At 43.6% G+C, this 58,530-nt stretch overlaps 2 protein-coding genes and 1 long non-coding RNA gene across 4 annotated transcripts; all 3 read left to right on the top strand.

Annotated features, from left to right (window-relative positions):
• The first annotated feature begins 18,134 nt into the window (after positions 1-18,134).
• Positions 18,135-19,131, top strand: LOC145859337 (uncharacterized). The gene is made up of 3 exons (XR_014379539.1): positions 18,135-18,308; positions 18,759-18,838; positions 18,940-19,131. It is a non-coding gene; the product is annotated as an uncharacterized LOC145859337 (long non-coding RNA).
• A 113-nt stretch (positions 19,132-19,244) lies between these two features.
• On the top strand, positions 19,245-34,645 carry LOC106565803 (tubulin monoglycylase TTLL3). 2 transcript variants are annotated; one of them, XM_014133352.3, is made up of 15 exons: positions 19,245-23,153; positions 23,837-23,976; positions 25,044-25,157; positions 25,600-25,703; positions 25,801-25,960; positions 26,064-26,113; positions 26,192-26,320; positions 26,482-26,596; positions 26,821-26,940; positions 27,037-27,229; positions 27,336-27,484; positions 27,644-27,887; positions 28,012-28,271; positions 33,619-33,794; positions 33,904-34,645. In XM_014133352.3, the coding sequence occupies exons 1-15, from the start codon at positions 23,032-23,034 to the stop codon at positions 34,525-34,527; spliced, it is 2,700 nt and encodes an 899-aa protein (XP_013988827.3). In that variant the 5' UTR covers positions 19,245-23,031; the 3' UTR covers positions 34,528-34,645. The 2 variants fall into 2 exon arrangements, with proteins under 2 accessions (XP_013988827.3, XP_013988828.3); XM_014133353.3 differs by lacking the exon at positions 19,245-23,153 and adding an exon at positions 23,177-23,399.
• A 2,373-nt stretch (positions 34,646-37,018) lies between these two features.
• Positions 37,019-47,430, top strand: LOC106565806 (cytochrome b-c1 complex subunit 1, mitochondrial). Its single transcript, XM_014133361.3, has 12 exons — positions 37,019-37,154; positions 43,451-43,591; positions 43,754-43,840; positions 43,979-44,108; positions 44,405-44,603; positions 44,762-44,841; positions 44,989-45,104; positions 45,233-45,537; positions 45,679-45,764; positions 45,866-45,954; positions 46,580-46,655; positions 46,832-47,430. The coding sequence occupies exons 1-12, from the start codon at positions 37,104-37,106 to the stop codon at positions 46,894-46,896; spliced, it is 1,425 nt and encodes a 474-aa protein (XP_013988836.2). The 5' UTR covers positions 37,019-37,103; the 3' UTR covers positions 46,897-47,430.
• The last annotated feature ends 11,100 nt before the right edge of the window (positions 47,431-58,530 follow it).

The raw sequence follows: 58,530 nt of genomic DNA, 5'->3' as shown, positions 1-58,530 counted from the left end.
ATTTTATAGCCTGCTTATCTGAATTCATTAACCTTAAAGTTGCTCTCCATGTACGTCTCGTATCAGGCCTTATCTCCATCGTCACTCAAGACTTCTGTCAAGAGCTTTGACCTCTGCTGTCCAAATACAGTGAAAGACAACAGCACTCTAATGTGGCACCCTCAGGATATCTATCGCTCTTACCTCCCATAGTGATTCTAACAAACAGCTACTCTTGTGTAGTGACCAACGAGGGACACCCTGTCAGCTCAAGGGGCTCTCTCATAGGTCCAGAGCAGAAGGGGGAAGGGATTTAATGATTATCATGTGCTGATAAGGAAACATAGTGGACTAGGAGAATTTTAACAGTGGGTGAGACTTAGGAAGAACAACAATGAAAAGATACAGACAGTAAATATGAACTGATAATTCAGCGTTTGGTCGTTATCTCTGGATCATCTAAACTAGATGCCCTCAATCTCACACAAATGATCAAGGAATTTACCGGGTACAACCATAAATCCGTAAACACGGGCACCCTCACAGATATCATCCTGACCAACCTGCCCTCTAAATACACCTCTGCTGTCTTCAACCAGGATCTCAGCGATCACTGCCTCATTGCCTGCGTCCGTAATGGGTCTGAGGTCAAACGACCACCCCTCATCACTGTCAAACGCTCCCTAAAACACTTCAGCAAGCAGGCCTTTCTAATCGACCTGGCCCGGGTATCCTGGAAAGATATTGACCTCATTCCGTCAGTAGAGGATGCCTGGTGATTCTTTAAAAGTGCTTTCCTCACCATCTTAAATAAGCCTGCCCTATTTAAAAAAAATTGAACGAAGAACAGATATAGCCCTTGGTTCACTACAGACTTGACTGCCCTTGACCAGCACAAAAACATCCTGTGGCATACTGCATTAGCATCGAATAGCCCCCGTGATTTGCAACTTTAAAGGGAAGTTAGGAACCAATATACACAGGCAGTTAGGAAAGCAAAGGCTAACTTTTTCAAACAGAAATTTGCATCCTGTAGCACAAACTCCAAAAAGTTCTGGGACAATGTAAAGTCCATGGAGAATAAGATCACCTCCTCCCAGCTGCCCACTGCACTGAGGCTAGGTAACACTGTCACCACCGATAAATCTATGATAACTGAGAATTTGCTTTCTAACTGGCAACCCCTACCCCGGTCAGCAGCTCTGCACCCCCCACAGCAACTTGCCCAAGCCTCCCCCATTTCTCCTTCACCCAAATCCAGATAGATGATTTTCTGTAAGAGCTGCAAAATCTGGACCCCTACAAATCAGCTGGGCTAGACAATCTGGACCCTCTCTTTCTAAAATTATCCGCCGCAGTTGTTGCAACACCTACTACTAGCCTGTTCAACCTCTCCTTCGTATCGTCTGAGATCCCTAAAGATTGGAAAGCTGCCGTGGTCATCACCCTCTTCAAAGGGGGAGACACTCTAGACCCAAACTGTTACAGACCTATATCTATCCTACCCTGCCTTTCTAAAGTCTTCGAAAGCCAAGTTAACAAACAGATCACCGACCATTTCGAATCCCACCGTACCTTCTCAGCTATGCAATCTGGTTTCCGAGCTGGTCATGGGTGCACCTCAGCCACGCTCAAGGTCCTAAACGATATCATAACCGCCATCGATAAAAGACAATACTGTGCAGCCGTCTTCAATCAATCAATCAATCAATCAATCAATCAATCAATCAATTGAATTTATAAAGTCCTTCTTACATCAGCTGATGTCACAAAGTGCTGTACAGAAACCCAGCCTAAAACCCCAAACAGCAAGCAATGCAGGTGTAGAAGCACGGTGGCTAGGAAAAACTCCCTAGAAAGGCCAGAACCTAGGAAGTATCTCTACCGTTCCTGCTGTCTCTAGAGAGTTGAAAACAGCAAGTCTGTGACAGGTAGCACATCCGGTGAACAGGTCAGGGTTCCATAGCTGCAGGCAGAGTAGTTGAAACTGGAGCAGCAGCACGACCAGGTGGACTGGGGATAGCAAGGAGTAGTCAGGCCAGGCAGTCCTGAGGCATGGTCCTGATAGAGAATATCATGATAGGCTTCGTGCCATGGATTATCACTGGAGGCTCCGGGCCATGGATTATCACTGGAGGCTTTGTGCCATGGATCATCACTACAGGCTCCGGGCCATGGATCATCATTGGAGGCTTCGTGCCATGGATCATCACTGGAGGCTTCGGACCATGAATCATCACTGGAGGCTTCGTACGTAGAGCCGGAACAGGTCTCACCAGACTGGGGAGATGCACTGGAGACCGGGTGCGTGGGGCTGGCACAGGATATACTGGGCCGTGGAGGCGCACTGGAGGTCTGGAGCGTAGGCTGGCACAACCCGTCCTGGCTGGATGCTCACTTTAGCCCGACAAGTGCGGGGCGCTGGCACAGGACGAACTGGGCTGTGCAGGCGCACTGGCAACAGTGCGTAGAGCTGGCGCAGGATATCCTGGACCGAGGAGGCATACTGGAGACCAGGAGCGCTGAGCTGTGCATCACCGCATAACACGGTGCCTGACTGGCTCTCGGGCTTCCGTCATTGCCATGACTCCCGATCTCGTCGCTGCTCCTCCCTTGCTGCTTCCACTTGTTCCCATGGGAGGCCTTCCAGCCTGGACCTCCTCCCACGTCCAGGATCCTTTGCTGTCCAGGATGTCCTCCCATGTCCAACTCGTCTTCCCCATAGGCGCACGCTGCTTGGTCTTTTTGTGGTGGGATCTTCTGTCACGTTCACTATCTTCAAACTCCTGATCATAAATAAACCAAGGTGCAGCGTGCATGGAATTCCACATCTTTTAATGAAAATGAAACTCACCAAAACAACAAAACAGGAGAAAAACGAAACGTGACGTTCTGGGCTGCTCACAGGCAGCTACACAAAAACAAGGTCCCACAATCACAGGTGAAAAAAGGGCTACCTAAGTATGATTCCCAATCAGAGACAACGATAGACAGCTGCCTCTGATTAGGAACCATACTCGGCCAAAAACAAAGAAATTAACAACATTGAATGCCCACCCCACATCACACCCTGACCTAACCACATAGAGAAATAAAACGGCTCTCTAAGGTCAGGGCGTGACAGCACCTGTACACAGCCCATCTGTAAATAGCCCACCCAACTACCTCATCCCCATATTGTTATTTATTTTTTGCTCCTTTGCACCCCAGTATCTCTACTTGCACATTCATCTTCTGCACATCTATCACTCCAGTGTTAATGCTAAATTGTAATTATTTCACCTCTATGGCCTATTTATTGGCCTTCCTCCCTAATCTTACTACATTTGCACACACTGTATATAGACTTTTCTATTGTGTTATTTACTGTATGTTTGTTTATTCCATGTGTAACTCTGTGTTGTTTGTGTCGCACTGCTTTGCTTTATCTTGGCCAGGTCGCAGTTGTAAACGAGAACTTGTTCTCAACTGGCCTACCTGGTTAAATAAAGGTGAAATAATTTTAAAAATAAATAATGATTCTATCTCTTGTATCCGTTGCCAGAGCAACCTCCATGTATTCTCAAGGTGTGTCCAACATCAAATGTGTCACCATGAATTGTGGAATGATGTAACGCATAGTGCAGCAAAAGTTCCAGACACTGTTTATTCTATACATATCTACAGCAGACAGTTCAATAAACAGTCTTAGTTGCTGTTGATAAAAGCACCAACAACAGCCTACAAAGTAAACAGGAGTGTTTTGTCTTGTTCGCATGTCAACTCTTGTTTCCTCTCCTGATACTGTAAGAGTGAATAGCCTCTGGTGTTACCTGGTCCTGAGGGGAAATGAGGAGGATGTCATGTTGTCATTAGGCCGGGGTGTTTTTGATCCAGCCCGAACCTATTAATGGTCAGTCTGATATGGGTTTCAATAACCACACATCACTTGCACTATGCAGTATTTAAAAAAAATACGTTTACTGACACATTTTATGACAAAAAAATGTAAAAGACAATATACTGTGCTAGGCAGTAGCAGGCACTGCAAAAAGCCCCTGGAGTAAAGTGGTGCCTGCTGTGATTGGTCGAGATTTCACAACCCAGTGAACCGCTCATGTCCCTTGATACCACCCCAACAGCACCAGTTAGATGTCAGTGTAATCATACAGCAAAATCCCTGTCACTCAGTCAGAGTCTGCAGCATAGCACAGCGCAAATATGAATGTTTGGAACTTCTTCTGAAAGAGTATTAAAAAAAAGCGAGAATGTTGAGCAGTTTGAGGCATCAGTGAATGAGGTGGAGAGGGCAGAACAGCCAGAAAGCCAAAGTGCAACAGCATCAGAGTTGACCGGAGGACAACTAGACCAGTTCTGTAAAGACCTGGTCAGATCCAGAACCGGTCCGATCCAAGTGAGGGAACTAGCAATTTCTTTTATAGTTATCTCATTAACCGGAGCTGATAAAGTGTGAGAGAAGAGAGACAGAGGTGTCACCCTAGCAGGCTGGGGGAAGGGCCGTATTGTGAGCGAGTGACACGAAAGCAAGGAGGAGGGAGGGAGAGACGAGAGACAGCAACCAACCAAGCTGACTCACGCTATAGTAGACTAGTAGCTGCCATACCTACACTATATTTACAAATGTTTGTGGACACCCCTTCAAATGAGTGAATTTGGTTATTTCAGCCACACCCGTTGCTGACAGGTGTATAAAATCAAGCACACACAGCCATGCAATCGCCATAGACAAACATTGTCTGTAGAATGGCCTTACTGAAGAGCTCAGTGACTTTCAATGTGGTACCATCATAGGATGCCACCTTTCCAACAAGTCAGTTTGTCAAGCTTCTGCACTGCTAGAGCTGCCCCAGTCAACTGTAAGTGCTGTTATTGTGAAGTGGAAACGTCTAGGAGAAACAACGGCTCAGCCGCGAAGTGGTAGGCCACACAAGCTCACAGAACGGGACTGCCGTGTGCTGAAGTGCGTAATGCGTAAAAATCATCTGCAACACTCACTATCGAGTTCCAAACTGCCTCTGGAAGTAACGTCAGCACAAGAACTGTTCGTCTGAAGCTTCATGAAATGGGTTTCCATGGTCAAGCAGCTGCACACAAGCCTAAGATCCCCATGTGCAGTGTCGGCTGGTGTAAAGTTTGCCGTCATTGGACTATGAAGCAGTGTAAACACGTTCTCTGGAGTGATGAATCACGCTTTACCATCTGGCGGTCCGACCGACTAATCTGGATTGGCGGATACCAGGAGAACGCTACCTGACCCAATGCATAGTGCCAACTGTAAAGTTTGATGGAGGAGGAATAATGGTCTGGGGCTATTTTTCATGGTTTCGGCTAGGCCCCTTAGTTCCAGTGAAAGGAAATCTTAATGCTACAGCATACAATGACATTCTAGTTGATTCTGTGCTTCCAACTTTGTGGCAACAGTTTCGGGAAGGCCCTTTCCTGTTTCAGCATGACGATGCACAAAGCGAGGTCCATACAGAAATGGTTTGTCGAGATCGGTGTGGAAGAACTTGACTGGCCTGCGCAGAACCCTGACCCCAACCCCATCGAACACCTTTCGGGTGAATTGGAACACAGACTGTGAGCCAGGCCTAATCGCCCAACATTAGTGCCTGACCTCACTAATGCTCTTGTGGCTGAATGGAAGCAAGTCCCCGCAGCAATGTTCCAACATCTAGTGGAAAGCCTTCCCAGAAGAGTGGAGGCTGTTATAGCAGCAAAGGGAGGACCAACTCCATATTAATGCCCATGATTTTGGAATGAGATGTTCAATGAGCAAGTGTCCACATACTTTTGGACTTGTAGTGTAGGTTATTTATCATCAAATATGATTATGTAGTACCTGGGGCGGCAGGTAGCCTGGCGGGTAGGAGCGTTGGGCCTGTAACCAAAAGGTTTCTGGATCGAATCCCTGAGCTAACAAGGTAAAAATCTGTTGTTCTGCCACTGAGCAAGACATTTAACCCCCTGTTCTCCGGGCGCCAATGACGCACCTCTCTGATTCAGAGTGGTTGTGTTAAATACGGAAGACACATTTCAACTGAATGCATTCAGTTGTACAACTGACTAGGTATCCCCCTTTCCCCTGGCTTGACTGCCTCATACCGGGAGAAGATAGTTAAGCTAGCTAACGTTAGCTAGCTAGGCTTAATTGATGCTGCCGTGCATGCACATTCTCATCTTACAGTCATCCAAAAAGTTATACTTTTGACTAATCTGTCCATAGAACATTTTTCCAGGAGTCTTGATCATCCAGGTGCTTCCAGGTGCTTTTTAGCAAACTTGAGTCAAAGTTTTGGGCGAGATGGGTCCCATTATGTCTGGCAAAAACCAACTACTGCATTCCACAGTAAGATCCTCATGCCAACGGTCAAACATGGTGGTGGTAGTGTAATGATTTTGGGATGCTTTGCTGCCTCAGGACCTGGAAGACTTCCCACGGCCTGCTCACCCCTCTATCATCCAGAAGGCGAGGTCAGTACAGATGCATCAAAGCTGGGACCAAGCGACTGAAAAACAGCTTCTATCTCAAGGCCATCAGACTGTTAAATAGCCATCACTAGCCGGCTACCACCCGGTTACTCAACCCTGCACCTTAGAGGCTACTGCCCTATATAAATAGATATGGAATCACTGGCCACTTTAATAAAGGAACACTAGTCACTTTAATCATGTTTACATACTGCTTTACTCATCTCATATGTATATACTGTATTCTATTCTACTGTACTTTAGTCAATGCCACTCCGACATTGCCTGTCCTAATATTTATATATTTCTTAATTCCATTCTTTTACTTTTTTTTTTTAAATATAATTATTTATTACAAAAAACACAAGGAAGGGGTAACATTATGTAACGGTTGTCGTCGGGAATAGAGGACCAAAACGCAGCAGGAATGTGGATGCTCATCTTGTATTTATTTTTTTAATAAAAAGAACACCAAAATAACAAAACGAAGAACTCACGAACAACAAAACAGTCTTGTCATGCTCACACAGGCAAAACAAGAAACAATCTCCCATAAACACTTAACCAAACACATACCCATATATAGGACTCTCAATCAGAGGCAATTAGAAAACACCTGCCTCCAATTGAGAGTCCAACCCCAATAAACTAGACAAAGAAATACAAAAGACTAGAGACCACATAGAAATACAAACCTAGAACATAACCCCAAAAACCCGGAAATAATAAATCAAACACCCTACTACATAAAACACCACCCCGAACCACATAAACAAAATACCCTCTGCCACGTCCTGACCAAACTACAATAACAAATAACCCTTATACTGGTCAGGACGTGACACATTAAAGTATTAGAACATGAAGGACAAACAATACAGCATCAAGACACTATCAAACATGTATCAGTCTTTCCACAACAGAGCCATCCTTATGTGTGAGGGTGCGTGTGCATGATAGTGATATAAAATATATGTCATAGTTTCCTTTTTCATGATCACAATCTTGTGAAACCCGAACCCTCCAAGATCCCCCCACAGTTCCCCAATAGCTGTCCCTTAACCATTCGAGACCCCTCCCACAGTTTTTTTTCCTTTATCTTTTGACCATCATTCTCTCTTCTTGTGAATTGTTAGATACTACTGCACTGTGAGAGCTAGGAACACAAGCATTTCACTACACCCACAATAACATCTACTAAATATGTGTATGTAACCAATACAATTTGATTTGATTTGATTTTAATAGAAGGAACCATGAATTCTGCTCTGTATCAGAGAATTCTACAGGAGAATGTCAAGCCATCTGTCTGAGCTGAAGCTGAAGCTCACCTGGGTCATACAGCAAGACAATGATCCAAAACACTCAATCAAGTCTACATGAAAATGGTTAAAAAGCAACAAATTTAAAGTTTTGGAATGGCCTAGTCAAAGTCCAAACCTAATCCCAATTGAGATGCTGTGGCAGGACTTGAAATGAGTAGTTCATGCTTGAAAACCCACAAATGTTGCTGAGTTAAAGCATTTCTGCATGCAAGAGTGGGCCAAACTTCCTCCACAGCGATGTGAGGGACTGATTAACAACTACAGGAATCATTTGGTTGCAGTCATTGCCGCTAAAGGTGGCACCATAAGTTATTGAGTGTAAGAGGGCAATTACTTTTTCACACAGGGGAATGGTGTGTTGCATAACTTTGTTAATTAAATAAAATAAATGTCCATATTGTTTTTGCTATTATTTAATATTCTGTTTTGGTTGAAGATCTGATAACATTGAGTATCAAAAATATTTAAAAATAGAGAAAGTCAGAAAGGGGCAAATACCTTTTCACGGCACTGTATATCATGTGCATATCACAAATAAACAAACTTGAACTTAGAAGGGAAGGGGGAGGGCAGCCAGAACGAGAGGGGAAAATATGGCCAGCTTTGTGGTTAGATTGTAGGTGAACAAAACATAGAAAATACATATGCTCTTAAATGATGTGTCCTCAAATGTTATGTAATCTAAAAATCTCACATTAGCTGGTAGAACTGATGTAATCAAATGAATCATAAAGGTCTTATAACTTATTCCATTATACATGTACATTTTCTGGGCTCATGTCTCTTTGTATTCATATAGCCTAGGGGCTATGTAGCTTCTTACCTGTCATGTCTGGAGTTGTGTTGCGATGTTAAGCGGACACTTGAATTTTTCTTTGTTGTCTTGTTCGTGTCAGTATACAGTAACTTTAAAAAGCAACTGCCCCTATAAAACCAACTTCTCAAGCCACGTGGCATCCATATGATACAAAATTCACTACAAAGTGTAAATAGAATAATTTTGGTCAAGTCAGTTTCGTCCAAAACAGAGTTTTGTGAGACTTGTGGTCATGACTGCATTACAATGTAAATGAAGGTTGGGTTTGTTTCAATCCTGCCCACATGCCTATAGTTGGTAGCACACAAGTAATCATCAATTCAGAGCGCAGCTGCATGCAACTCGATCGTAATGCCTGTGGTAAATTTGGGTCAACATTGGATATCCCTATGGGGCCAGTTAGTGACCATCGGAAATTACACAATGTACAAAACCAATAGCTCCAAATTTCAATGACTTAAAAACATCAAACCAACTGTAAATTGTAGAAATTAATGTACAAACATTGAAAGCAATTAATGAGAAAACTAAAAGGTGTGCAACATGAAAATATTGTCTCATTTATATTGTGTAATTTATTGATGGTCCTTAACTAGCTCAAGAAATAGGCGATCCAAAGTCTAAGTCAGATCGCCCACCAGTCGTCTGAAGCTAATTTATGTTATTTTTCCCCCAGTCTGATTTAGTGCCTGGTCTTGTCCACTCTGTTTTATTTTGTATGTACTTTTTTGTATTTGACCCCCTTTTCTCGATCTTGTCTCATTGCTACAACTCCCTAATGGGCTCGGAAGAGGCGAAGGTGGAATTATGCATCCTCTGAAACATGACCCGCCTAACCGCGCCAGCTTAACCCGGAAGCCAGCCGCACCAATGTGTCGGAGGTAACACCATTCAAATTGTAACCGGGTTCAGCCTGCAGGCACCCAGCCCACCACAAGGTGTCGCTAGAGCACAATGAACCAAGTAAAGCCCCACGTAAAGTAAAGTAAAGCCCCACCATCTGTAGTAACGCCTCTAGCGTACGTGTTCCTGAGAGTCTTATCTTTCAGTGATGGTGTCATAATAGTTTTTAGCTTAAATGGTTCGAAAGAAAGAGACACATTTGTAGGAAGAAAAGAGAAACGCCTCTAGCGTTTATTACAACTGACGTAACCCCGGTTCTATGAACCAAGCGCGATTATTATTACACTTTTTTTTTGTTTCTCTCACGACCCCATTTTCAATTCAAGAGACCCTACATGTGGTCACGACCCTTAGTTTGGGAAACGTTGAACTAATAACATTTTGCACCTCTACCTTGCTACCTTTCAGATGAGCCAAGGAGGAGGACAGATGAGAACAGCAGGCCAGTGGAGAACTTAGAACCGCAGCAGCCAGGGGCAAATGGTAGGGAAGAGGATGATTTAGATGATCCAGACATGCTAGTTATACAAGTGGATTTTGCTCTTCACTCGCGTAGTAGCCTGGCCTACTCCTGACCAAAAGCCTGTGATTTGTCTGATCATTAATCAATTTGATTTTGTTTCACTGAATCTCTGTCTGTATATTTGGTTAATTGATCTCTGGCTGGACAAGTGGAAGTGCTAGCTCATTTATTCGTTCACTAATCAGAAACATTTAGCATGCAATAATGTAGCCTAAATCAGGTGTAACCTATTATTTAGGATATGATGGAGAGAGAGAGACACCAGACAAGACATAGGCAGCAACAGAAGAATAGGATATGATGGAGAGAGACACACAGAGACAGCAACAGAAGAATAGGATATGATGGAGAGAGACACACCAGACACAACACAGAGACAGCAACAGAAGAATAGGATATGATGGAGAGAGACACTGGAAGAACAGGACAGGCCATAACAAAAGAGGATAGACAAAGGAGACAGTAACAAACAAGAACCTGAGACAGTAACAGACAAGACACAGACAGCAACAGACAAGACACAGAGAAAGTAATATAGAAGAGGGCAGATGGAAAGAGAACAGAGGTGGGTTGAACACACAGTAGACTGTATCACTTCAAGCTGCTCTATAGATTCTAATTTGTTTAATTTATTTGCACAAATTATAAGAGGTGAAATACAGACAGTGAAAAAGTAAAACATGTTTTACAAAGAATATGCAGGTGAGGTGAAAAATCCTGTAAAATTACTATTAAAACAATTGACAGCAACATAGAATACTAAGAGTCAGCAACAGATGACACAGAGAAAGCGATGGAGAGAGGCAGAGGATGGGTGAGCAATGTTCCCTCTAAGCTGCAGGCATGCGGGTACTCAGCCCCCCTTGGACAGCCGCACAGAAGAAAAATGATCAATCAACTTTCTAGAGTTTTCCCGTTTAGTTAACACTATCAACGTTTTGCTCTGTGGGAATTGTGATCGAATCAACGTAATATTAGTCACTTTCAATGTAAAATACCAAAACAAAACTAACTGTGCAAGAGATTTTCTTGTAGGCAGAGCACATTATAGTTGGATTCTATTGCACTGACAGGCACAACTCAGGCCCATACTCTACACTAGTGGTTCAAAAACCTTTTATAGTCCTGTACCCCTTCAAACATTCAACCTCCAGCTGCATACCTCCTCTAGCACCAGGGTCAGCGTACTCTCAAATGTTGTTTTTCGCCATTATTGTAAGCATGCCACACACACTATACGATACATTTATAAACATAAGAATGAGTGTGAGTTTTTGTCACAACCCGGCTCATGGGAAGTGACAAAGAGCTCTTATAGGACAAGGGCACAAATAATAATATAATAATAATAAATAATTTTGCTCTTTATTTAACCATCTTACATATAAAACCTTTTTTGTTCATACAAAATTGTGAATAACTCACCACAGGTTAATGAGAAGGGTGTGCCTGAAAGGATGCTCATAACTCTGCAATATTGTATTGTATTGGAGAGAGTCTCAGTCTTAAATAATTTTCCACACACAGTCTGTGCCTGTATTTAATTTTCATGCTAGAAAGGACCGAGAATCCACTCTCACATAGGTGCATGGTTGCAAAGGGTATCAGTGTCTTAACAGCGCGATTCAAATTACATTTTCACAGAAATGCTTGTTGCAATTTCGATGAGGCTCTCTTGTTCAGATATCGGTAAGTGGACTGGAGGCAGGGCATGAAAGGGATAACGAATCCAGTTGTTTATGTCATACATTTCGGGAAAGTACCTGTGTAATTGCGCACCCAACTCACTCAGGCGCTTCGCTATATCACATTTGACATTGTCCGTAAGATTGAGTTCAAATCATGCTATGATGATGGAAAGACCTGTGTGTTGTCCTTGTTAATGCAGGCAGAGAAGAGCTCCAACTTCTTAATCATAGCCTCAATTTTGTCCCACACATTGAATATAGTTGTGGAGAGTCCCTGTAATCCTAGATTAAGATGAGAAAAAACATCACCCAGATGGGCCAGTCTTGTGAGAAACTTGTCATCATGCAAGCCGTCAGACAAGTGAAAATGATGGTCAGTAAAGAAAACTTGAAGCTCGTCTCTCAATTTAAAAAAAACGTGTCAATACTTTGCCCCTTGATAACCAGCGCACTTCTGTATGTTGTAAAAGCATTACATGGTCGCTTCCCATATCATTGCATAGTGCACAAAATACACAAGATTTCAGGGGCCTTACTTTAACAAAGTTAACCATTTTCACTGTAGTGTCCAAAACATCTTTCAAGCTGTCAGGCATTCCCTTGGCAGCAAGAGCCTCTTGGTGGATGCTGCAGTGTACCCAAGTGGCGTCGGGAGCAACTGCTTGCACGCGCGTTACCACTCCACTATGTCTCCCTGTCATGTCTTTTGCGCTATCAGTACAGATACCAACACATCTTGACCACCAAAGTCCATTTGATGTCACAAAGCTGTCCAGTACTTTAAAAATATCCTCTCCTGTTGTCCTGGTTTCCAGTGGTTTGCAGAAGAGGATGTCTTCCTTAATTGACCCCCCATAAAAGAAACGGACATATACCAGGAGCTGTGCCAGGCCATCCACGTCTGTTAACTCATCCAGCTGTAACGCATAGAATTCACTGGCTTGTATGCGAAACAGTAATTGTTTCAAAATATCTCCTGCCTTGTCACCGATGCATCGTGAAACAGTGTTGTTTGATGAAGGCATTGTCTGTATAGTTTTTTTGGCCTTTTCCCCCAGCATTGTCCCAGCCATATCCGCAGCAGCAGGAAGAATTAAGTCATCCACAATAGTATGGGGCTTGCCTGTCCTAGCCACTCGGTAGCTCACCATATAAGATGCTTCTAGCCCCTCTTATTAATGGTATCTGTTGCTTTTATACATGTCTTACTCCTGGAAAGTCATCTTAATTCTCGCTCAAAAAACTCATGTGGCTTATTTTTCAAATTGGAATGTTTTGTTTCTAAATGACTGTGCAAGATTGAAGGTTTCATCGAGTTGTGAGATAGCACTGTGGCTGAGGAAAGGCACTACTCCCAATATACGTGAACCCCAAATCAATGTAGTTCTCATCATATTTGCGCCTCTTAGATGGTCCAACGTCCCTGTCTGTTGTTCGGTGCTTTCCCGGGTAAGGGGGCAGTAGCTCTTTGGCTGCATCAGATTCACAACTGTCAGTCTCCATGCTAGCTGGGCTAACAACGAATGTAGAATTACTGATTCTAGCATTGGATGTGCTCGTGGAAGCAGAACAACTTGTGTCGTCGACAGGTGCAGGTGTAGTACTGCTGGAAGTAGCAGTATTACCAGTAGAGCTGGTATGTGTCTCTATGGACGCGGGCCTTACTTTTTTTTAACCATTTATCAATTTTCGAGCAAACGGAATGAGCAGCAGCTACGTTTAGCTACATATGGTCCGTTAGTGGAATTCCCGCAAGAGAGTAACAGTTAATGTGATTGGATGTTAATTATTTGACTAGGCTACCTGTATTTGTCATTGTGTTGTTATTTTGCTGAACACTAGATGGTTTATTTTTATTTTTGGCAGTGAAAAGAGGCTACTCAGGCAAGAAAAAAACCTCACCCAAATGTATAGCCCCGTTGGAAAATATAAATTGACTGTTTGAAAATGTGACGATTATTATAATTGTTTTTTATATATATATTTTTTTTACATATATTTTTTTAATGTGAATCACATTTTTATTTATCGACGGCATTGCGCGTACCCCAGTTTGGGAATACCTGCTCTACACAGACCGGTGCACTATAACCAATCAGAGCTGCAGTAGACATATATGCAAATAGCCATTGCCAAATTTGGATCTGTGACATTCACTTTGAACTGGACTTTGTTTACAGGATGAGGAGTTGTTGGCTTGTTTTGAGATCAGAGCGAGAGCTGCATGAAGCCACCTGTGCACATTTGTTCATATTCTTTGGTAGTTTGTGAGTTATTAGCCCAGTTATAACTAATTTCTAGTCAACAATGAAGGAGTGATTGCTTCCTACAAGAGCAAAAAATGTGTGCATTTCTAGCCATCTTTGAAAAGCGAGTCAGGTAAATAGCTTTTTTTATTTCTTGAAGTGGCAGTGTTGTATTTTGAGACGGTTGTGAATAGCTAAGTAGTCAATAGACAGATGTTAGCATAATTTTTTGTAAAGTGGTTTCTTGCATCAAACAACAATATTTTCAGTCACCTCCTTGTCTGAAGGACAAGTGTATAGACAGGTTAATGTCATATCCTGCATATTTTTTTCAAAAGACTCATGGAATATAGGCCTACATTGAACACCACACATTGGCTGCTACTGTAGGCTGCTACTACGGTCAACAGCTCTGCACCCCCCACAGCAAATTGCCCAAGCCTCCCCCATTTCTCCTTCACCCAAATCCAAATAGCTGATGTTCTGAAAGAGCTGCAAAATCTGGACCCCTACAAATCAGCTGGGCTAGACAATCTGGACCATCTCTTTCTAAAATTATTCGCTGCAATTGTTGCAACCCCTATTACTAGCCTGTTCAACCTCTCCTTCGTATCGTCTGAGATCCCTAAAGATCGCAAAGCTTTCGCAGTCATCACCCTCTTCAAAGGGGGAGACACTCTAGACCCAAACTGTTACAGACCTATATCTATCCTACCCTGCCTTTCTAAAGTCTTCGAAAGCCAAGTTAACAAACAGATCACCGACCATTTCGAATCCCATCGCACCTTCTGAGCTATGCAATCTGGTTTCAGAGCTGGTCATGGGTGCACCTCAGCCACGCTCAAGATCCTAAACGATATCATAACCGCCATCTATAAAAGACAATACTGTGCAGTCGTCTTCATCGACCTGGCCAAGGCTTTCGACTCTGTCAATCACCGCATTCTTATCGGCAGACTCAACAGCCTTGGTTTCTCAAATGACTGCCTCGCCTGGTTCACCAACTACTTCTCAGATAGAGTTCAGTGTGTCAAATTGGAGGGCCTGTTGTCCGGACCTTTGGCTGGGGCGTGCCACAAGGTTTAATTCTCGGGCTGACTCTTTTCTCTATATACATCAATGATGTCGCTCTTGCTGCTGGTGATTCTCTGATCCACCTCTACGCAGACAACACCATTCTGTATACTTCTGGCCCTTCTTTGGACACTGTGTTAACAAACCTCCAGACGAGCTTCAATGCCATACAACACTCCTTCCGTGGCCTCCAACTGCTCTTAAATGCAAGTAAAGCTAAATGCATGCTCTTCAACCGATCGCTGCCCACACCCGCCCGCCCGTCTAGCATCACTACTCTGGACGGTTCTGACTTAGAATATGTGGACAACTAAAAATACCTAGGTGTCTGGTTAGACTGTAAACTCTCCTACAAGACTCACATTAAGTATCTCCAATCCAAAATTACATCTAGAATCTGCTTCCTATATTGCAACAAAGCATCCTTTGCTCATGCTGCCAAACAGACCCTCGTAATACTGACTATCCTATCGATCTTTGACTTCGATGTCATTTACAAAATAGCCTCCAATACTCTACTGAGCAAATTGGATGTAGTCTATCACAGTGCCATGCATTTGTCACCAAAGCCCCATATACTACCCACCACTGTGACCTGTATGCTCTCGTTGGCTGGCCCTCGCTTCATATTCGTCGCCAAACCCACTGGCTCCAGGTCATCCATAAGTCTTTGCTAGGTAAAACCCTGCCATAGTAGCACCCACCCGCAGCACGTGCTCCAGCAGGTATATTTCACTGGTCATCCCCAAAGCCAACTCCTCCTTTGGCCACCTTTCCTTACAGTTCTCTGCTGCCAATGACTGGAACGAATTGCAAAAATCACTGAAGCTGGAGTCTTATATCTCCCTCACTAACTTTAAGCATCAGCTGTCAGAGCAGCTTACCAATCATTGCACCTGTACACAGCCCATCTGTAAATAGCCCACCCAACTACCTTATTTACTTTTTTGCTCCTTTGCACCCCAGTATCTCTACTTGCACATTCATCTTCTGCACATCTATCGCTCCAGTGTTTAATTGCTAAATTGTAATTATTTCGCCACTATGGCCTATTTATTGCCTTACATCCCTAATCTTACTACATTTGCACACACTGTATATAGATTTTTTCTATTGTGTTATTGACTGTACGTTTGTTTATCCCATGTGTAACTGTGTGTTGTTTGTATCGCACTGCTTTGCTTTATCTTGGGCAGGTCGCAGTTGTAAATGAGAACTTGTTCTCAACTGGCCTACCTGGTTAAATAAAGGTGAAATAAAAAATATATTTTTTTAAAGAAGTTATGGAACCGTTTTGATGGTAGGCCAATCTGGTAGGCCTACATTATGATCAATTAGCCACAGTAGCCTACTTGGCCACTGTTAAAAGTGTAACTTAAAGTGAGTACAGACCCAGTGTTCACGGTAAACGCACGCCAGAAGTTGCACAGAATTTGTGTGTGTATGTGAGAGAGAGAGACAGACAGACAGAGACAGAGAGAGAGCAAGAGAGAGAGAGAGAGAGAGAGAGAGAGAGAGAGAGAGAGAGAGAGAGAGAGAGAGAGAGAGGGTGTTTGGGTACTGTGGCATTCTTTAATCAGTTTGGCTCATTGGACAGGTCAGAGTCTATGTTTGAAGTTGTTGAGTGTTTTTTTTGGCAATGCTTTGTAGATGTGTTCCAGAGTAGAGAGTGTTCCGGAGTAGAGAGACCCACAGTGGCAACTGTAATTGAGTACTGGCAGCGTCTGCTGTGGCAGGTGGGAAGTTACCTGAAAAAATATCTCTGAATGTTCTAATCTCTCAATGTTCATCTCAAAGTGTACCAAATTCATGCATTTAGCTGTTGAAATTCCTTCTTTTTTTGCAGGGGAGAATGCCCCCCGGACCACCTTAATGGCTTTAGGCCCCCAATGAGGGGAAGTGGGGGAGACCCCCACCCTAATGCCCCACATATTTTTTTAACACCCCCGGTTTAAAATGAGCCAGAGTCACCTGGGCTGGATGAGAAAGAAAAAGTTTGATTTGCATGTCAAACTCAGCAGGGGTACATAGGGAGCTCCAACTGCCATGCAAATGGATTCAAATGAGGGATGATAAAGTGTGGGTCAAAGGGTGAGGTTACAGAAGGTATGTTTATGTCTGCCATGACATATGAGTCACAGATTCATCCACAGGAGAAGATTCTGAACCAGAGAGTACTAGTTGATATGAGAACCTGGATCTCCTCCTCTTGGTTAAAAAGAAAGAGAAGAAAACAAGTGTGTGTGTGTGTGTGTGTGTGTGTGTGTGTGTGTGTGTGTGTGTGTGTGTGTGTGTGTGTGTGTGTGTGTGTGTGTGTGTGTGTGTGTGTGTGTGTGTGTGTGTGTGTGTGTGTGTGTCTGTGTGTGTGTGTGTGTGTGTGTGTGTGTGTGTGTGTGTGTCTCGTGTCAACATGTGTAATAGTGATTATTCTCTCCCGAATAAAATGTGAATTGCAGTTTACCCTAGCAGCAACCGCACAGCTATGGGAATGATAAACTATGACATCACAATAGTAGAGGCAGTCATGGTGGGGACAATGGAGCTCTGTGAGGCAGAGAAGCGGGGGCGTGGCCTAGCTGGACAGAGGCTCCTCACACTGGAAGGACCACAGCAGCTGTCTGAACCGCTGTGTGTCTCCCTGCCTTCACCCCACTCCCTCTCTCTGTTTGCCACAAACTCTGGAACGCAGGGATGGAGGTGGAGTAGGAGGAGAGACCGAGAGAAAGAGATGGCTTGCACAGACTGAAAGACAATGGCCCAATGGACAGAGAGCCCCTCTCTCTATAGAGACACATGCAGGCACGCACACACATGCATGCATACACATGTTGACACACACACAACCACACACACCCACACACTGTACCAGGGGCGGAAATCCCGGGGGGGACGGGGGGGACGCGACCCCCCCATCCTGGGAAAAATATGATTTGTCCCCCCCAATATATCACTGAAACATAACTATATAATTTAAATAATATTAATAATTCGCAATGAAAGCAATTGTGCTGATTATAGACACTTAATAGCTCGTGTTTAAGTTTCAAAAGATTGCGACCCCCCCACCCTTTGCCTCACAATGGTTTGATCCACTGCCAGTTCCTTAGCTTGCTCCGTAACAGAGAGGTCGTATCTACTGTCTGAAAGGCACGCAATGCACGTAACTGACGTGAGGTTAATCCAATATTAACTATTAAACTAGCTAGTACCTATTCCATTTATGTGGCGTCGTCAAAGATGGAATCTTTGCTATCGTCAATTTATTCCAAGATCAGCATGCATGTAAGTTAGTGCTTCAAAGTCCCTGTGATAAGGTTAGCGATAAACTGAACAGAACTACACTCTCTTCTACCACTGTTTTAAATATATTTAATGGTCTCGTTGCAAAATCTAAATTGTCGCAAGGGAACTTTTATTTATATATTTTATTTCACCTTTATTTAACCCGGGTAGCAAAGATTATAGCAAACACCACTGACTTGGTGCTCGCTAGCTTTGCAAATTCAGCTATTGTTAGAAGCCAGCCAATATGAAACAAACGATTAAAATGACAAAAGGTTGCAGCATATGTTGTGTAAATGGTGAACTCATACAGCTGTCAACTCTTGTCACTGCAATCCGTTTCACATTTGCTAGCTACCTTTTAGATCGAAGCCCATATAGAATGATAAAAGATAAGATGATAGAAGCCCATCTCCTACTGTAAATAACCTACATACTGTGTGTGTGTAGCCAACCAGGTAGAAAAATGGCAGGAAAATGGCAGAAAAAAGATGGACATCAGAGTATTTTCCAGTACACCAAAACGCAAAGTAAGAACCCTAGTAGCCTAATATCTCAAAGACTAGTTGATAAAATGTTCATAAGAAAGAAATGAAATTCTAATGGAAATGTTTCACAATGATGTCATTAGGCAGAGCAGGCAACAGATGGCACACAGACAGAGTTGGGGACAGATATGCAGCGACAGACTGGCAGAGACAGGGAGTCTCAGGTAAGTTTGTTGAGTCTTTGTTTGGCAACATTTACATTTAAGTAATTTAGCAGACGCTCTTATCCAGAGCGACTTCCAAATGGCTGCATTCACCTTATGATATCCAGTGGAACAACCACTTTACAATAGTGCATCTAAATCTTTTAAGGGGGGGGGGGGGGGTTAGAAGGATTACTTTATCCTATCCTAGGTATTCCTTAAAGAGGTGGGGTTTCAGGTGTCTCCGGAAGGTGGTGACTGACTCCGCTGTCCTGGCGTCGTGAGGGAGCTTGTTCCACCATTGGGGTGCCAGAGCAGCGAACAGTTTTGACTGGGCTGAGCGGGAACTGTGCTTCCTCAGAGGTAGGGGGGCCAGCAGGCCAGAGGTGGATGAACGCAGTGCCCTTGTTTGGGTGTAGGGCCTGATCAGAGCCTGAAGGTATGGAGGTGCCGTTCCCTTCACAGCTCCGTAGGCAATCACCATGGTCTTGTAGCGGATGCGAGCTTCAACTGGAAGCCAGTGGAGAAAGCGGAGGAGCGGGGTGGCGTGAGAGAACTTGGGAAGGTTGAACACCAGATTTAGTATTTTGATCGTCGACAAGGTTTATTTGAGCTATGGTCAGCAGCATTTTAAATTGCCATAGTAATGACTGATGCCAGTGCGTCACTGGCAAGAATCAGCTAATTGTCTGTGGTATTGAGTTTTCGCGCAGAGAGTGAATCGAAGAGAGTGAGGTTAGGTGCGGACAACGAAGGTGGCAACAACAAGATGAAAGGTTCTCAATTTTTTTTACTTGTAAAATAGGAACATAATTGGAAAATGCCATGGATACCTCCACTCTCAACTTAAACTGGTGACTGAACTAAGATTTGTTAAAGGCAATGGTATTGCTGTTGTGATTAGTTGTGTAGTTTTGGGTACCGGTAGTTAGGAGTACGGCAAACACCTTATTTCTTTGGTTCCCCAATATACATTCACCATATTAAACGTAGGCTATGTGTTACAGCACTACTTTTGGTGTCCCCCTCAGGAATTGCTCTTGAGAAAATGTAATGTAATTGTCCCCTCCAAAGTTGATATCAGATTTTCACCCCTGCACTGTACATAATATATTCATCCTCTCTTCAACACCCCCACTACCCTCACACACTGTACCCACTGTTTGCTTCCTTCCCTTCCTTGCCATATAAACCTCCTTTCCTTTCTTACCATATAAACCTCTGGAGCTGATCTGTGTTTACTCTACCCTCCAAATGGAGTGGCATCCTCTTCAAACACCCATAAAGGTTTACTGGCCATAACAGAGAGGAGGGGATACACTCACTACTAATCTGAATTTCACAAACACATTGAGAAGAAGAAGGGATATCTGTTCTGGTGTGAGGGACGGTGAACTTATGGCCATGAAGATTCATGACATGGTACAACCACCTGTGTAGTAAAATGAGTTTGACCGGCATTTAAAGCAACTCAATAAGTGATTGTGCAAACAGTGGATGTGCATCATTAAATGTGTATGAGTTGAGATCTGAATCAGCACAAAGCCCACCTGCCCTTCAGTTCATGTTAAATGAGAAAAAACGGGACAAAAGCACACAGTACAATCCATAGAAATAGAATGAATAGAACGGGCTTGGAAGCTCTAACCCTGACTAATAAACTCATGGGTACACTCGCAATGGCTGCCTGGTATTGTGGTGCAATAATTTCCATGGTACACACAAAGGTGCTAACTAGAACCTAAACGGGTTCTTCGGCTTTCCCATAGGAGAACCCTTTGAAGAACCCTTTTTGGTTACATGTAAAACCCTTTCCACAGAAGGTTCTACATGGAACCCAAAAGAGTTTGACTTGGAAGCAAAAAGGGTTCTACATGGAACGAAAAAGGGTTATCCTATGGGGACAGCCGAAGAACCCTTTTTGGTTACATGTAAAACCCTTTCCACAGAAGGTTCTACATGGAACCCAAAAGAGTTTGACTTGGAACCAAAAAGGGTTCTACATGGAACGAAAAAGGGTTATCCTATGGGGACAGCCGAAGAACCCTTTTGGAACCCTTTTTTCTAAGTGTGTATTTTTGTTGACTCAACAAATCACAGCACAGATTGAAACCCACTGGGCACAGATATCAGTACAACGTCTAGTTTTGATTTACATTTGGTTGAGTTGTCAACTAACGGTGAAATCAACAAAAAATGTCACCACATCATTGGATTTAGGTTAAAAGTTGGGTGAAAAAAAGACAAAATTCCCTTACGTTGATACATTTTTTCAAATCCAATCAGTTTTCCACATTGATTCAACATCATCACATTGATTTTTTTGTTGTTGAAATGACGTGGAAACAATTCAACCAGTTTTTACACTCAAATGGCTGCCAGTCTATCCATTATGCCATCATTGAATTGAATGGAGATCCCCTTCCTATTCATTCTATTTCTATTGTACAATCCACCCAGGCTTAGGGTAAAGACTCCAGTATGAACATCTCCAATAGAAATCTCCAATAGAAATCCCCGTAGGTGATGTCATGCGTAGAAACACATTATCGGGTCTAACGGTCGTCTCTCGTGCTGAACTGCGCATGTGCAGGCCGTCAAATCAAAGACACTCCTTTGATATAAAGTTGTTTTTGAGGAAAATCAAACATGTCAGTTTGGCACTTTCACGAGGTTGAAGTAATAACAGGTTCAACTACTTCAGGAAAATGCTTGAATCTAGGTTGTGTCTTTAGATTTAGAGAACTAATAGATCATTTTTTACTTCTCTCATTGACTTCTCAAACCCCAAACCCAGGCCTGGTCTGTTTGGTCTGTTTCGCAAGCATTCCCGGAAGTGTCGTGCCTCTGGGTTTGCGCTTCTAGGTTTAGAAACTCTGTGCTTAGGGCCTCCAATATCTATTCAGCCTCTCATTCACCTACAATATCAAATGGTTTTGTGATGAAAAAACCATCTGATTCGATGAATAGGATTCAATGACTCCATCTGTTTTAAAGCTTACATGATGGTCGTTAGAATTTTGCATTTTCTTACAGGACACAGGACTACCCAGATAGCAGCTTTACATGATGGTGGTTAGGTAATAGAGGCCATAAGGCTAGATTTGAGTTTCTCTACCCTCCTGGTCTCCAGGTAGGCGACCATGAGAGTTGCCTCATATACCAGTAGATACAGTAGGTCTACTGCCAATGCTGTATTTTAAATAGCTTGTATTATGCAGTAGCTCATGTTATGGTAAAAATCTAAATAAAAAAGTAAGAGATTTTCACTACTTCACCAGCTGCATTATGAGAGTTAGGCCCTGACATGTCCCTGGATCCATAGGATGAGAACCAGGACCTTGCACAGTCATATGACATATCCCACAGGGAGCAATTGGCCGTGGGAGTGGGATTCTCCTGATTTTCTATTTAAATATCCGTTAAACATGGTTGCGATATGGATAGATATCAATGCATGCGCTTTTTTTCATATGCGGGCATTGACCGCCACCTAGTGGTCATAAGCATACATCAAAATCTGACACGTTTTTCTACAGCTTAAAATATTGCAACAATGTAATAAAACTGCGATTTTTTTTGTTCACTGTAGACAATCCAACAACCTTTCAAGAGCAGAATGCTACCCATCACAAATATCAGTTCTTACTTTCTAGATTTCCATAGATGAATTAACCACTCATGATGAGACAAGCAGGGTCGTGCAGTAAATTAAATTGAATGATGTATTGAGGTAATTTCATCTGAATGAATGAAATATCCAAAATACATTGCATGTATTTTGCTTTGAGCAAAACGTTTGCCTATGTAACCTAGCCCTCTCACTGCCTTCGCGTGGGCCATGGCTAGAAGGGATACAGTTTATGTCAAATTGACGTCTACAGTTGCATTTTTGTTCATTTTAGCCATCCTAATCATTTTCCTAAACTTAATTCTCCTAGCCTGCTGCGTAAATTCTCCTAACCTGCAACTAAAAGTCAATTCTGGTCAATTCTGACATAAGATGTATCCCTTCTAGTCAAAACTCTTCACATGTCTTGGTCCTGTTCACCGTGTTGGTATGGAGACAATAAACAGGCAGCAGAGAGAAATGGCAATGTGAAGATTGCGCAGGTGCGACCCTGCAAACTGGAGAACGCACCACATCCGATGAGGTGAGTGAAGTAGACCTATACCCTAAAAATCGCTGTATGACAAATAGTCCCCCCACCCCCATAAGCAGAGAACGTGCGAGGAATTGCGAAATGTATTCCTGGGAAAATGTTACGCGCAGTCGTGCAATCACTTTGATCATTGTGGCGTCACAGTCAGTGCAGTCGATGCAGGTGTCTTTAGAAGTGTGGGTGTCTTGTAAACCAACAGCAAAATCACGAATACGGAAGTGTTGGTATGAGAAAGAGGTACTCTATTTTTGTGTTTGCCTGGTCAATGACAAGGTTAATTTTTGTCATTGAGGATTTTTGGTTAGTCCCTTAGCTAAAGTATCCTCCTGTGTTGTTCTGTGAATGTCACAGATATCCTATAGCTAAGCTATTTAGAACGGGGCCAGTGCTGCTCCACTGTCTGAAGAAGGTAGCAGGTTAGGTGTAACACTGCCCTGTCCAGGGTGTAAGAAACGTGACAGGTGTAGCCAAGCTATCTCTGCTCAGCAATTTGATCCACATTATAGGTCACTGCATCTAATAACAACCCACAGCACTAACAGGACACACACAGTGCATTAGATAAACAGCAAATGCAAACATTTGCACAGATATGATGTGCTTGTAATCATGCATTGGATATTATAGTTATCCTTAATTGAAACCTCACAATAACTTGTGACTTATTTTTACAGTTACTATGGCAAACTGATCAAGCCAAACAACAACAACTTAAAAGAAGAGGCCCCCAAGCCCCCAAAGTGTGTCCAGCCAGGGCAGAGGGAGGAGGGAGATCGGGGAGCTGATGGAAGCCCAACAACATGCATTGACAGTGGTGAGGGAAGCCAGCTGTAATCATCTGTCTGCCAAAGACAAGGAACAAATGTATATACAGTATGTATGTACGTACACTACCGTTCAAAGGTTTGTGGTCACTTAGAAATGTCCTTGTTTTTTCAAGAAAAGCACATTTGTCCATTAATATAACATTGATCAGAAATAGTGTAGACATTGTAATGTTGTAAAGGACCATTGTAGCTGGAAATGGCAGATAAAAAAAAAAAAAAAAGGAATATCTACGTAGTCGTACAGAGGCCCAGTATCAGCAACCATCACTCCTGTTTTCCAATGCTGATGCTCCAGATACTCAACTAGTCTAAAGAAGGCCAGTTTTATTGCAAAAGTGTTTTCTAATGATCAATTAGCCTTTTAAAATGATAAACTTGGATTAGCTAACACAACATGCCATTGAAACACAGGAGTGATGGTTGCTGATAATGGGCCTCTGTACGCCTATGTAGATATTCCATAAAAAATCTGCCGTTTACAGCTACAATAGTCATTTACAACATTAGTAATGTCTACACTGTATTTCTGATCAATTTGAAGTTATTTTAATGGACAAAAAAAATGATTTTCTTTCAAAAACAAGGACATTTTTATGTGACCCCAAACTTTTGAATGGTAGTGTATGTATGAAGAGTGTTGAATAAATCATGAGGTCCCACTCTAGAATGTCAGATTGTCAAATGTTTGAATACAGAGGCCAGGTATTAAAATGCAGTGTGTTTGCTCTTTCAATGCTGGCCTGAAGAGGTCAAGGTATAGGCTTCAATTACACTCCCAAGGGTTTGTGAACTTCATGGCATATCTATCTGCTGTGCACATTAGGCCTACATGGGGATGTAAGATGTTATGTTTTCCCTTAAAGAGCGTCTAGCATGTCATGTTATTTACTTGTTAGTAGATTCTGCTAACTGTTCAACGTCATTGCCACAGCAACGTGTTTTGATGTGACTAAATACAGAACAGTGCTCACCTTTGCTAGAACACTGTATTACTATATGTACCCCAAACCCCATGTTAGATGAATGGAGTTGTGTTTTCGCTCCTCATATTCAGAACCTCTAGGAGAGAGAGACCCCAGTAAAGACCAGCAGAGCAAAGCCCTGTGCCAGCAACACACTCAAATGTTCCTGAACCTCACCACAGAGAAGGGCCTACAGCAAATCCCATGTAAGCCTATGTAACAGTGTAGGTTCCATCCCTCTCTTCGCCCCAACCTGGGCTCGAACCAGGGACCCTTGCACACATCAACAACTGACACCCACGTAGCATCGTTACCCATCGCGCCACAAAAGCTGCGGCCCTTGCAACGCAAGGGGAAACCCTACTTCAAGTCTCAGAGCGAGTGACGTCACTGATTGAAACGCTATTAGCGCGCACCACCGCTAACTAACTAGCCATTTCACATCGGTTACACCTACACCCAGAACCTTCAGACACTTAACACTGACTAACCAGTCATACTAAACATGGACTTGGCTTAGGTACACTTATAACAGTACCATCAACTAACAGTAGATGAGAATACAGTTTGACTTGAATGTGTAGCTTATAAAGTGGTTATTACCGCCGCTGTATCTGAGTTGTGTGTTTATGTATGTGTGTATATCAGCGCCACCAGGTGAGGGTAGAGTGAGGCGCAGCTTGCTCAACCTGCCCATCATCAACCCAGAGAGACTGCGGACAGCAAAAGTACTGGTCGACAAAGCTGTAAAGGTAAGAATCTAAAATAGGACAACCCTCTATATATGTGATACTTAAGGTCATGTAGATACTTTTTATATCTCTCTCTCTGTGTGTCTTTTTCCCTCAGATGCGTATGGTGTTCTCCATACAGGGTCCATACCCTGTGGTTCGGGCTGCCCTGAAGGCGAGGGGTTGGGTAGAGCGCCGCCTGCCGCGCCCAAACCAGCACTGGAGCCGGTGCCGTGGAGATGATGGGAATGATGCTGATGACAGTGATGATGAAGATGGTGAGACAGGAAGGCCACTGCAAATCTTGTAGTATTTGATTCTAACTATCATTGACCATTAGCCTAAATCCTAGATTGTAATCTCCCTCTATGCTCTGCTTAGACAGCCCAGACGACAGAGAGGAAGACCCAGATGACATGTATGACCTCATGGTAATAGAATGGAAGTGTGGGGGGGGGGGGGGGTGTAGCACACAGTTTTTATGTCTTTCCCCTGCCCATCTATCTTAGTCTCGCATGGTGAGGAACGAAACGTCATATTTCTATTGGACGACGCGTAGAGAGACAGTGGACAACCGCTCATTGCGAAAGGAACAGATGACCAATCACTATGCCAAAGCAGGCACCTTCACCACCAAGGTTTGATGGCTTTCACATGGGAGACCCTGAAAAGAACAAACTCTTTACCTTTTCACAGTCTTTGATCATTTTTATACTCACCACACCTATGTAGGCTATGCCTGTCTCCTCCATCTCTCTCTCTCTCTCTCTGTCTCTCTCTCTGTCTCTCTCTGTCTCAGGTTGGGTTGTGTGTGAACCTGAGGAACCTGCGTTGGTTTGATGCTGCAGACCTTGACTCCTTCTTCCCACGCTGCTACAGGCTGGGGGCAGAGGATGAGAAACATGCCTTTATTGGTCAGAATCCTCACCGGTCTCTTTTCGCACCCCGCGTTCTGATCTGCCTATTCCCCCCCCCTCTCTATCGGAATGCCTCACTTCTATAGTCTTAGGGGGATTTACAGTACTGCCTCTCCTTCCCTTTCATTTTCCATACTTTTAGGCGTGGGGGGGCAACCTTCCTGTGGCAACCTCTATCTGACTTGCTCTATTTCTCCCTCTCTGTCTCTCTCTCTCTATAGAGGACTACAGGAGGACAGCATGCACCAGCCTTATACAGTGTGTTGTGGAGAGGATTCGGGGTGAGCGAGGAGAGGGAGAGGGAGGTGGCACAGCTGGATCAACTGACCAATCATGTCAAAGTAAGGTATTCCTCACAAAAAGAGGCATACCCCCTCAATCCCCCCAATTTAGGTCAAACGGAGCTACAGGCTTCATTGTCTTGTCCAATCCCTTAGGTCAGAAAAAAGCATGCAAGCGTCGAGCCATGTCATTGGTGGCCTCCAAAATGATTGACAGTGCACTAAAAGTTTGCCAGGACTTCCTGGACAGCTTGGAACACAATGACATAGACATTGCCTTGGAAACACCACCATCCCTAACAGAACAAGAGTGGCTGGAGTTCATCCACAATTACTACCTGGTTGTCCAGTGAGTACTCCATATAGTATGATCATTATGTGTCTCTGTCATGTCAGTACATGCATCTCTTTGTCAGTGTATCTCAGTGGCACTTCTCACTCTCTCCCTCTCTCAGTGATGGTGTAGAGATAGAGGAGAGTTTTCACTATGTGAACAGCTGTCAGGCTATGTTGCGCAAGCTTCGTGATGTCAATCCACAGCTAGACACAGATGGCATCCACAACATCTGGATAGTCAAACCCGGGGCCAAGTCCCGGGGCAGAGGTGAGTTCCAAGAGGGGAAGAAGAGACAAGTGTAGTAGTACTTTATTTAACTGTATCCTCATGCTGTATTTACCTTTAATATTTATTTAATGCTGCTTATAGTGTAGGCCTACAGTAACTTTGTTTTTGTGTCCCTTCCATGTCCCTCCACCTGTGCAGGCATCATGTGTGCCAAGCGGCTGGATGACATCCTGAGGCTGGTGGACAGTGACCCAGCCCTGATCAAGGATAGTAAGTGGGTGGTGCAGAAGTACCTGGAGCGCCCTCTGCTGGTCCACGGCACCAAGTTTGACCTCCGCCAGTGGTTCCTGGTGACTGACTGGAACCCTCTCACTGTCTGGTTTTATAAGAAGTGCTACCTACGCTTCTCCACCCAGCCCTACTCAGTTGAGACACTGGACAGGTAAGGGGGACATTTTTACCCTGTTGTTATTGCCATTTTTCCATGTTGATTCAACATTTCACCTTGTTGCTAATTTCCTATGCTCTCATCTCTTCTGTTCCCCTCTATATCCCCCTTCTTCCAGTTCTGTCCACCTGTGTAACAACTCCATACAGAAGCACTTTCAGCCCTCCCAACAGCGTCACCCAGAGGTGCCTGAGGACAACATGTGGTCATGTGACCAGTTCCGGGCCTTCCTGTCTGGGCAGGGCCGAGCAGCACAGTGGGGGTCTGTGGTGGTCCCAGGGATGAAGAAGGCTGTGGTCCACGCCTTGCAGACTGCCCAAGACCTGGTGGAGTCACGCCGAGGGAGCTTTGAACTCTACGGAGCCGACTTCATGCTAGGTGTGAATGATGTCAGTGGCATCAGTATTTGTTGTTATTGGCAGTGAAGTTCATGTTTTATTGTCACATGCACAAGTACAGTGAAATGCTTAACTTGCAAGCTCTACCCAACAGTGCAGTAATCAATCAATATCAAAATAGTATAACTAATTAAAAAAATACAAAATAAAACAAAAAAATAATAATATATATATATATATATATATATATGGTGCCTTCAGAAAGTATTCATACCCATTGACTTATTCCACATTTTGTTGTGTTACAGCCTGAATTCAAAATGGATTAAATAAAAAAATAAAAATCTCACCCATCTACTCATAATACCCCATAATGGCAGTGAAAACATGTTTTTCAAAATGTTAGCAAATTTTTGGAAAATTAAATACAAAAAATATGTAATTTACATAAGTATTCACACCCCTGAGTCAATACTTTATAGAAGCACCTTTGGTTGTGATTACAGCTGTGAGTCTCTCTGGATAAGTCTCTAAGAGCATTCCACACATTGTGCAACATTTCCCCATTATTCTTTTAAGAATTCTTCAAGCTCTGGCAAATTGGTTGTTGATCATTATTTAAAAAAACATTTTCAGGTCTTGCCGTAGATTTAAGTCAAAACTGTAACTTGGCCAATCAGGAACATTCACTGTCTTCTAGGTAAGCAACTTCAGTGTAGATTTGGCCTTGTGTTTTAGATTATTGTCCTGCTGAAAGGTGAATTAATCTCCCAGTGTCTGGTGGAAAGCAGACTGAACCTGGTTTTCCACTAGGATTTTTGCCTGTGCTTTATCTCCTTTCCGTTTCTTTTTTTATCATGAAAAATACCCCAGTCCTTAACGATTACAAGCATACCCATAACATGATGCAGCCACCACTATGCTTGAAAATATGGAAAGTGGTACTCAGTAATGTATTGTATTGTATTTGCCTCAAACATACAGTGCGTTCGGAAAGTATTTAGACCTCTTTACTTTTTCCACATTTTGTTGCGTTACAGCCTCTAAAATGGATTAAAGTTTCACATTTACATAAGAGTTGAAGTCGGAAGTTTACATACACCTGAACCAAATAAATTTAAACTCAGTTTTTCACAATTCCTGACATTTAATCCTATTCAAAATTCCGTTTTAGGTCAGATAGGATCACCACTTTATTTTAAGAATGTGAAATGTCAGAATAATAGTAGAGAGAATGATTTATTTCAGCTTTTATTTCTTTCATCACATTCCCAGTGGATTAGAAGTTTACATACACTCAATTAGTATTTGGTAGCATCACCTTTAAATTGTTTAACTTGGGTCAAACGTTTCTGGTAGCCTTCCACAAGCTTCCCACAATAACTTGGGTGAATTTTGTCCCATTCCTTCTGACAGAGCTGGTGTAACTGAGTCAGGTTTGTAGGCCTCCTTGCTCGCACACACTTTTTCAATTCTGCCCACAAATATTCTATAGGATTGAGGTCAGGGCTTTGTGTTGGCCACTCCAATACCTTGACTTTGTTGTCCTTGAGCCATTTTTCCACAACTTTGGAAGTATGCTTGCGGTCATTGTCCATTTGGAAGACCCATTTGCGACCAAGCTTTAACTTCCTGACTGATATCTCATCAGACCAGAGGACATTTCTCCAAAAACTTCGATCTTTGTCCCCATGTGCAGTTTCAAACCGTAGTCTGGCTTTTTTATGGCGGTTTTGGAGCAGTGGCTTCTTCCTTGCTGAGCGGCCTTTCAGGTTATGTCGATATAGGACTCGTTTTACTGTGGATATAGATACTTTTGTACCGGTTTCCTCCAGCATCTTCACAGGGTCCTTTGCTGTTGTTCTGGGGTTGATTTGCAATTTTCGCACCAAAGTACGTTCATCTCTAGGAGACAGAACTCGTCTCCTTCCTGAGCGGTATGACAGCTGCGTGGTCCCATGGTGTTTATAGTTGCGTACTATTGTTTGTAAAGATGAACGTGGTACCTTCAAGCAAAGAGGCACTGGGTTTGAAGGTAGGCCTTGAAATACATCCACAGGTACACCTCTAAAACGACTCAAATAATGTCAGTTAGTCAATCAGAAGCTTTTAAAGTCATGACAGCATTTTCTGGAATTTTCCAAGCTGTTTAAAGTCACAGTCACCGAAGTGTATGTACATTTCTGACCCACTGGAATTGTGATACAGTGAATTATAAGTGAAATAATCGTTAACAATTTTTTTTTAAATTACTTAGTTACTTAGTTTGTTAACAAGACATTTGTGGAGTGGTTAAAAAACTAGTTTTAATGACTCCAACCTAAGTGTTTGTAAACTTCCGACTTCAACTGTAAGTATTCAGACATTTTACTCAGTACTTAGTTGAAGCACCTTTGTCAGCAATTACAGGCTCAAATTTTCTTGGGTATGACACTACAAGCTTGACAAACCTGTATTTGGGGAGTTTCTCCCATTCTTCTCGGCAGATCCTCTCAAGCTCTGTCAGGTTGGATGGGGAGCGTTGCTGCACAGCTATTTTCAGATCTCTCCAGAGATTTTCGATTGGGTTCAAGTCTGGGCTCTGGCTGTGCCACTCAAGGACATTCTGAGACTTTTCCCGAAGCCACTCCTGCGTTGTCTTGGCTGTGTGCTTAGGGTCGTTGTCCTGTTGGAGGGTGAACCTAGAGTGAACCCAGTCTGAGGTCCTGAGCGCTCTGGAGCAGGTTTTCATCAAGGATCTCTCTGTACTTTGCTCCGTTCATCTTTCTCTCAATCCTGACTTGTCTCCCAGTCCCTGCCACTGAAAACCATCCCCACAGCATGATGCTGCCACCACCATGCTTCACCGATGGAATGGTGCCAGGTTTCCTCCAGATGTGACGCTTGGCATTCATGCCAAAGAGTTCAATCTTGGTTTCATCAGACCAGAGGATCTTGTTTCTCATGGTCAGAGTCCTCTAGGTGCCTTCTGGCCAACTCCGAGCAGGCTGTCATGTGCTTTTTACTGAGGAGTGGCTTCCGTCTGGCAACTCCACAGTAAAGGCCTTACTGGTGGAGTGCTTCCCCAGATATGTGCCTCGACACAATCCTGTCTCAAAGCTCTGCGGACAATTCCTTCAACCTCATGGCTTGATTTTGCTCTGACATGCACTGTCACTGTGGGACCTTATGTAGACAGGTGTGTGCCTTTCCAAATATGTCCATTCAATTGAATTTACCACAGATGGACTCCAAACAAGTTGTAGAAACATCTCAAGGATGATCAATGGAAACAGCAAAAATGTTTTTTTTAAAAACTGTTCCCTTTGTCATTATGGGGTATTGTGTGTAGATTGATGAGTAAAAAAAAATATTCTAACAATTTTAGAATAATGCTGTGACGTAACAAAATGTGGAAAAAGTCAAGGAGTCTGAATACCTTCCGAATGCACTGTAACACTTTGAATTCAGGACAAAAAGTGAATTGCTTTGCCAATTGTTTTTGCAGTATTACTTTAGTGCCTTGTTGCAAACAGGATGCATGTTTCTCTTCACTCTGTAGTTACTCCACAATAGCAACCTAATTGACAATGTTGTTGATCCATTCTCAGTTTTCTCCCACCACAGCCATTAAACTCTGTAACTGTTTTAAAGTCACCATTGGCCTCATGGTGAAATCCCTGAGCGGTTTCCTTCCTCTCCGGCAACTGAGTTAGGAAGAACGCCTGTATCTTTGTAGTGACTGGGTGTGTTGATACACCATCCAAAGTGTGTAATTAATAACTTCACCATGCTCAAAGGGATATTCAATGTGTGGTTGTTGTTTTTTTTTTTTTACCCATCTAACAATAGGTGCCCTTCTTTGCGAGGCATTGGAAAAACAAACTAAAACACAAACAAAGGGGTTGAATACTTATTGGCTGAAGTCATTTCAGCTTTTCAATTTTAATGAATTTGTAAAAAAATTGAAGAACAATCATTCCAATTTGACATTATGGGGTATTGTGTAGGCCAGTGACAAAACAAAACACTATTTAATCCATTTGAAATTCAGGCTGTAACACAATAAAATTTTGAAAATGTCAAGGGGTGCGAATACTTTCTAAAGGTAAAGAAAACATAAGAGAGGAAGCTATATACAGGGTCAGTTCCAATACCACATTTACAATGTACAGGGATACTGGAGTATTTGAGGTAGATAGGTATGTATTAATTAAAAATGAAAAGCTGAAATGTCTTGAGTCATAAATATTCAGCCTCTTTGTTATGGCAAGCCTAAATAAGTTCAGTACAAATTTGCTTAACATGTCACATAAGTTGCATGTACTCACTCTGTGTACAATAATGGTGTTTAACATTGATTTTTGAATGACTCATCTCTGTACCCCACACATACAATTATCTGTAAGGTCCCTCAGTCAAGCAGCGAATTTCAAACACAGATTCAACCACAAAGACCAGAGAGGTTTTCCAATGCCTCGCAAAGAAGAACACCTATTGGTAGATGGGTAAAAAAAATGTATCCCTTTTTGAGCATAGAGAAGTTTTTAATTCCACATTGGATGGTATACACCCAGTCACTACAAAGATACAAGCGTCCTTCCTAACTCAGTTGTCGGAGAGGAAGGACACCGCTCAGGGATTTCACCATGAGGCCAATGGTGACTTTAAAACAGTTACAGAGTTGGATCAACAACATTGTAGTTACTCCACATTACTAAAATAATTGACAGAGTGAAAAGAAGGAAGCCTGTACAGAATAACAAATATTCTAAAACATGCATCCTGTTTGCAACAAGGGACTAAAGTAATACTGCAACAAATGTGGCAATGCAAAGTGTTATCTTTGGGGCAAGTCCAATACAACACATTACTGAGTACCACTCTCCATATTTTCAAGCATGGTGGTGGCTGCATCATGTTATGGTTATGCTTGTAATCGTTAAGGATTGGGGAATTTTTCTAAATAAAAAATGAATGTGATGAGCACTGGCAAAATCCTAGAGGAAAACCTGGTTCAGTCTGCTTTCCACCAGACACTGGGAGATTAATTCATCTTTCAGCAGGACAATAACTTGAAGCACAAATCTACACAGAAGTTGCTTACCTAGAAGACAGTGAATGTTCCTGAGTGGCTGAGTTAATCTGCTTGAAAATCTTCAGTTATTCATTAAAAATATATATTTTTACAAAAACTGATTTTTCTTCCACTTTGACAGAGTATTTTGTTGTTGACAAAAAAAAATGACAAATCAATTTTAATCCCGCTTTGTAACAATAAAATGTAAAGAAATCCAAGGGGTCTGAATACTTTTGCAAGGCACTGTACATGTAAACAGGAGTCATAGTGACCAGTAGCAGGATAAATAGGTTGATACTAATATGGTGGAACATCTTCTGTTCCAAAGGTCGTGACCTGAGGCCATGGCTGATAGAGATCAATGCCAGCCCCACCATGGCCCCCTCTACAGCAGTGACAACACGCCTGTGTGCAGCCGTGCAGGAGGACACTCTACGGGTGGTCCTGGACCGTCGGTTGGACCGAGGGGCATACACTGGGGGCTTTCAGCTTATATACAAACAGGTGAGGTGTGTTTATGTATGCCTTTTAGTTAGGAAAGGGAAGTTTAATGTACCCCTGAATAAGAGGTTGTACAGATGTCATCTCTCTTTCTCTCTGTCTCTGTCTATAGGCAGCAGTGGAGGTGCCTCAGTATGTAGGGGTCAACCTGCTTGTTGAGGGCTCCCAGATCAGACGGCCCCGCCCTCCTCATCAAAAAGCCTCCAAACCCTCTAAGTGTCGTACCAATCAACCAGCGCCCAGACGCCCTCCTCAAAGCAAGGAGTACGAGACTGTGGCAGAGAAACCCAAGCCGGCCCCCTCTAAGAAGGGTCTGAAGTCTGAGGTACGACACCTTACCTTCTCTGGCTTCAGAGTCCAGACCCCACTTTCTACTGAGAGGCCCCTGGCCGGGGAGTCCTGGAGGCTGCAGCGTCTGGGCCTGGTTGACTCCCTCCAGCTGCCCCCCAGGGCCCAGTCCCGCTCCATGAACTGCTGGCGGAGACCCCAGGTTATTGTGCCCTGGTCAGGGCGAGCACGCCCCTTTGCTACCCCTGATATCTACAAAGGCCCTGTCCTTCCCCTGGAGGTCATCAGCCTTCAAGACCCAGACAGGGAGCCCAGTGCCCTGCTTGTGCCCGCTCCTGTGGTCCTCCATGCTGAGTTCAGGTTCCAGAAGTTTCTCAGGCAACAGAACCTCCACCGTAGGGTGATCAAGACCACATGTGTAGGGAGAGGAATTCACAAGAGCTCGTGACATGGATCGGTTTTTGAACCATTCACTGACTGCTGCCTGATTTTGAAAGCTGTCTTTTTGCACTCAGCCATTATAGGCCTACCTCATCATAATAAAGTCAGTATTGTATCCACTTAGATTTTCAGTCTTGGTATGTTTTTCCCTTTATACTGCTGTCATTTACTTAGATAACTGTGTACTGTAGTCTTTTTGTCCAACTTGGCAACCTGGTCTCAGAGCATTTTGTATTATTCTGTACGGAAATCTGAGATGGTTATCATATTGTATGCATAATATTTATCATATTATTACCAATCCCACAAGGTATGACTCCAAACACCTAGAAAAGGCTACTCTCCTCGATGTTATCCTCACAAATAATCCTGATAGGTATCAGTCTGGTGTTTTCTGTAAGGACCTTAGTGATCACTGTTTTACAGCCTGTGTTCGTAATGGCTGCTCATTTAAACGACTTGTCCTGATTTGTCATAGACGCTTTTAAAAAAACTTTCATGAGCAAGCCTTCCTTCATGAACTGGTCTCTGTAAAATGGAATAGAATCAGCTTGATCACCTCTGTCGAAGACGCTTGGACCGTCTATTTTTTTAATAATTTCAGTGGTATTGTTAACCTGTTATGGATAGGGGGCAGTATTTTCACGGCCGGATAAAAAAACGTACCCGATTTAATCTGATTATTACTCCTGCCCAGAAACTAGAATATGCATGTAATTATTAGCTTTGGATAGAAAACACTCCAAAGTTTCTAAAACTGTTTGAATGGTGTCTGTGAGTATAACAGAACTCATTTGGCAGGCCAAAACCTGAGAAGATTCCTTACAGGAAGTGCCCTCTCTGACCATTTCTTGGCCTTCTACACTCTCTTTATTGAAAACTGAGGATCTCTGCTGTAACATGACACTTCCTACGGCTCCCATAGGCTCTCAGAAGGCGGCAAAACGGTGAATGATGCCTTTGGAGCCCCTGGCTGAAAAACAGTAGCGCATTTGGATAGTGGTCGATCAGAGAACAATGAGACTGGAGGCGCGTGCACGAGGCGACACCATGTTTTTATTCTTTCGTCTTTGAACGAAAACAACGACTCCCGGTCGGAATATTATCGCTTTTTTTACGAGAAAAATCGCATAAAAATTTATTTTAAACAGCGTTTGACATGCTTCGAAGTACGGTAATGGAATATTTTGCATTTTTTTGTCACGAAACGCGTCGAGCGCGTAACCCTTCATCACCCTTCGGATAGTGTCTTGAACGCACAACAAAACGCCGCTATTTGGATATAACTATGGATTATTTGGAACCAAACCAACATTTGTTATTGAAGTCCCGGGAGTGCATTCTGACGAAGAACAGCAAAGGTAATCCAATTTTTATTATAGTAAATCGGAGTTTGGTGAGGGCTAAACTTGGTGGGTGTCAAAATAGCTAGCCATGATGGCCAGGCTATCTACTCAGAATATTGCAAAATGTGCTTTCACCGAAAAGCTATTTTAAAATCGGACACCGCGATTGCATAAAGGAGTTCTGTATCTATAATTCTTAAAATTATTTATGTTTTTTGTGAACGTTTATCGTGAGTAATTTAGTAAATTCACCGGAAGTGTTCGGTGGGAATGCTAGTTCTGAACGTCACATGCTAATGTAAAAAGCTGTTTTTTGATATAAATATGAACTTGATTGAACAAAACATGCATGTATTGTATAACATAATGTCCTAGGAGTGTCATCTGATGAAGATCATCAAAGGTTAGTGCTGCATTTAGCTGTGGTTTTGTTTTTTTGTGACATTATATGCAAGCTTGAAAAATGGGTGTCTGATTATTTCTGGCTGGGTACTCTGCTGACATAATCTAAGGTTTTGCTTTCGCTGTAAAGCCTTTTTTAAATCGGACAGTGTGGTTAGATAAAGGAGAGTCTTGTCTTTAAAATGGTGTAAAATAGTCATATGTTTGAAAAATCCAAAAACTTCAATTTTTGAGGAATTTGTAATTCGCGCCACGCCTATCATTGGATATTGGAGCAGGTGTTCCGCTAGCGGAATGTCTAGATGTAAGAGGTTAACAAACACGCCCCCATAAAGAAAATTAGAATTAAAAACAGGGTCAGCCCCTGGTTCGACCGTGATCTTGCAAAGTTACTCCACCTCAAGAATTGCATTTGACGAAAGGCTCGGCACACGCATACTCAGGCTGACTGGCTCTCGTTCGGCACACGCATACTCAGGCTGACTGGCTCTCGTAAGTTGTTGCAAAGTAGCTAAAATGCTAAAGTTGTCCATGATGACTAGCAACCTTTGGCTTGCTAGACGTTCGTTTTGTACCCCGACCAAACACCCTACTTTCATACTTGCCTTACGTAACCATCTGTCTTATGTAACATACCAAACATAACACACCATATTCATTTGAGTATCCTGGTTTTTACTATGTTACGTCTAGTCTATGAGACCAGGCTGAACCTGTTGGTACTGCTGCATGAGTGAAGGGTGGCATGCGCTGACGTCACATTTTTACGCACGTCTTGGGCGTCCACGTTGGGGAACGTGCGCGCAGCTGAGTTTTCTGTATTCGACAGGAAAAGATGGCAGCGTGCGTGTGCCGAGTCGGTCGAGCCCTCGCCAAATCCCGTAGCGTAAGTATTCAGGAACATATTGGTATTTGAGGGGTCTGTAAGGATGTAAGAATAACTGAGTTGTTGGTTGGGATCTGCATTTCCTTCACGTCGGCAACTTCTACCGAAAATTAGGCCTCTGTAGCTATCTTGTTGGTATGTAGCTAACGTTATGTAACCAGAGCACCGTGATGGCTAGGCGGTTAGCATTAGCTTGGAGTTAGCGCAAGGTCAACTCACTGTCAGCAAAGGCGCAATGTCTCACTGTAAAAACCGTGACACGAGTGGGAATTTTGACATCCGTGTTTAACACTTTAGTCAACCTATATCTGCGTTGCCTTATTCCCTTTTAAAATCGAACAAGGTAATTTTGTCCGTACTTCCGCGTTGTCCTATTTGCCCTAACGTTAACCAGATACCTAGCTAGCTAAGGTTAGCTACCTACCTCTGTCTTGTCCAACTGGATGCGTAGCTACGTCAAATTGAACTCGCTACATAGTTAGTCATTAATTGTGTGACCTCTTAACTTGAAAGTGTGTTTGAGTCGTTTGACTTCAAACTGTGGTGTTGGGCTGCTAGGCTAGCTGGTGAAGTGTTGTTGATGGACCCTCAGTAAAGATAAAAATAGCCCCTCCTTACCTCCAACTTATTAGCTAGCTAAGGTCGACTGGTGGTATGTGTGAATTGGTGGCTGTCACTGTTATTGTGTGGGATCAGCAATCACCCCACTACCACTTTCTCTCCTTTTCAAGGCAATGATGACATCAAATCAAAGTTTATATTTTGCAAAGGACACCAGCAGTATGGTCTCTATTATTGAATCTCTTGATCCTCTCCCAGTGCAGGGTTGCAAACTAGTCACCATTCGGCGAAATTCGCCGTTTTTGAATCCTACGTGATTCGTGTAGATCCGATGAGAAAAGTTTGGGAGAGAGGCGGGGGGTTTGGATCACTACTGGCTGTAAGCAAACGAGTGATAAGCGTTTGGAGCAATGCTGGCTGCTGTATCCAAGGCTCAGCCAATCGTTTACAAAACAGAATGCAGTGCAGCACGCGACTGAAGAGACAACCAATTTACTAGTTAGAGCCTCAGTGGGCGCTCTGGAAAGGCAGCTTGCCAGTTACAGCAGCGCGTCCCCTGAACGATAACGAAGAGGTACCGTTAGGTGAGAAGCCTGACCACAGATACGGGGGTGAGAAGGTGATGAAGCGTACTTCATGAGCTGTAACCGAAAAACTACTGGCATTCTGAAAGGGTGAGGTGAGGGAGACAGTGTGGTGGAACAAGTGTTAGCATTGTTAACCTCTATGGGCTAGGTGGGACGCTAGCGTGCCACCCGTGGTGCACTCCATCAACAGCAGGTGCATTTCAAGAGCGGCAAATTTGAATCCAAATAAATGTCAAAATTCAAATTTTTCAAACATACAACTATTTTACACCCTTTGAAAGATAAACATCTCCTTAATCTAACCACGTTTTACGATTTCAAAAAGGTTTTACGGCGAAAGCATAAATTTAGAGTATGTTAGGACAGTACATTTACAAGAGTTGTGTGTAATGTTTTGTCAAGTCAAAGACAGGGTCACCAAAACCATAAAACCAGCTAAAATGATGCACTAACCTTTTACAATCTCCATCAGATGACACTCCTAGGACATTATGTTAGACAATGCATGCATTTTTAGTTCTATCAAGTTCATATTTATATCCAAAAACAGCGTTTTACTATGGCATTGATGTTGAGGAAATCGTTTCCCTCCAATAACCGGCAGTCAAGTCAGCGTCACAAATTAAATAATTAAAATTAGAAAACATTGGTAAAATATTATATTGTCATTTAAAGAATTATAGATTTACATCTCTTGAACGCAATCAACTTGCCAGATTTAAAAATAACCTTACTGGGAAATCACACTTTGCAATAATCTGAGCACTGCGCCCAGAAAAATACGCGTTGCGATACAGACTAGACGTCATGTTGGGGAGATCTAAAATCGAAAATACTATGTAAATAATCCATTACCTTTGATTCTCTTCATCAGATGTCACTTCCAGGTATCACAGGTCCATAACGAATGTAGTTTTGTTCAAAAAAGCTCATCATTTATGTCCAAAAATCTCCGTCTTGTTAGCACATGATCTAAGCCAGCCGGACTTCTCGTCATGAACGAGGGGGAAAAATATATTTACGTTCGTTCAAACATGTCAAACGTTGTATAGCATAAATCATTAGGGCCTTTTTTAACCAGAACATGAATAATATTCAAGGTGGACGAATGCATACTCTTTTATAACGTATTGGAACGAGGGTACCCAACATGAACTCGCGCGCCAGGTGTCTAATGGGGACATCATCGTTCCATGGCTCTTGTTCGGTCAGATCTCCCTCCAGAAGACTCAAAACACTTTGTAAAGGCTGGTGACATCTAGTGGAAGCAATAGGAAGTGCCAAAATATTCCTCAGCCCCTGTGTTTTTCAATGGGATAGGTTTAAAGGTAATACAACACATCAGGTATCCACTTCCTGTCAGAAAATGTCTCAGGGTTTTGCCTGCCAAATGAGTTCTGTTATACTCACAGACACCATTCAAACAGTTTTAGAAACTTTAGAGTGTTTTCTATCCATATATAATAAGTATATGCATATTCTAGTTACTGGGTAGGATTAGTAACCAGATTAAATCGGGTACATTTTTTTTATCCAGACGTGCAAATGCTGCCCCCTAGCCACAATCTCGCTAGCTGGATCGAATTCTCCGTAGCTAGCCAGAGAAATGCTGAGCAACATTATCCAACTTATCTGATCAAATAATTTAGTTTATGGTGTGAAAATTAGCTAGCTAACGTTACATCACCAGATGAGCTAACATTAGTAACCTAACCAACTCGCTAGTATATACTCCAAATCTCCCCCCTGTCAGAATTCTCCCCCCATTCGCGTTCTTCATTGCTGCGACTTTCTTGAAGGTTGACATTTCTGCTCTTCACTCCGTTGTCAGTTTAGCCTACATTTCACTGATCTTAGTAGCAGAAAGCATTTTTGTCTGCAGTTTTCGTTTTGGCTATTTATTACAATATGGCGCCCTCTGCGAACCCCCCCCCCCCCCCCGGAAAGATGCTGCCCATGTCTCCCGTACCTAAACCTGCTACTGATTTGTATTAGTCTATAAATAAATCTACACACATACATTACTTATTCATTTCGGTTGCCAATCCTGACGTGAAGTTAGTTCTATAGAAAGTATTTGACTCTGATGTGTGCCACAGAAAGTATTTGACTCTAGCCACACAATTAAGGAAATTAGAAGGGAGGGAGAATTCTGTCAGAGGGGAGATTTTCAGGACGGCACCGTTCCGCAAATTATAACGCGTTATTTCCTTACTGGACCCTGGCAATCTGTGTGAAATGTTAACTAGCTAACGAACTAACAATATCTGTTAACTCATGTTTTTCCTCTACAGTATGTGGTTCGTTTTCAGAATGAGAGAATTAGACTAAAATGAGGCGCTGCTTGTTAAACAAGTGGATTCAGGGATCAAGTGTAGCTGGAGATGGCCCTGGTTTAAGCTGGATGCCTATAGAGGTGAAAGGAACACCACACACTTTCCCTCTTTCTCACTTTTGCTGGCACATGTCCACAGGCAGAAAGTGTACAATGTAATAATGTCTAGCCCAAAGATATTGTTTTTGTTGTGTTGAATTTGACACTAATGTGTGTGTGAGGGGGGATTATACATTTGTTTACTCAGTGAATGTTATTTTTGCACACATGTAGCCTTGTGCACTTGATCGACATCTATAGTGCCCACTATAATAGAGCAAAAAATAGAATGCCTGTTTATTTCATTCTATTTCTACTCTAAGATATTTTTTTCCCAAGTGCAATATTTGTGTGTGGTCACAATCGTTATATTATAAAGGCTGTCATGGCTAACTGCAATATTAGTGTTTTTTTCTCAAGACTTGAGAAAAGTCTAGGCAACAAATACATTGGATTGCTTTCTCTACGTTTTTTTTAACTGTGAGTTAGGTTCACGTTAACCACTTTTTATTTTACACACAGAGACTGTGTGTGTGTGGGTGGGGCGGCAGGGTAGCCTAGTGGTTAGAGCGTTGGACTAGTAACCGATCATGGCCGGTTGTGATACAGCCCGGGTTCGAACCCGGGTCTGTAGTGACACCTCTAGCTCTGCGACACAGTGCCTTGGACGGCTGCACCACTCGGATTTTGTAGACCTATGTAGCCAAATTGTATCTATGATGATATGCTATCCATTCATGTTTTTTGTGTGTTCTGTTTATATCTGAGAATTAACCAATGATATCAGGCCACACCTGGCCATGATTACAGACACCTGTGTGTGTGTCCTTTGACAGTATATAAACTAGTGACCCGCAGTGTTTGTCATTATACCCTGATGAAGACAACCAACGTTTCGACAGACAGGCTATGAGGTTATTAAATTATTGTATCTGAGCTCCTAGTGTGTGGCTCTCCTTCTTTTTTTTTTCAAGTATTTTACTCTGCTAGCCAGCACCTCGCCTAAATGGGTGTGCTTTTCTTTCGCTTCCACGTACACCGTTTAACAGATGATATAGTGGGTGCAGTGAAATGCTTATGTTACTAGCTCCTAACAATGACATTGAGGCGATCATAAATTGCTAAAATGCATAATATTTTGCTAAATGTCTCTTCATTCCATTACTATAGCTTATTTTAGCAATTTCATACATAACCTTACACCAGTACTATCAACACGACAAAATCAACTAAACTCAGAAAAAAAGAAACGTCCGCTCGCTGTCAACTACGTTTATTTTCAGCAAACTTAACATGTGTAAATATTTTTATGAACATAAGATTCAACAACAGACATAAACTAAACAAGTTCCACAGACATGTGACTAACAGAAATGGAATAATGTGTCCCTGAACAAAGGGGGGGTCAAAATCAAAAGTAACACTCAGTATCTGGTGTGGCCACCAGCTGCATTAAGTACTGCAGTGCATCTCCTCCTCATGGACTGCACCAGATTTGCCAGTTCTTGCTCTGAGATGTTACCCCACTCTTCCACCAAGGCACCTGCAAGTTCCCAGACATTTCTGGGGGGAATGGCCCTAGCCCTCACCCTCCGATCCAACAGGTCCCAGACGTGCTCAATGAGATTGAGATCCGGGCTCTTCGCTGGCCATGGCAGAACACTGACATTCCTGTCTTGCAGGAACTCGCGCACAGAACGAGCAGTATGGCTGGAGGCATTGTCATACTGGAGGGTGATGTCAGGATGAGGCTGCAGGAAGGGTACCACATGAGGGAGGAGAATGTCTTCCCTGTAACGCATAGCGTTGAGATTGCAGGCAATGACAACAAGCTCAGTCCGATGATGCTGTGACACACCGCCCCAGACCATGACGGACCCTCCACCTCCAAATCGATCCTGCTCCGGAGTACAGGCCTCGGTGTAACGCTCATTCCTTCGACGATAAACCCGAATCCGACCATCACCCCTGGTGAGACAAAGCCGTGACTCGTCAGTGAAGAGCACTTTTTGCCAGTCCTGTCTTGTCCAGCGACAGTGGGTTTGTGCCCGTAGGTGAAGTTGTTGCGGGTGATGTCTGGTGAGGAACTGCCTTACAACAGGCTTACAAGCACTCAGTCCAGCCTCTCTCAGCATATTGCGGACAGTCTGGGCACTGATGGAGGGATTGTGCGTTCCTGGTGTAACTCGTGCAGTTGTAGTTGCCATCCTGTATCTGTCCCGCAGGTGGGATGTTCGGATGTACCGATCCTGTGCAGGTGTTGTTGCCACTGCGAGGTCTGCCACTGCGAGGACGATCAGCTGTCCGTCCTGTCTCCCTGTAGCGCTGTCTCACAGTGCGGACATTGCAATTTATTGCCCTGGCCACATCTGCAGTCCTCATGCCTCCTTGCAGCATGCCTAAGGCACGTTCACGCAGATGAGCAGGGACCCTGGGCATCTTTCTTTTGGTGTTTTTCAGAGTCAGTAGAAAGGTCTCTTTTAGTGTCCTAAGTTTTAATAACTGTGACCTTAATTGCCTACCGTCTGTAAGCTGTTAGTGTCTTAACGCCGTTCCACAGGTGCATGTTCATTCATTGTTTATGGTTCATTGAACAAGCATGGGGAACAGTGTTTAAACCCTTTACAATGAAGATCTGTGAAGTTATTTGGATTTTTACAAATTATCTTTGAAAGACAGGCTCCTGAAAAAGGGATGTTTCTTTTTTTGCTGAAGAATCTCTTGTCACAGTCACACAGTGTTGTAGGCTAACTATCCTCTCCCTCATTCTCCAGCCCATCCTGCTGTCTCTGCGGCGTGGTCAGGCTACAGTGACCTACGCCCAGAGCCTTCTGGGAGCTCCAGAGACCCGCCTTACTGCCCTGGACAATGGCCTGAGGATCGCATCAGAGGAGACCGGACACAGCACATGCACTGTAAGGACCTGCTGTGTCATTGATCATACAATCCAAGCACTCATCTTGATGGATTTGGGAAACATTGCCTAGTGCAGACATTCACTTAGTCACATTTCAGATGAACCTGACTATTTGTTGGCGCGTCATGATATCTAGCTAAGTTCCACCTCTGTCTCTCAGGTTGGGCTGTGGATCGGCTGTGGAAGTCGCTATGAGACTGAGAAGAACAATGGAGCTGGGTTCTTCCTGGAGCACATGGCTTTCAAGGTACACAACAGCCCCGGCATCTATGCAACCAACCTTCAGTCCCCTATAGGACTTCACACTTACTTTACTACTGCACCAGGCTGGCCCAACATGGTTTCTCTTTCTCCACCCCTTTTTTCCCTTGTTTCTTTTCCCCAGGGGACAAAGACGCACACCCAGATGGCCCTGGAGCAGCAGGTGGAGTCCATGGGGGCTCACCTGAGTGCATACACTTCCCGGGAGCACACTGCCTACTACATGAAGACCCTGGCCAAAGACCTGCCCAAAGGTGAGCCAACCAGACCACCTACCCAGCATAGCAGACACTTCAATGAGGCAGGAATAAGGCATGGAGACTGTTTATAAGGTGATATGACAATTCAATAGTGTGTACAATGGGTTGGGTTCTTATAAGCCCTTCTAGTTCCACAGAGGTTGAGTGAGTGTTATGTATCTAGTTGTAAAGCTCCTGTTACCTTTTGGTGAATTAGTTTCTCATGCCTGTGTTGAACTTCCATTCCCATGGTCTCCAGTAGTCCTTGTCAATTGCTATGTATACTGAAGTGCCCCTCTCACGCTCTCCAGCGGTGGAGCTGTTGTCAGAGGTAGTGCAGAGCAATGCCCTGAGCGAGGCTGACATTGAGCAGCAGAGGAGTGTGGTGCTGAGAGAGCTGGAGGAGGTGGAGGGCAGTCTGCAGGACGTCTGTTTGGACCTGCTGCACGCCACAGCTTTTCAGGGTACCCCCCTGGGACACAGTGTGCTGGGACCGTCCCAAAACGCCAGGTACACACACACACAGAGCCTACCAGGGAATCCTATTGGGTCAGAGCATGCTAGGCCAAACCAAAATACCAGGGAAACTCGCACATGTTATAGAATCCTGTTACATTTCACAGCAATCCCAGTTAGTTGAGCTGTAAAGGTCTGTCTCTTCCCTTCAGGACTATGAGTCGACAGGATCTGGTAGATTTCATCAGGAGCCACTACAAGGCCCCCCGCATGGTGCTGGCAGCTGCTGGAGGTATGTCTCCCATACATTAACACTGGCATGTTAAGGCTGTATATAGAGGTATTACATGCCAATACCAACCGGCCCTGATTGTTTTTTATTTTATTTGAGTGTAATGGTTGTTTGTTTGTAATGGCTCACTGCCTGTCTCCTGTGTAGGTGTGACTCATGAGGAACTGGTTGGGTTGGCCAAACAGCACTTTAGCGGAGTTTCCTTTGAGTACGAGGATGATGCCGTGCCTGTTCTGTCCCCCTGCCGCTTCTCTGGCAGCGAGGTGAGTGTGTGTCCGAATTGTCAGATGTTTGAACAAGGGCACAGGTATTCCATCAGTGCTTTTCTTATTTTTATTTGGAATGTTAATATGGTTAACCCTGTGTTGTCGTCTCCTCTCTCCCTCTGTAGATCCGAATGCGTGATGATGATATGCCCCTTGCACATATTGCTATCGCAGTGGAGGGTGCCAGTGCCGCCAGCCCAGACATTGTGCCTCTCATGGTGGCCAACTCCATCATTGGCAGCTATGACATCACTTTTGGTGGTGGAAAGCACCTGAGCAGCCGCCTTGCTCGTCTGGCCTCAGAGGAGAGTCTGTGCCACAGCTTTCAGGCCTTCCACTCCTCTTACAGCGACACTGGACTGCTGGGCATCTACTTTGTCACCGACAAACACCACATTGATGACATGATGCACTGGTCACAGAACGCATGGTTAGTTGTGATTTCCAATACATACACTCACAAACACAAACATGGATACACTCCTGGTCCAACACTTATCCTCAGCCTGTGTAATTTTACATATTTCATTTGATAGTATTGACCTCCCTCGTTTTCTTTTTCTCCCTGAAGGATGAACTTGTGCACCACAGTGACAGAGAGTGATGTTGCCAGAGCCAAGAACGCCCTCAAGGCCAGCCTGGTGGGACAGCTTGACGGTAAGAGCTCTATCTCCTCATGTAGCCTGTCAGACACTGAAACACACACACAAATATCTCTCCTTGTTCAACACTAACACTGCCGTACTGCTCTTGTGTAGGAACGACACCGATATGTGATGACATCGGCAGGCACGTCCTGAACTACGGCCGCCGTATCCCTCTGGCTGAGTGGGATGCCCGCATCGACGTGAGTACAACCGCCTTCCATGCACCACACATACAGCTGTTACACCCTCTACCACCTAGAGCAGAGGTATTCAACCCCCCAATTAACAACAATTAATAAATTACATTTTCATCTCTTCATTTTTTATTTTTTTACCAATAAATACTTATATTCAGTAAAATGGCATTTTTCTAATCATCTTTCTCAACGTTTGTATATTGTCCCATACAATAATCTGTACTGTTAATTTTTATATTAAAACATGTATATACTGAACAAAAATATAAACGCAACATGCAACAATTTCAAAGATTTTACTGAGTTACAGTTCATAGAAGGAAATCAATCGAAGAAACAAACAAAATAGGCCCTAATCTATGGATTTCACATGACTGGACAGGGGCGCAGCCATGGGTGGGCCTGGGAGGGCATAGGCCCACCCACTGGGTAACCAGGCACAGCCAATAAGAATACGTTTTCCCCCAAAAAAGGGCTTTATTACAGACAGCTCCCCCAGACCCTGACTTTGAATACCACTGATCTATAGGGTGCTCTTTCTGTGCCTCTCTCTCTGATCTCACTCGGAGTTCTCCCCCCCACCCCTTACTGCATTCACCCCACATTTCTCACCACCTCTCCCCCTCAGGCTGTGACGCCCAAGATGGTGCGTGACGTCTGCTCCAAATATATCTATGACAAGTGTCCCGCTGTGTCTGCTGTTGGTAAGTTACCACACATCAGTATTCCTTCCAAGCAGCCTTTGCACCTTAATCCTCTTGTGCAGGATAAAGATAGCGCATAGTCTAAAAGTCCAGCTAGCTGCTACCTAGCTTGGTAACGTTCTGATTCCTCAATCCTTCTCTCAACTCGTCTTACTGTCTTTCTCTCTGTTCCACAGGCCCCGTTGAGCAGCTGCCTGACTACAACAGAATGCGCAGTGCCATGTACTGGCTCCGCTTCTAAGAACCCAATAGTGTTGCTCTCTGCGTGTCCAATGTCTGCTCTTCCTTTCACTCTCCTCCACTCCCTTACTCCTCCCATCACTGCAAGAGTGAGGAACTGAGGACTGCCTTAGCTCATCAGCACAGATCTGTATCGGCTCCATCAAAGTTCCCTCTCCTCCATCTCTCGCTGTCACCGCTCTATTCCTGCTATGTTAGTTTTAGTTGGTTATGAGGGAGAGAACCACTGTTGGGGGGGGGTGAATAAGTTCTGAGTGTTCTGTTTCCCTGTAATTATCAATAATTACCTCGAGAAAGATTGTAATACGGAAGATTTTTGTTAATATCACTGAGCCTTTTCATGCACCTGGTACAGTTCCCGGGAAGAGAGGGGAACACCTGAAGACATTCAGTGATATATACAGTAAAATCAGGGCACTGTACAACCAGTTAATGTAGAGCAGAAGTATTTATGAATTGATGTATTTTGTTTCTGTCCTATTGTACATAACAGAATCTCTCATTCCGGCAAATTGAAATAAAACATTGTAAAACACTTTGTTTTTGTGTCGTTGTCCCACACGCAGAATTAGATTAGTAAGACTTAATATGTTATCTATCCTTGTTTTGTAATTGACAAACATGTTTAGCATCTCCAGGCCTACAAGCCACCAATGCGCCACTTTGGAACATAACATTTAAACATTAAAAAGGGGGGGGAAGGGGTTATACGCTGACAGAATTGCTTTCAGATTGTCTAACCATGCATCGTTTAGCTATTTGATTTTCAATTTTAGGACCCCTTTTGGTGTAAAAAAATATATAAAACATTTGATACAATATTGAAATTGGCTTTTTGTACCAGATCCCACAGAAATGCATTGAATAACAATGAATTGCAAAGAAAATACTATTTTTTTGACTAAGGTTTAAGTGACTGATATAAGGTCAGGAAATATAAACAAAGCAAAAAAAGAAATGTCCTCTCAACTGCGTTTATTTTCAGCAAACTAAACATGTTCATACAAATATTTACATAAGATTCAACAACAGACATAAACTGAACAAGTTCCTCAGACATGTGACTAACAGAAATGGAATAATGTGTACCTGAACAAAAGGGGGGGTCAAAATCAAAAGTAACAGTATCTGGTGTGGCCACAAGCTGCATTAAGTACTGCAATGCATCTCCTCATGGACTGCACCAGATTTGCCGGTTCTTGCTGCAAGATGTTACCCCACTCTTCCACCAAGGCACCTGCAAGTTCCCAGACATTTCTGGGGGGAATGGCCCTAGCCCTCACCCTCCGATCCAACAGGTCCCAGACGTGCTCCATGGGATTGAGATCCGGGCTCTTCCCTGGCCATGGCAGAACACTGACATTCCTGTCTTGCAGGAAATCACACACAGAACGAGCAGTATGGCTGGTGGCATTGTCATGCTGGAGGGTCATGTCAGGATGAGCCTGCAGGAAAGGTACCACATGAGGGAGGAGGATGTCTTCCCTGTAACGCACAGTATTGAGATTGCCTGCAATGACAATAAGCTCAGTCCGATGATGCTGTGACACCGCCCCAGACCATGACGGACCCTCCACCTCCAAATCGATCCCGCTCCAGAGTACAGACCTCGGCGTAACGCTCATTCCTTCGGCGATAAACGCAAATCCGACCATCACCCCTGGTGAGACAAAACCGCGACTCGTCAGTGAAGAGCACTTTTTGCCAGTCCTGTCTTGTCCAGCGACAGTGGGTTTGTGCCCGTAGGCGAAGTTGTTGCGGGTGATGTCTGGTGAGGAACTGCCTTACAACAGGCTTACAAGCCCTCAGTCCAGCCTCTCTCAGCCTATTACGGGCAGTCTGAGCACTGATGGTGGGATTGTGCGTTCCTGGTGTAACTCGGGCAGTTGTAGTTGCCATCCTGTACCTGTGCCGCAGGTGTGATGTTTGGCTGTACTGATCCTGTGCAGGTGTTACAGGTGATCTGCCATGGCGAGGACGATCAGCTGTCCGTCCTGCCTCCCTGTAGCGCTGTCATAGGAGTCTCACAGTACGGACATTGCAATTTATTGCTCTGGCCACATCTGCAGTCCTCATGCCTCCTTGCAGCATGCCTAAGGCACGTTCACGCAGATGAGCAGGGACCCTGGGCATCTTTCTTTTGGTGTTTTTCAGAGTCAGTAGAAAGGCCTCTTTACTGTCCTAAGTTTTCTTAACTGTGACCTTAATTGCCTACCGTCTGTAAGCTGTTAGTTTGTTAACGACCGTTCCACAGGTGCATGTTCATTAATTGTTTATGGTTCATTGAACAAGCATGGGGAACAGTGTTTAAACCCTTTACAATGAAGATCTGTGAAGTTATTTGGATTTTTACAAATTATCTTTGAAAGACCGGGTCCTGAAAAAGGGACGTTTTTTGTTGTTGCTGAGTTTATATATTTACACACATTTAACCTCTTTTTTTGTGGTAGGTACAAAACTACCTCCATACAGTGCCTTTGGAAAGTATTCAGACCCTTTGCCTTTTTCACATTTTGTTACGTTACAGCCTTATTCTAAAATGTATTAAATTGACCAAGAACCTGATGGTCACTCTGACAGAGCTCCAGAGTTCCTCTGCACAGATGGGAGAATCTACCACAAAGACAACCACCTCTGCAGCGCTCCACCAATCAGGCCTTTATGGTAGAGTGGCCAGACGGAAGCCACTCCTCAGTAAAAGGCACAAGACAGTCCGTTTGGAGATTGCCAAAAGGCACCCAAAGGGCTCTCAGACCATGAGAAACAAGCTCCTCTGGTCTGATGAAACCAAGATTGAACTCTTTGGCCTGAATGCCAAGCGTCACATCTGGAGGACACCTGGCACCGCAGGAGTGGCTTTGGGACGAGTCTCTGAATATCCGAGTGCCCCAGTCAGAGCCTGGACTGGAACCCGATCTAACATCTCTGGAGAGACCTGAAAATAGCTGTGCAGCGACGCTCCCCATCCAAACTGCCAGAGCTTGAGAGGATCTGCAGAAAAGAATGGGAGAAACTCCCCAAATACAGGTGTGCCAAGCTTGTAGTGTAATACCCAAGAAGACTCGAGGCTGTAATCGCTGCCAAAGGTGCTTCAACAAAGTACTGAGGAAAGGGTCTGAATACTTATGTAAATGTGATTTCAGTTTTTATTATATTATGCATTTTGTACAATTTTGTATGTGGGCACCTGCTCGTTGAACATCTCATTCCAAAATCATAGGCATATGGAGTTGGTCCCTCTCTGCTGCTATAACAGCCTCCACTCTTCTGGGAAGGCTTTCCACTAGATGTTGGAACATTGCTGCAGGGACTTGCTTCCATTCAGCCACAAGAACATTAGTGAGATCGTGCACTGATGTTGGGTGATTAGGCCTGGCTCGCAGTTGACGTTCCCATTCATCCCAAAGGTGTTAGCACAGAATCGTCTACAATGTCATTGTATGCTGTAGCATTAAGGTTTCCCTTCACTGGAACTAAGGAGCCTAGCCCGAACCATGAAAAACAGCCCCAGACCATTACTCCTCCTCCACCAAACTTTACAGTTAGCACTATGAATTAGGACAAGTAGCATTCTCCTGGCATCCGCTAAGCCCAGATTCGTCCGTCAGACTGCAAGATGGTGAAGCATGATTCATCACTCCAGAGAACATGTTTTTACTGCTCCAGAGTCCAATGGAGGTGAGCTTTACACCACTCAGCCAACGCCTGGCATTGTGCATGGTGATCTTAGGCTTCTGTACGGCTGCTCGGCCATGAAAACCTATTTCATGAAGCTCCCGACAAAGAGTTCTTGTGCTGATGTTGCTTCCAGAGGCAGTTTGGAACTCGGTAGTGAGTGTTGCAACCAGGGACAGACGTTTTTACGTGGTATGCGCTTCAGCACTCGGTGGTCCCGTTCATTGAACTTGTGTGGCCTACAACTTCGCTACTGAGCAGTTGTTGCACCTAGACGTTTCCACTTCACAATAACAGCACTCACAGTTGGTCTAGAGGCAAAAAAATTGAGAAGTGAGAGATAGATAATAAAAATGATACATATATAGACAGTGCCAGTTAAAAGTTTGGACACACCTACTCATTCAAGGGTTTTTCTATATTTTTACTATTTTCTACATTGTAGAATAATAGTGAAGATATCTTGATCAGTTGCTCCCCATAATAAGCACGGGGAGTTGGCTCAGGTCTATTGCCTGACTTAGCCAATCTCCCCGTGTGCCCCCACCCCAAAAAATTATTTGGGGATGCCTCTCAGGCTTCCTTGCCAGCCGTGTTCCGGCATAACGTTCCCGGTCCTCTCCAGCCTTCCTCCATGGTCCTTCTCCAGCTAGTATCTTCTCCCATGTCCAGGACTCGAGATAGCTCTCCTGTTGCTCCTTGCTCAGCTGCTTGGTCCTTTTTTGGTGGGTAGTTCTGTCATAAGCGTTGTTGAAGGTGGACCAAAACGCAGCAGGAATATGTATGCTCGTCTTCTTTTATTGAAAAAACCCAAAACAAAAACACTTATACTAAACAAAGGACGAAAAACAGTCCTGTAAGGTTCACTGACAATACATGGAGACAACTACCCACAAAACCCATGGAAAAATACCCCTACTAAATAGGACCTTCAATTAGAGGCAACGAGGAACAGCTGCCTCCAATTGAAGGTCAACCCAAGAAACTAAACATAGAACTAGAAGAACTAGAAAGGAAAACATAGAAATAGATAACCCAAAATCCCGAAACACATAAAACAAACACCCCCTGCCACGCCCTGACCAAACTACAATAACAAATAACCCCCTTACTGGTCAGGACATGACCATTAGTACAAATAAAGAAAAACCCTTGAATGAGTAGGTGTGTCCAAACTTGTCGGAAGTTTACAAATACTTAGGTTGGAGTCATTAAAACTCGTTTTTCAACCTCTCCACAAATGTCTTGTTAACAAACTATAGTTTTGGCAACTCGGTTAGCACTTCTACTTTGTGCATGACACAAGTATTCTTTCCAACAATTGTTTACAGACATATTATGTCACTTATAATTCACTGTATCACTATTCCAGTGGGTCAGAAGATTACATACACTAAGTTCACTGTGCCTTTAAACAGCTTGGAAAATGTCATGGCTTTAGAAGCTTCTGATTGACTAATTGACATCATTTGAGTCAATTGGAGGTGTGCCTGTGGATGTATTTCAAGGCCTACCTTCAAACTCAATGCCTCTTAGCTTGACATCATGGGAAAATCAAAAGAAATCAGCCAAGACCTCAGACATTTTTTGTAGACCTCCACAAGTCTGGTTCATCCTTGGGAGCAATTTCCAAACGCCTGAAGGTACCACGTTCATCTGTACAAACAATAGTACTCAAGTATAAACACCATGGGACCACGCAGCCGTCATACCGCTCAGGAAGGAGACAGGTTATGTCTCTTAGAGATTATCGTACTTTGGTGCGAAAAGTGCAAATCAATCCCAGAACAGGGGGGTGGCAGCGTCATGTTGTTTGGGTGCTTTGCTGCAGGAGGATATGGTGCACTTCACAAAATAGATGGCATCATGAGGGAGGAAAATTATGTGGATATATTGAAGCAACATCTCAAGACATCAGTCAGGAAGTTAAAGCTTGCCAATAGATTGTCTACTTGATTTATGATGATGACTGCTAGCTAAGATTTTGAAAGTAAGATCTGACATGATCAGTCCAATCAAAGCTACTGTAGATATAACGTGTTTTGACGTCCTTTTATCTGCGGGTGACGTAGTGTCCCCATGAGTGACAGAGCACTGAGCCAATCATGGTGCAATGTTGAGCCAATCACTGTGAAATGCTGAGCCAATCACGGTGCAATGCTCCTATTTTCTGCCGGCCTGCCACACCACCACAGAAAGCACTGAGCTCGGCTGAAACACCTGCATTTTGGAGCTGCCTGTTTGTATGCAGCATTATTAATAATATAGATTTTTTTTTTACATTGTTTGCAAACTGATATGTGACACATATTAATTACAAAATTAACAAGCCAATTGGCAAGCCCCCCCCCAAAAAAAATCTCTCTCTCTATATATATATTATTATTATTATTTTTGATTTTTTTTGTGGGGCTCAAAACAGGTGCCCTGAATGACGGGTCGCCATTGATGTGGCTGCTATGAAAGTGAACTGTGTTTGCGGTAATTAGGGGTCTATTAATTTTGCCGATTCTGTTGAAAAACTTTTTTAAAACAGAAGCAAACGGAACAAAACCTGGGTAAACATATCTGAATTTGTCCAATAGAAACTCTTGTTTCCAACTGTTGGACGAATGATTACACCCTAAATCAGCAACATGCAGGCAAGAGTGTTCAAGGCGGTATTGAATGTGTCACTGTCTGTCACCTTGATTACTCACATTTCTCTCAACCTGTGCACCTACATTGTAAACTTTAATTTGTAGGCTAGGTTGTACTGTAGCAACCTCATGATGGGTATAGAAACATTTTTAATGTCATGTAATGGCCTAAGTCTATTGATGTTAAATTGAGCTGGGTGAATGGAATATGAATGACAGTCATCCAGTATACTATATTAAAGTTAAATAATAGAAATAAGGCCATGTTCATAAACAAAAAATATCCTCCTCTCTCATCTTAAACAGCACTGACCTCCACTGATATACAGTGCATTTGGAAATGATTCAGAAATTATCCCTTCACTTTTTCAACATTTTGTTACGTTACAGGCTTATTCTAAAATGGATTCAATAAAATTATTTCTATAAATGTCATTATGGGGTATTGTGTGTAGATTGATGAGGAAAAATACTATTTAATCAATTTTAGAATAAGTCTGTAACGTAACAACATGTGGAAAAAGCTAAGGGGTCTGAATATTTTCCAAATGCACTGTATAGATAACACCCAAATACCATCAGATTGGGCAGGATCAGATGGATGGAGACATGTCAGGACCGGAGATGTTTCTGTTGTACAACACTTCTTTACAGAGGACCAGAGTTGACTATGCCGACATCCCTTGATATGTCTCCCCTGATGCAGTATAAATTCTTTTTTTACCCAATTGCTACTGGCAAAACAAGAAGAGGAAACTGAAATACAGATGCACAAACACGCTTTCTTAACCTCATCTCCTCTCCCTATATGTGTGCTTCAACTCCCCCCTCTCTAACTGTATCTCCCTTATCCCCTTTTTCCTTTTACTGTACATACCACTAGGTAAGGTCAACAAATCTCCTGTTCTCACTGTCCAGACATGACTGGCTGTACGGTTGAACCAAACCTGAACCCTTTGTATTTTAATTTCATTTAATTTAACTTTTATTTAACTAGTCAAGTCAGTTAAGAACAAATTCTTATTTACAATGACGGCCTACCAAAAGGCAAAAGGCCTCCTGCGGGGACAGGGACCTGGGATTAAAAATGAAAAATAGGGGGCCTCCTGAGTGGCGCAGTGGTCTGTGCCACTAGAGATTCTGGGTTCGAGTCCAGGCTCTGTCGCAGCCGGCCGCGACCGGGAGGCCCATGGGGCGGCGCACAATTGGCCCAGCGTCGTCCGGGTTAGGGAGGGTTTGGCCGGCAGGGATATCCTTGTCTCATCGCACACTAGCGACTCCTGTGGCGGGCCGGGCGCATTGCACGTTGACACCATCGCCAGGTGTACGGTGTTTCCTCCGACACATTGGTGCGGCTGGCTTCCGGGTTGGATGGGCATTGCGTCAAGAAGCAGTGCGGCTTGGTTGGGTTGTGTTTTGGAGGACACATGGCTCTCGACTTTCGCTTCTCCCGAGTCCGTACAGGAGTTGCAGCGATGAGACAAGACTGTAACTACTACCAATTGGATACCACAAAATTGGAGAGAAAAAAGGGGTGAAAAAAAGGAAAAATAAATACAATATAAATATAGAACAAAACACACATCACAACAAGAGAGACAACACAACACAACATAAAGAGAGACCTAAGATGACAACAAAGCAAGGCAGCAACACATAACAACAACATGGTAGCAGCACAAAACATGGTACAAACATTATTGGGCACAGACAACAGCACAAAGAGCAAGAAGGTAGAGACAACAATACATCACACAAAGCAGCCACAACTGTTAGTAACAGTGTCCATGATTGAGTCTCATTCCAGTCGCTAGCTGCAGCAAACTGAAAAGGGGAGCGACCCAGGGATGTGTGTGCTTTAGGGACCTTTAACAGACTGTGACTTAATTACATTTACATTTACATTTAAGTCATTTAGCAGACGCTCTTATCCAGAGCGACTTACAAAATGGTGCATTCACCTTATGATATCCAGTGGAACAACCACTTTACAATAGTGCATCTAAATATTTTAAGGGGGGGGGGGGGGGGGGGGGGGGGTTAGAAGGATTACTTTATCCTATCCTAGGTATTCCTTAAAGAGGTGGGGTTTCAGGTGTCTCCGGAAGGTGGTGATTGACTCCGCTGTCCTGGCGTCGTGAGGGAGCTTGGTCCACCATTGGGGTGCCAGAGCAGCGAACAGTTTTGACTGGGCTGAGCGGGAACTGTGCTTCCTCAGAGGTAGGGGGGCCAGCAGGCCAGTGGTGGATGAACGCAGTGCCCTTGTTTGGGTGTAGGGCCTGATCAGAGCCTGAAGGTATGGAGGTGCCGTTCCCTTCACAGCTCCGTAGGCAATCACCATGGTCTTGTAGCGGATGCGAGCTTCAACTGGAAGCCAGTGGAGAGAGCGGAGGAGCGGGGTGACGTGAGAGAACTTGGGAAGGTTGAACACCAGACGGGCTGCGGCGTTCTGGATGAGTTGTAGGGGTTTAATGGCACAGGCAGGGAGCCCAGCCAACAGCGAGTTGCAGTAATCCAGACGGGAGATGACAAGTGCCTGGATTAGGACCTGCGCCGCTTCCTGTGTGAGGCAGGGTCGTACTCTGCGAATGTTGTAGAGCAGCAGATAGGTCTAGAAGGATGAGAGCAGAGGAGAGAGAGTTAGCTTTAGCAGTGCGGAGAGCCTCCGTGACACAGAGAAGAGCAGTCTCAGTTGAATGCCCAGTCTTGAAACCTGACTGATTAGGATCAAGAAGGTCATTCTGAGAGAGATAGCAGGAGAGCTGGCCAAGGACGGCACGTTCAAGAGTTTTGGAGAGAAAAGAAAGAAGGGATACTGGTCTGTAGTTGTTGACATCGGAGGGATCGAGTGTAGGTTTTTTCAGAAGGGGTGCAACACTCGCTCTCTTGAAGACGGAAGGGACGTAGCCAGCGGTCAAGGATGAGTTGATGAGCGAGGTGAGGAAGGGGAGAAGGTCTCCGGAAATGGTCTGGAGAAGAGAGGAGGGGATAGGGTCAAGTGGGCAGGTTGTTGGGCGGCCGGCCGTCACAAGACGCGAGATTTCATCTGGAGAGAGAGGAACCCTTAATGAACCCTTAACGCAACCTAACCATTCCTTGCACAAAATAAAAAAATATCAACATGTAATCTGTGAGCATGTTCTTCAAATCAGTCATCTCCAGGAACAGTACACAGTTTAGCTCATGTCTGGATGGTTAGTCAGAGAAATTAATTCATTACTGATGAATTGTGGACAAAATGCAGGCAAACAGCTCATTGGGGTTATCTTGTTTGGCATATCCATGAATAAAGCCCATTTAAAGAATCATTGTCAAACCCCGAGCTGTGTAAGGACACACAAATCTGCTCCTGAATGATATGGACATTGTGACATCATCTCACATCCTTATGAGGGCGACATAATGTATGCTCTTATCTACGACCGTGGTTTTCAACCTGTGGTCAACCGGAGTTCTACAGACGCTCCATCATTTATTTTAGAAATGTTTTATTTCGTAGAATTGTTTTCTTCAAACAATAACAGTTGGGAGTATTAGTATTAATGGTGTAAGCAATTTTACCTTACTTTTCACATTTCAAATAAATACTATAGTTTATAATAATAATATTAATAAAACACCTTTAATCTGTTGTAGTCACTGATAAAATTGACTACATTTAGGTTGGGAACCGCTGATCTATGACTAGGTCTGCTGGTGGAACTCAAGATATTCTTTCTGGGTGTTGGAATTAGGTTCCAGTCGTCTCTATTTCAGGCTGTCCCTTTCTGTAGGTACAGAGACTAGGGGCTAGCTTATGTATCGCCTCCACTTATCTGACTACGGTGTATGATGCGTACATGACCCCCATACAGGGGTCACTGACTGAGGCGGGGCCTTGTCTCTGTGGCCCTCAGGGTCCAGTCCCTTGGCTCAGGCTGTGTAAGTAAGACCATGGTTATCATTAGTCAGATGAGGATAATGTCTTGATGGGCTAGAGGTCACAAAGGAAACGAGAGAGGCTTGTCTTCCTCTCTTCCTTCCGAGGTGGACAGCTAATTTCCCTTTTCCCTCTTCCTGAGGACTTTCTCTCCAGCGGCTCTTCTCTCTATCCCTATTTTTTTGTTTGGAGTGGCTGCGGTTCCGGACTTTCTGGAAACTGACTTGCCGTGGCTAAAGATAGATTTCTGCTCATGTGCGCATGCAGGTGCTTCTGCTGCTTCGGCGATGAATGTCTTTGTCTGGTGTAGCCTACAAACTTCATGTTGTGCACAAAGGACATGGACGATAGGTTCGAACTATTGCATTCTATGCCTCAGTAGGCTATTAAGCATAAGCGCAATTTCATGTTCTTTTTTCAGGAGAAAGGCTACATGCAGTTACAGGTAACTGCCAAAATAAAGGAAACACCAACATAAAGTGTCTTAATAGGGCGAATAGCTTCAATGCAGTCCGAATAGCTTCAATGCACCTTGGCAAAGATTCTACACATCTGGAACTCTGTTGAAGGGATGTGACACCATTCTTCCACGAGAAATTCCATAATTTAGTGTTTTGTCGATGGTGGTGCCGTCGTGGAAGATACTGTCTCAGGCGCCACTCCAGAATCTCCCATAAGTCTTCAATTGGGTTGAGATCTGGTGACTGAGATGGCCATAGTATATGTTTTACATCGTTTTAATGCTCATCAAACCATTCAGTGACCACTTGTGCCCTGTGGATGGGGGCATTGTCATCCTATGGAGGCTTAGCTGTGGAGCCAAAATAATGGCCTGCCCAGCATTTTTATACATGACCCTAAGCATGAGGAGATGCTAATTGCTTCATTAACTCAGGAACCACACCAGTGTGGAAGCACCTGCTTTCTATAAACTTTTTATCTCTCATTTACTCAAGCGTTTCCATTATTTTGGCAGGTACCTTAATTTTATATGTTGTGCACATGATCAACATGTTCGTACCCCAATACAAACCTCAAGTGGGGAGTTACATGCAGCTATCTAGGCAGCATATCACACACAAACATTAGCCATTTAATGTTATTTTCATTGTTTTTAATGTTAATGTAATTTTCTAGTCGTCACAATGGCTAAGCAGGAGGCAGACAGGCAGTCAAAGTAATAATGTTCATTTTCAGCAACTCTGGCTAATGGCTATGCTATGGTAGCAACTACAAAGATTAGACTAACTCATCACATAAAACAAATTATTCTTGCTCCAATACAATGTGAAAACTTTGTATTCGCAGCCACTGCCTTTTTGTTTCTTCTCTTTCTTCTTCACGTGTTATCGGTACTGGTGCAGTTCAAGAGAAGGATGATAAATGGGTCAACACGACCTGA

Source organism: Salmo salar, chromosome 12 (assembly GCF_965601325.2).
Source record: "Salmo salar chromosome 12, fSalSal1, whole genome shotgun sequence".
NCBI lineage: Eukaryota > Metazoa > Chordata > Actinopteri > Salmoniformes > Salmonidae > Salmo > Salmo salar.
Note: the sequence above shows the minus strand (reverse complement) of the source record. Positions and strands in the feature narration are given on the sequence as shown.

Bases quoted from the DNA above. Each gene is read 5' to 3' on its own strand.
- LOC106565803 (XM_014133352.3), top strand. From the start codon at position 23,032: ATGTCTTGGTCCTGTTCACCGTGTTGGTATGGAGACAATAAACAGGCA. The intron at 25,961-26,063 runs GTGAGACAGGAA...TGCTCTGCTTAG, and splicing joins TGACAGTGATGATGAAGATG to ACAGCCCAGACGACAGAGAG. The intron at 28,272-33,618 runs GTGTGAATGATG...TCTGTTCCAAAG, and splicing joins CGGAGCCGACTTCATGCTAG to GTCGTGACCTGAGGCCATGG.
- LOC106565806 (XM_014133361.3), top strand. From the start codon at position 37,104: ATGGCAGCGTGCGTGTGCCGAGTCGGTCGAGCCCTCGCCAAATCCCGT. The intron at 44,604-44,761 runs GTACACACACAC...TCTTCCCTTCAG, and splicing joins GGACCGTCCCAAAACGCCAG to GACTATGAGTCGACAGGATC. The intron at 46,656-46,831 runs GTAAGTTACCAC...TCTGTTCCACAG, and splicing joins TCCCGCTGTGTCTGCTGTTG to GCCCCGTTGAGCAGCTGCCT.